We start from the raw sequence: 72,089 nt of genomic DNA, 5'->3' as shown, positions 1-72,089 counted from the left end.
AACTATAATCCAAGTACTTTTCATATGACTGCACAGTTAGATACATATTACTTCAGTGAGTACCATTAATAGAGATCCACACTATTTTCACACTTCGGTGGGCTATCTATGCCAGGGGCTATTCTAGATCCTGAGCTATGAGTATCCATTGACCTGGCCCATCATGGCTTTAAGTGACCAGTCTATCCTCAGGGGGATACTACTGACAACACACTGACAGCCAGGCTCTATTAAGATCTGTCAGCTGCTGTTTTTGCTGTCCCTGTCTTTACCCTGATGAACATGATGGATAGTGTGTGTGTGTCCATGTCTGCATTAATGTGTGTGTGCATGCGTTCCTATGCATGCACGCATGGTTGCAAATACATATCTGTGTGTGTGTGTGTGTGTGTGTGTGTGTGTGTGTGTGTGTGTGTGTGTGTGTGTGTGTGTGTGTGTGTGTGTGTGTGTGTGTGTGTGTGTGTGTGTGTGTGTGTGTGTGTGTGTGTGTGTGTGTGTGTGTGTGCGCGCGTGCGTGTGTGCATATGTGTGCGTTATGTAGTGTACAACTGAGGGTTGGAAACAGTCAACTGTTTCTCAGTTGCACCTAGATGCAGAGGGAGAGCAATAAGACACTGATGTTTGAATATCCTGTTAGCAGTCAGAGACAATATAAGCCATCATGGGAAGAAACAGGGGAGAATATATACAGCTTGGTACGAGACACCTAAACAAAAAATGGAAGTTATACTCCGATCCTCAAGCACCCCCAACCAGTGGAGTGGAGGACGTCTCATTTTTTATTATTTTTATTATTTAACCTTTATTTAACTAGGCAAGTCATTTAATTAAGAACAAATTAATATTGACACTGACGGCCTGCACCAGCCAAACCCAGACGATACTGGGCCAATTGTGCACCGCTCTATGAGACTCCCAATCACGACCAGTTGTGATACAGCCTGGATTTGAACCAAGGTGTCTGTAGTGACACCTCTAGCACTGAGATGCAGTGCATTAGATCGCTGCGCCAGTCGGGAGCATAATAATGGCCGGAATGGAATGGTATCAAATGCATCTTCATGTGTTTGATACCAATCCATTCACTCCATTCCAGCTATTCAGCTCCATTCCAGCCATTATTATGAGCCATCCTCCCATCAACAGCCTCCACTGCCCCCAACAATACACATTTTTGTTGTGGCGCCGGCAAGCACACCTGATTCTAGTTGTCAACTAATCATCAAGCCCTTGACAAATTGAATAAGGCATTTTTGTCCAGGGTTATAATACCAATGTGTACTGTTAGTGGTACTGGAGGACTGGAGTTGGGAACAACTGTTTTGCTACAAAACTATTGAACAAATAAGTGATTGTGAAGCTGACTTCTTGTGATACTATGATACTATTTGATACTGATACTCTTTCTCAGCTCTGTCTTTCTCCCTTCCTCTGAATCATAGAGTTGTATTGTTAATTACACAGACATTGCTCTGTCAGTGAGAGCGCATGGACCAGACATAGCATCTTTCCATCCCTACACTGGGGAGTAGGGAGCCCTGAGGACCTACTTTGAAGTTCTCCACAAACTAGTTTTTTGGTGGAGCACACTGATGGAAGGTAGAGGGAGAGGGGGAGGTATGGAAAGAGAGATAGGGAGAGAGCGAGAGCAGCCAGTGGAATGTCAGTTCATCGCTATGATAGGATTATTATAGGATGATGATAGAGATATTAAAGTAATCCATCGGTAGAGCTAGTGTTTTTCCACACCTTCCACTCCTATTACAGGAAGACACAGTGAGTGAGATTGAACAGGTTGGCAGTATTAACCCCCCATCTCTTTAAATCCTCCTCATCAACAGCAAACAGCCATTCTGAGACAGACTTAGATAATTCCTTTGATGATACAGCAGTAGCAATAGAAGGATATAACATCTATAGAAGAGACAGGCATGCTTATGGAGGAGGTGTTGCTATATATTTTCAGAGCCATTTCCCTGGTCGTTTGTAGGGCATTAGCATGATAAGAACTTACCAGTCCAAAACGATGTCCTCTCCCGTTCAAAAAAGATTCCTCCACAATCGCTAAATGAAGCGTCCTACAACAATCTCTGTCTCACCTTCCCAATCAATTGTTTCTAAAGTTGTGTGTACATCTCTATATCTAGACTTGACTTAGTTGCCAAGTTTTATTGAAATGTTATGGTTGCAGGATCACTTTGCAGATCTAAAGCGTTTCCTCTTGAGGTGCTGCTATAGGCCACCAAGTGCTAACAGTCAGTATCTAAATCATTTTTGTGAAATGCTTGATAGTGTATGTGATGTAAACAGAGAGGTCTACTTTCTTGTGGACCTGAATATTGACTGGTTTTCATCAAGTTGTCCACACAAAAGGAAGCTTCTCAATGCAACAAGTGCCAGCAATCTGGTTCAGGTTAATAATCAATCTACCAGGGTGTTTACAAACACCACAGGAACAAGATCATCCACATGTATTTATTATTACATTTTTACTAATACTGTAGAACTTTGTTCTAAAGCTGTATCCATACCATTTGGATACAGTGGCTATATCCAGGAAAGCAAAAGTTCAAAAAGCTGGTCCTAAAATAATGTATAAGTGATCATACAAAATATTTTGCGGTGACTATTACAGGTATGTAAATGATGTTAAAAATATCTGTTGGTCTGATGTGATTCATAAGGAGCATTCAGATGCTGCACTTGATGAATTTATGAAATTGCTTCTTCCAATGATTGATAAACATGCAACTGTTAAGAAACTGACTGTTAGAACTCTATGGATTGATGAAGAATTACAAAACTGTATGGTTGAAAGAGATGGGGAATAAGAAGTGGCTAATAAGTCGGGCCGCACATCTGATTGGCTGACTTAATGCAAATTGAGAAATTATGTGACACGTAACTTGTACTGCTATGACACAAATTATTGATGATTGGTTTAAAGAAATTGATAATAAGAAGATAATGGGAGCTGTACTGTTAGATTTCAGTGCAGCCTTTGATATTATTGACCATAACCTGTTGTTGAGAAAACACATGGCTTTTCATCCTCTGCCATATTGTGATTCAGAACTATCTATCTAATTGAACTCAGAGGGTTTCCTTTAACCTCTTGCAGCTCCCCCCCTACTTTGTGCAATTTCCCGCCTGAAGACATACCCAAATCTAACAGCCTGTAGCTCAGGCACAGAACCAAGGATATGCATATTCTTGGTACCATTTCAAAGAAAACACTCTGAAGTTTGTGTAAATGTGAATTGAATGTAGGAGAATAACACACAACAGATCTGGTTTAGATAAAACAATGAAAAAAACAAACGTTTTTCTTTTTCTTTTTGTATCATCATCTTTAAAATGAACAAGATAAAACAAACATTCAGATAGGTTTATGTGGATAATTTCAGTGAAAAATATAAGAGGGCAACAGTACGTGTGCAAAGTTTCAGAATGATAACTTCCAAAATGAGTGTGCTACATGACATTTATCATGAAGTCACCCAGGTGTCCCACACAAGTAGCCCAAATGTACCCGAGTGGCCAAATTGGTGAAGGTATACATTTTGAAACAAATAAATATATTCAAAATACCAAAATGGTATTCTAACACCCCCCCCCCCATTTTTTAAATTAAAAATAAATAAAAAATTTAAAAAAATGAAAAAATAATAATTATTGATTAAAAATATGAAAATATATATATATACATACATTTACAAAATAACATGGGTAACTATTTACACACTTTCAATATTTGGAAGACCCTCAGTCCTCTATCAAATCAAATCTATTTACAGAGCCCCAGCCTAAAACCCCAAACAGCAAGCAATGCAGGTGTAGAAGCACGGTGGCTAGGAAAAACTCCCTAGAGAGGCAAAAACCTAGGAAGAAACCTAGAGAGGAACCAGGCTATGAGGGGTGGCCAGTCCTCTTCTAGCTGTGCCGGGTGGAGATCACAGTGGTTGTAGAGGGTGCAACAGGACAGCACCTCAAGAGTAAAAATGAACCGTTTAGGGTTCCATAGCCGGAGGCAGAACAGTTGAAACTGGAACAGCGGCAAGGCCAGGTGGACTGGGGACAGCAAGGAGTCCTCATGCCAGGTAGTCCTGATGCATGGTCCTAGGGCCCAGGTCCTCCGAGAGAGAGAAAGAGAGAATTAGAGAGAGCATACTTAAATTCACACAGGACACCGGATAAGACTCCCATTCGGAGTCAGTGTCACTGTGAAAGAAAATGTTCAGTTAGAATAGTTTCACATATGAGCCCTGTATCAACAGGTATAATAAACAGATATATATAGAGAGTTGAAGGTTGAATATATTATTATATTATTATTATCTGCTAGATCTACTGTCTCTATTATATTATGACAGACCAGCTAGATCTACTGTCTTTATTATATTACAGCAGACCAGCTGTATCTACTGTCTCCATTTCACTTTGGCCATTGATGTGGTCTTGCCCTCTCCTCTACAGACTCAAATAGTCTATTTCATGTGGGTTGGGGTGGGGCGGCAGACACACGCATCTCACATTTCATGACATTAAATGTTTATATATTGCTTCTAAAATAAATAAAAAATCACAAATAATATTTTAGATTATTCATTTCAAACAAGGGCATTAGCATGATAAGAACTTACCAGTCCAAAACAATGTCCTCTCCCGTTCAAAAAAGATTCCTCCACAATCGCTAAATGAAGCGTCCTACAACAATCTCTGTCTCACCTTCCCAATCAATTTATTCTAAAGTTGTGTGTACATCTCTATATCTAGACTTGACTTAGTTGCCATAATGATTGATATATAAACAGCTGAATCTGCGCGTTCACCAAACAATGCATTGCGTAATATGTGTTTCTCCTTCCGGTATGAAAATTCAATAGCGCATGACTCTCTTTACGCTGGAGCTTACTACATGGGTTGGTCTTGCAACACATAAACATGGCGTATTGCCGTATAGCTCAGCTCATTGGCTATCTACCCAGCTAGATTTCAAGACGATCAGTGGTCATTGGGTTAAAAGACAGTCAATCAACAAAACAGCGGGCAAATCATTGGTGCACAATGATGTCATTACTTGTTGTCTTCAAATCGGTTTCTTTCAGTCCATACGTCCTGCGAAATGGCCCATCAATTTTGATTGTGTTACAAACAAACCAGTTGATTGCAGTGAAACCAAACATTACTGGAAAAGTCACGTTCTGTGTGGGTGATTTACCTGGAATGTGTCGTCGAAAATGGAATGAGACGGAATTCACTACACAAGCGGTTCACAAAATGTTTCGTGTTAGGCTATAAAAACGGATTTTATCAAACAAAAGATCATTCATTGTGTAACAATGAGCATTGGAATTGCAAACAGACGAAGATCGTCAAAGGTAAAGTTTTATTTTAATGCAGTTTGTGATTATGTTACCCCTGTGCTGGTTAATTTTTATATTTTTATGGGGCTCTATGCTCAGATAATCGCATTGTATTCTTTTGCAGTAAATCCTTTTTTGAATCTGACAACGCAGTTGGATTAGCAAGATTCTAGGCTTTCGATACATGTGAGACACTTGTATTTTCATGAATGTTTAATATGACTATTTATGTAGCGATCACCGTATGTTGTGAGATTTCAGCCCGCTACCGGGTTCCGTGCGCAGAGAGTTTAATGGATGCTTCTCTAATGTCAAACATGTCAATTGCAGTGTACCACAGGGCAGCTCTCTAGGCCCTCTCACCTTTTTCTATTCATACCAATGACTTGCCACTGGTGTTAAACAAAGCGGGTGTGTCCATGTATGCTGATGATTCAACAATATATGCATCAGCAACCACAGCTAATGAAGTCACTAAAACCCTTAGCAAAGAGTTGCAGTCAGTTTTGGAATGGGTGTTCAGTAATAAACTGGTCCTGGACATCTCTAAAACTAAGAGCATTGTATTTGGTACAAATCATTCCCTAAGTTCTAGACCTCAGCTGAATCTGGTAATGAATGATGTGGAGGTTGAACACGTTGAGGAGACTAAATTACTTGGTGTTTCCTTAGATTGTAAATTATCATGGTCAAAACTTATAGATTCAATGGTTGTAAAGAAATGTCTACTATTTTGACACCACACTCCACAAAGCAATTCCTGCAGGCTATAGTTTTATCTTATCTTTATTATTGTTCAGTCATATGGTCAAGTGCTGCAAAGAAAGGCCTAGTTAAGCTGCAGCTAGTCCAGAACAGAGCAGCACATCTAGCTCTTCATTGTAATTAGAGGGCTAATATTAATACTATGGATGCCAGTCTCTCTTGGTTGAGGAAATGCTGACTGCATCACTTCTTGTTTTTAAAAGAAACATTTGTGTGTTGGAAATTCCAAATTATTTGTATAGTCAAATTACATACAGCATTGACACACTTACCCTACCAGACATGCCAACAGCTTCTTTTTAATACATTTCCCGGGTCCAGACCTATTTCAAGAAAGTGTACAGTATCATACAGAGCCATGAGTGCATGGAACTCCCTTCCATCTCAGATAGCGCAGCTATAGTGAACAGCAAACCTGGTTTCAAAAAACAAGTAAAGCAAAACCACTTGGCAGAACGCCTCTCCCCCACGTGACCTACTTGTTGTGTATTTGTACTGACATGTGTAACTGATAGATGCACACACATACGACATGATCATATTTCTACATTTATTTTCTCTGTAATATCTTGTTCGTTATATGTCGGAACCCAGTAAGACTAGCTGTCGCCATTGGTGTCGGCTAATGGGGAACCTAACAAATCAAATCAAATCAAGAGGGGATACGCTGTGCTCAGTGCAGCAGTCAGTAAACTGACCATGGTGAACCAGTCCACCTCCTGTCCTGACTGAGCAATTGATTTCTCCACTCTCTGGGAACTGCATTAGACAGAACATATTGGTGGAGAGAAGGTCAGTGTCATCATGATGACGGAACGTCAAGTTCACTAAACCCAGCAGTCAATCACACAGGCGTACGCATGCACGTACACACAAGCACAAACCCAGGCTAATAGGCAGAAATGACTGCATGCACATACACATATATTTGTGCATTGATTCTGTTATTACAACACCTTGAAACATTCACTGAGATAACACTTCTAGACCAAAGTCCCAATGTACTGTATATGATTCCCCCCTAACTAGGTCTGCTTGGTTTCATGTTTGAAGTTAAAATGTTGATCCTGTGACCACAGTGGTGGAGGTCGTAACACAGTGACATGCCTTTATTTGTTTAGCTAATGGCCATCACTAAAAGGAATCCAATAAGCCATCAGGATACACCCTGTGGCCATACAAGTGTCTAGGGGTCTGAAAGGAAGACTGGGTAGAGTGCATGAACACACTGACAGACACACATAGAAGAAAACACACATCGTCCCTCTACAAAACACTTCCTACCAACACACCCACATGTACATAAACCCTATGACACACACACACACACACCCTGCATTTATCTGGCCGCTAATGGTCTTATAGCTGGAGGGTGAAGGCATATGTTATGGTATTCAGGAGAGGCCAAGGTTTGTACATCATCACTACCCAGGAGGCACCACTCTGATCTCTCCGCGCCAGTCTTTGTGTGCAGCTCTCTGAGGATTCACCCAGGCTCACTGCCCTGAGAAGTAATCTAATCTTCACTGGACTGTATGAGCCTTTCTGCCTTTACAGAGAGCTGCATGGCCAAACTGCAACCGAACACTGAACTGGCAGTTTTGATCATTTTCAAATTAATGGCAACATTAACTGTCATTGGATATAAAACATATTACACATGTAACAGTCTTGGGAGGATAAAAGACCCTGCAACCATTTAAAAGAGAGTGAGAGTGAGAGAGAGAGAGAGAGAGAGAGAGAGAGAGAGAGAGAGAGTGAGAGAGAGAGAGAGAGGGAGAGGGGGAACAGAGAGGAATCAATGGATAAATGGACTGACATTTTTAAGAGAATCAGAGAGAGAGAGAGAGAGAGAGAGAGAGAGAGAGTGAGAGAGAGAGAGATGTTATGATGTGTAACTATGAGGAATCAATGGATAAATGGACTGACATTTTTAAGCGAATCAATTTAGTTACCCCACTCCATCTTGCACTTGTGTGTAGTCTATGTTATGATGTGTATACTATGTGTGTAGACTATGTTATTATGTGTAGATTATGTTATGATATGTAGACTATGTTATGCTGTGCAGTCTATGTTATGATGCGCAGACTATGTTATGATGTGTAGCCTATGTTATGATGTGCAGTCTATTTTATGATGTGCAGTCTATTTTATGATGTGTAGACTATTTTATGATGTGTAGACTATTTTATGACGTGTAGACTATGTTATGATGTGTAGCCTATGTTTTGATGTGTAGACTATTTTATGATGTGTTTTTTGCTAAACAGTATATTAGACAGAACACCATTCATGATTGCCATGCGTACAACATTTGGTCATTGACATAGTGTATCTAGTCATTTGATGCTCTCTGGTGGCCTTGTAAGGCATGGCAGCACATCACTGCCTCCCCATGCTCTCCTATACAGATAGCAAAGATGGTGGATAATGAAGATGCTACATAAAGACTGTTTACCATAAAAACAAAAAGGTCAAGGTTCCTGTCTGTGTAAGTGGGCGTTCCCTTTCTTACGTGAGAATGCTTTCCGGCATTCATTCTCAAAGATGGTCATAAACGAGAGGCAGAGCCCACTTACACAGACAGGAACACAATTGTTTTCAACAGGAATCTGCCCGATAACAGCTGGCTCTGGTCTACCTATTCCCCCTTCACCCCCGCTCACCCCACCCTGCCCAATCAGGAAAAAAAATTGCCTGTGAGATGTTTCGCTTTCTCTACCGTCTCTGCTGATAGGACACGTACACTATCAAAAGAAAACACAGGTGAATGCAAATGGAACAGAGGGGCAACAGAGTAACATAAACACTCTATTACAATGAATCTGCAACACAATACCATTTCAAGTGGGTTATGTGAACACTTTACACTACAGAAGATAAACAGATCCACATACAGTATGTTGCGATAGTGTGTAATGTACCATTAATTGTAGCAGCCCGCTGGCTAAATGTACATTATAACACTGTTAATGAGCCATCCTGCCCCCAACAGATGCTACCCATGGGGCAATATCACGGCGAGTGAACATTCTCCCAACGGCATATGTCAATGTAGGTCAAATCAAATAGAAATGATGCATTTCAGTCAATACCGAAGACAGATTCATGGTTACAGTGTATGGAACGGGATTCAATTTAAAACCTGTACTTACTTGAAGGAAACTCAACTGGAGATGTAACAGCAGAAGGTATGTTTTGTCGAGCCTGCGGGGCCGGAGAGGGGAGAGGACAGGGAAGGGATAGAGCAGGTGGTAGGGGAGGGTGTGTCGATAATATCTCAAATTCTCCAACTGTAGAACAATGTTATGATGCCGTCTTCCCCACTTTAAAGGCTATCGGAGCTGTGCTTGTCAATGGACACACAGAAGGTTGTTTCTTTCCTCTTGGATTGTGTTGAGCGGTGCAGGGGTTTGTGGGAGCAAAAACAGTGTATGTACCATATAATTAAAGTGCTTTTGTAATTCCCTGGACAGAAATCAAAGCATTTATTTAGCCAACAACCGAATGGCTGTGACTAAAATAGGCCTATAAGTCAAAACGTTCAGAGTGGATGTCATTATAGACTATTAGAAAAAAAAGTTCAAAAAAGTGTTCTTCGGCTGTCCCCAGAGGAGAACCTTTTTTTGGTTCCAAGTAGAACCCTTTTGGATTATATGTAGAACCCTCTGTGGAAAGGGTTCTAATTGGAACATAAAGGGTTCTTCGAAGGGTTCTCCTATGGGGACAGCCAAACAACCCCTTTGGGTTCTAGATAGCACATTTTGTAATATACCAAAGACCTTTAATTAACTATAAAATAGGATGGTAGGATGATGCAGCACTCTGGTTCTGGTCAAGGACTTGATAAAATCTGACTAATCTGATAGATACATTTTGTTGTGGTGCAGTTCAGTTGGTAGGTTATCACTCCTCCAGTGATTGCATCTCTGCCACTATGGAGCGAGAGTGTTATGAAGTAACAACCTTATCTGTGATTCAGTAAGCAGTCTACGTATCGACCCTTGGATGTGTGTGATTACAACACATTGGCAAACAACAGTACCGGTCAAAAGTGTGGACACACCTACTCATTCAAGGGTTTTTCTTTATTTTATTATATTCTAAATTGTAGAATAATAGTGAAAACATCAAAACTATGAAATAACACATATGGAATCAAGTAGCAACCAAAAAGGTGTTAAATAAATCAAAATATATTTAATATTGAGATTCTTCAAAGTAGCCACCCTTTGCCTTTTCTTAACCAGCTTCACCTGGAATGCTTTTCCAACAGACTTGAAGGAGTTCCCACATATGCTGAGCACTTGTTGGCAACTTTTCCTTCAGTCTGCACAGGTGCATCTCAGCCACGCTCAAGGTACTAAACGATATCATAACCGCCATCGATAAAAGACAGTACTGTGCAGCCGTCTTCATCGACCTGGCCAAGGCTTTTGACTCTGTCAATCACCGTATTCTTATCAGCAGCCTCAATAGCCTTGGTTTCTCAAACTGCCTCGCCTACTTCGCAGATAGATTTCAGTGTGTAAAATCGGAGGGCCTGTTGTCCGGACCTCTGGCAGTCTCTATGGTGGTGCCACAGGGTTTAATTCTCAGGCAGACTCTTTTCTCTGTATATATATAATAATAATATAATAATATATGCCATTTAGCTGACGCTTTTATCCAAAGCGACTTACAGTCATGTGTGCATACATTCTACGTATGGGTGGTCCCGGGAATCGAACCCACTACCATGGCGTTACAAGCGCCATGCTCTACCAACTGAGCTACAGGAGGACCACGTATATCACATATCTATGATGTCGCTCTTGCTGTGGGTGATTTCCTATGCTGACGACAACATTCTTTATACATCTGGCCCTTCTTTGGACACTGTGTTAACTAACCTCCAAACGAGCTTCAATGTCATACAACACTCCTTCTGTGGCCTCAAAACTGCTCTAAAACGCAAGCAAAACCAAATGCATGCTTTTCAACCTTTTGCTGCCCACACCCGCCCGACTAGCATCACTACTCTGGACGGTTCTGACCTAGAATACGTGGACAACTACAAATACCTATGTGTCTGGTTAGACTGTAAACTCTCCTTCCAGAATCATATCAAACATCTCCAATCCAAAATCAAATCTAGAATCGGCTTTCTATTTTGCAACAAAGCCTCCTTCACTCACGCCGCCAAACTTACTCTAGTAAAACTGACTATCCTACAGATCCTCGACTTCGGCGATGTCATCTACAAAATAGCTTCCAATATTCTACTCAGCAAATTGGATGCAGTCTATCACAGTGCCATCCGTTTTGTTACCAAAGCACCTTATACCATCAACCACTGCGCCTTGTATGCTCTAGTCGGCTGGCCCTCACTACATATTTGTCTGCAGACCCACTGGCTCCAGGTCATCTATAAGTCTATGCTTGGTAAAGCTCTGCCTTATCTCAGCTCACTGGTCATGATAACAACACCCACTCTTAGCACGCGCTCCAGCAGGTATATCTCACTGGTCATGCCCAAAGCCAACACCTACTTTGGCTGCCTTTCCTTCCAGTTCTCTGCTGCCAGTGACTGTAACGAATTGCAAAAATCGCTGAAGGTGGAGACTTACATTTCCCTCACTAACATCAGCTATCTGAGCAGCTAACCGATCGCTGCAGCTGTACATAGTCCATCTGTAAATAGCCCACCCAATCGACCTACCTCATCCCCATGTTGTTTTTATTTACTTTGCGGCTCTTTTGCACACCAGTATCACTACTTACACACCATCACCTGCTCATCATCATCTGCTCATCTATTACTCCAGTGTTAATCTGCTAAATTTTTATTACTTTGCTACTATGTCCTATTTATTGCCTTACTTCCTCATGCCATTTGCACACACTGTATATAGACTTTCTTTTTTTATTTGTGTTATTGACTGTACGCTTGTTTATTCCATGTGTATCTCTGTGTTGTTGTTTGTGTCACACTGCTTTTTTTTTTACCTTTATTTTACTAGGCAAGTCAGTTAAGAACAAATTCTTATTTTCAATGACAGCCTAGGAACAGTGGGTTAACTGCCTGTTCAGGGGCAGAACGACAGATTTGTACCTTGTCAGCTCGGGGATTTGAACTTGCAACCTTCCGGTTACTAGTCCAACACTCTAACCACTAGGCTACCCTACCCTGCTTTATCTTAGCCAGGTCGCAGTTGTAAATGAGAACTTGTTCTCAACTAGCTTACCTGGTTAAATAAAGGTGAAATAATAAAAAATAAAAAAATAAGTCTGTTGTCCAACTCATCCCAAACCATCTCAATTGGGTTGAGGTCGGGTGATTTTGGAGACCAGGTCATCTGATGCAGCACTCCATTACTCACCTTCAAAAAGCCTTTACAAAGTCTGGAGGTGTGTTGGGTCATTGTCCTGTCTAAAAACTAATGTCCCACTAAGTGCAAACTAGATGGGATGGTGTATCGCTGCAGAATGCTGTGGTAGCCATGCTGGTTAAGTGTGCCTTGAATTCTAAATAAATCAAAGACAGTGTCACCAGCAAAGTACCACACCATCACACCTCCTCCTCCATGCTTCATGGTGGGAACCACACATGCAAAGATCATCCTTTCACCTACTCTGCGTCTCACAGGCGGTTGGAACCAAAAATCTCAAATTTGGACTCATTAGGTCAAAGGACAGATTTCTAACGTTCTAATGTCCATTGCTCGTGTTTCCTCTTCTTATTGGTGTCCTGTAGTAGTGCTTTCTTTGTAGAAATTCGACCATGAAGACCTAGTTCATGGAGTCTCCTTTGAACAGTTGATGTTGAGATGAGTCTGTTACTTGAACTCTGTAAAGCATTTATTTGGGCTGCAATTTCTGAGGCTGTTAACTCTAATGGACTTATCATCTGCAGAAAAGGTAACTCTTGGTCTTCCTTTCTTGTGTCGGTCCTCATGAGAGCCAGTTCCATCATAGCTCTTGATGGTTTTTTGCGACTGCACTTGAAGAAACTTTCAAAGTTCTTAAAATATTCCGTAATGACTGACCTTCATGTCTTAAAGTAATGATAGACTTTCATTTATCTTTGCTTATTTTTAGCTGTTAATATGGACTTTTAATAAATAGGGCTATCTTCTGTATATCACCCCTACCTTGTCACAACACAACTGATTGGCTCGTTAACCTGTTGCGACGAGCAATCCCGTATCCGGGAGCGTAATTATAGCCTCAAGCTCATTACCATAACGCAACGTTAACTATTCATGAAAATCGCAAAAGAAATTAAATAAATATATTGGCTCACAAGCTTAACCTTTTGTTAACCTCTTGCTCCTACCTGACATGCAGGCGTCCCATCTAGACATCTGGAAATGCAAATGCGCTACGCTAAATGCTAATAGTACTAGTTAAAACTCAAACGTTCATTAAAATACACATGCAGGGTATTGAATTAAAGCTACACTCGTTGTGAATCCAGGCAACAAGTCAGATTTTTAAAATGCTTTTCGGCGAAAGCATGAGAAGCTATTATCTGATAGCATGTAACACCCCAAAAGACCCGCAGGGGACGTAAACAAAATAATTAGCATAGTCGTCGCTACACAAACCGCACAAATAAAATATAAAACATTCATTACCTTTGACCATCTTCTTTGTTGGCACTCCTAGATGTCCCATAATCACTATTGGGTCTTTTTTTCCAATTAAATCGGTCCATATATAGCCTAGATATCGATCTATGAAGACTGCGTGATAAACAGAAAAAAATAGCGTCTTATAACGTAACGTAATTTTTTTAAATTAAAAAAGTCGACGATAAACTTTCACAAAACACTTCGAAATACTTTTGTAATGCAACTTTAGGTATTAGTACACGTTAATAAGCGATCAAATTGATCACGAGGCGAAGTATATTCTTTAGCTGTCCGTCTGGAAATAATGTCCGGGTAAATCTCAACCAAAATATCAGGTCGGAGACTTGAACAAATGGCTTGTCTCTTCTTTGTTTGACCAAGAAACAAAGCCTAGGCAAATGACAAGACTGTTGACATCGTGTGGAAGCTGTAGGTATTGCAACCTCAGCCCCATTTATTGTGGTTCGCCTTTATCAATGGGTTGAAGTGGCGGATGGGTATATATTTCCATTTTCAGTGATCAGATTTTCCTGTGCTTTTCGATGAAACGCACGTTCTGTTATAGTCACAGCCGTGATTTAACCAGTTTTATAAACGTCTGAGTGTTTTCTATCCACACATACTAATCATATGCATATACTATATTCCTGGCATGAGCAGCAGGGCGCTGAAATGTTGCGAGATTTTTAACAGAATGTTCGAAAAAGTAGGGGGTAGGAGTAACAACAAAAGGCTAAGCGATTTGTCCTAAACAAATAATATTTTTGGAAAAACTGAACATTTGCTATCTAACTGAGAGTCTCCTCATTGAAAACATCTGAAGTTCTTCAAAGGTAAATGATTTTATTTGAATGCTTTTCTTGTTTTTATGAAAATGTTGCATGCTGAATGCTATGCTAAATGCTACGCTAGCTATCAATAATCTTACACAAATGCTTGTTTTGCTATGGTTGAAAAGCATATTTAGAAAATCTGAGATGACAGTGTTGTTAACAAAAGGCTAAGCTTGAGAGCTAGCATATTTATTTCATTTCATTTGCGATTTTCATGAATAGTTAACGTTGCGTTATGGTAATGAGCTTGAGGCTGCATTCACGATCCCGGATCCAGGATGGCTAGAATCAAGAGGTTAAAACGCAAACTTTTTTCCAAATTAACTCCATAATATCGACAGAAACATGGCAAATGTTGTTTAGAATCAATCCTCAAGGTGTTTTGCAGATATTTATTCGATGATAAGTCACTCATGGCAGTTTGGTTTCTCCTCTGTTCAAAATGGAAAAATGCACGCACCTGGAGATTATGCAATAGTTTCGACGGAGGACACCGAGCGGACACCTGGTAAATGTAGTCTCTTATGGTCAATTTTCCAATGATATGCATACAATTACATCACAATACTGAAAACACCTTGGGAGAAACAACAGAAAGTGTAGGCTCATTCCTTGCGCATTCACAGCCATATAAGGAGACATTGGAACACAGCACCTCAAAAATCTGTCTCACTTCCTGTATGAAATTGCATCTTGGTTTCGCCTGTAGCATTAGTTCTGTGGCACTCACAGACAATATCTTTGCAGTTTTGGAAACGTCAGAGTGTTTTCTTTCCAAAGCTGTCAATTATATGCATAGTCGAACATCTTTTTGTGACACAATATCTTGTTTAAAACGGGAACGTTTTTCATCCAAAAATGAAATACTGCCCCCAGAGGTTCAAGAGGTTAAGAAGGAAAGAAAATTTACAATTGAACTTTTATCAAGGCACACCTGTTAATTGAAACCCATTGCAGGTGACAACCTTATGAATTTAGTTGAGAAAATGCCAAGAGTGTGCAAAGCTGTCATCACGGCAAAGGGTGGCTACTGTGAGAAATCTCAAATAGTACATATATTTAGATTTGTTCAACACTTTTTTGGTTACTACATGATTATATTTGTGTTATTTCATAATAAATGTATCATAATAAATGTATCCCTAAATGAGTGTGTGTGTGTGGCAGGCTTACAATGATGGCAAAAACAACATTTGAGAGTGCGCTGACCCTGGTGCTAGAGGGGGTACGCAGATGGAGGTTGAATGTTTGAAGGGGTACGGGACTATAAAAACTTTGGGAACCACTGGTGTAGAGGAAAACAGTTTCTTCCCCCAAGCCGTAAGACTGCTGAACAACAAAACAAATGGCCACCCAGTTATTTGCATTGACCCCCCCACTGCTGCTACTCTCTATTTAATATCTATGCATAGTCATGTTACCCTTACCTACATGCACAAATGACCTCGACCATCCTGTACCCCAGCACATTGACTCAGTATTGATACCCCCTGTATGCCTCATTATTGTTATTTTGTTGTGTTACGTTGTATTTAATTTTTTACTTTAGTCTTTAAGTCAGCATTCCACGGTAAGGGCTAAACCTGTTGTATTCGGAGCATGTGACACACAATTTGATTTGATTTGGAAATTACACGATTACATCTGTGAACAGAGGATGGAATACAATGTGGCAATGTGCATTAGGTTTAAAGATGTATATACATTTTCCTGTGAGTAGGTTTGTGTGTGTGCGCGTGTGCGTGTAATTATACAGCAAATAGTCCAAAACAGGTTGTAGTGACAGAGATGATGGCTCTCCATTCTGTCTACAGCATCCATATGGTTTTCACTTGGACTTTGTTACGACAGCCATTGGTCCATGTTTGCATTGGTTATCAGTATCCAACTGTCTGTCATCCTGTCCTCCTACAGTATGTCCGTCTGTCAGTACAAGGCTCTTATGTGTCCTCCAAATAATGCCTTGGTTGTGCTACTCTAGTGTAGCTTGACAGCTCTTTAAAATCATGGTATTCCGTTTTGTGTCTAACTGTCTGATTGACAGTGACATAAGGTAAACTGTGGATGCTATACAGAAATGATTATGACTGAGTCCTGCTGGTCAGTACCATCTTTATACTGATTCAACCTTGTTTCCAGTAAGGCAGTATTTTATAACTTCTGTATTCTCAGGCTGAGGGAAACATAAAAGCCATAAAAATCATACCAGCCATGAAAAAAATAAAGAAACACAAAACAATTAAGAAATATAGAAATATTAGAACGAGCAATGTCAGTCCAGAATATAAGTATCTAAGGTGTAGGCAAGAGTACTGGGTGGTAGCCGGCTAGTAACAGTGACTAAGGTTCAGGGCAGGGTACTGGGCAGATGCCGGCTAGTGGTGACGATTCAACAGTCTGATGGCCTGGAAATAGAAGCTGTTTTTCAGTCCGTTGGTTTCAGCTTTGATTTACCTGTCTTCACCTTCGAGATGGTAGCAGGGTGAACAGGCTGTGGCTCGGGTGGCTGAGGTCCTTGATGATCTTCTAGGCCTTTCTGTGACACTGGCTGCTGTAGATGTCCTGAAGAGCAGGCATTGTACCTCCAGGGATGCGTTGGGCTGACCGCACCATCCTCTTGAGAGCCCTGCAGTTGTGGACGGTGCAGTTGCTATACCAGGCAGTGATAGGACAGCATGCAGTGTGAATGTGCACCCGGCCCGCCACAGGAGTCGCTAGTGCGCAATGGGACAAGGACATCCCTGCCAGCCAAACCCTCCCCTAGCCTGGACGATGCTGGGCCAATTGTGTGCCGCCCCATGGGTCTCCCGGTCGCGGCCGGCTGCGGCAGAGCCTGGACTCGAACCCAGAATCTCTAGTGGCACAGCTAGCACTGCAATGCAGTTTTTCGGGAGGCCCACAAAAACACAAACAATGCAAAGGTTGGTATTCCATCCCAAGTGGATAGGACTGCTGACAATGGTAAGAACTCCGCCCGCAAAATGAGAGGAACATTTAAAGCCAAAAGCCACATCCATGGAGGATATTTACATGGGAAAAAGGGCTGGGGCAGCTGTTGTTGTTTTGCTCTAATTTTGATCTAAGAGGTAAAGAGTACTCCCTAAAGCTCCAGTCATCAGAGTGCTGATTAGAATCTCTTTGACTGATTTTACATTTTAGTTCATGATTGAAAACTGTCCCATCTCTTACTCGCCTCCATTCCGCTCCTTCTGCCCCTCTCTGTCTCTCTCAAACCCTCCTCTCACCGGCTCTACTCTCACTTGCCGCATCCCCCTCCTCCTCTCTCTATTTCAATTTCTACTAGGCAAGGTGATCCAGTGAGTAACAGTGTATGAAGTAGCCCGTTGCCATGCCGTCAGATGCCAGCCACATGCTGGAGGCAGCCTTGGAGCAAATGGATGACATTATCGCTGGTAAGTTTCCATTTTATTAAGACCTCCTCAAAGACAACCCGGCTTGCAATTACTGCTCTCTCAAGACTGGTATTTGACAATGTCTTGAAGGTTTCATTGAGATTTAAATAGATTAACTTAGGAATGTTACATTGTGTTCAGTTCTTTCTAAGCATAATCTAAAAAATGGCTTACTTTAGATTTGACATGAAATGAGGAAAGGAAAGTTCCTCTTGTGATCTTGAAGTTTGAGATCCTGGGATTGAGTTTGTTTCCATCTAGAGCAGATTTTACCAGGGGAAACTCGCAGGTTTTGATTAGGTGGTCCTTGTCAGTAGGCTACTGTATATCAACCTTTCTGCTAGTTTTTTAAGCTGCCTCTCTTCTTCCCCTACTTGATCTATTCCATTCATACTCTATCATTTTTATTAGGTTTACATTTTGATCATTTAGCAGACACTTATCCAGAGCAACTTACAGTCAGTGCATTCAACTAAGGTCCATAAATCCACATGTCACAGTCATAGAATGTAAAAACCTCCTCAGTAAAGCAGCTGTCAGCCAGATCGGTGCTAGAAAGACAAATACAACAGTAAGGTTTGATTTATTGTCTCTTCATCCTTGTATGTAGTTGTCCACCTTGCTCTATAACTAGCTCTCTCTCCATGTTGTTCAGCTCTCCCTGTTTTCTTACAGGGTTGATACATTTCAATCAACACTGTTTGTCACAACCACAGCAGTATACAGTATCTGATGACTCTGTTGGGGTTCCTAATAATAGAGATAGCATAGTGCTAATGACCCACAGCACACTGCTCTAAGACTGAGAAGATAATGACCTCACCTATAGAGATAGTCATACAGGCTAGCATAATGCTAATAATGAACATTCTAGCAATTCCCATAATTGGCATGCATCTAAGGTGACATGAGATCATGAATATCTATATATGTGCAGACTAGTGCAATATTTAAAAGACCATCAGAGCACAGCACTTTGACCCACTGCCTTTACTCATAGAGGCGGTCAATACAACATACAATGTCTTTACAATATCCCTATAGAGAACACTTTCAAAGCTGACAGCATTCAGGCACCGTAGAAGATAGCATTGTAGTGGGAGTGTGCCCTCCAGTGGTCTGGCTAGGTAGCAGTTGGGTGTTTTCAATTATCTCACACAGTATGTTGATGTATTCAGTGACTCGCTTTGGAAATTCAAACTGACATGAGACATTCATCAGCACATAGTACTTTCACTCAGCAATCCTGACAGCCTGTTTGTGGAGTGGTCATATACAATATATTCAACTCCGAACAGTTTATAGTAATCCGACGGCTCTGATGGCTGTATCTCCACTATGATCTTTGCCCTAACCCTAACCCTAACCATAACCCTAACCCTAACCATAACACTAACCCTAACTCTAACCCTAACCCTAACCATAACTCTAACCATAACTCTAACTTCAATTATTTCATTTTATTGGCAGGAGGGTTCTGCGAGGCCTTCTTGAAGTTTGGGGCCCAGGGTTACCCCTCCCAGGTTTCGGACTCTGCCCTCATTCCTGCCCTGACCTCAGCCATTACCCCCGACATCAGGGTGCTACAGCTGGTAGAGGATCTCAGGGTAGCCCTGGAGGGCCAGGTGGACCAGGAGTCCATGAGGAGACAGGTCCCCATAGACACAGCACACACCCTGTTAGAGTGGCTGGAGAAGGGAGGGGTGAGTACCTTCAACACAGCCTAAACTCACTTCGCACACTAAACTGGCTAGTGTGGTGTATGTTTTTCAGGAAACCTTGTTTCTGGGTTCCATTGTACAATACATGGCTACAATGATCAAATCTGTTTTGCAGTAACGGCAGCTATTGAATCAAGCTCACTTCCAACAGCCAGAAGGGCAGCAGGTAGCCTAGCATTTAAGAGCGTTGGGCCAGTAACTGAAAGGAAGCTTGAGCAAGGTAGAATACCCCCAGCAACTGTTCCCGGGCGCTGGTGTCATGGATGCCGATTAAGGCAGCCCCCCGCACCTCTCTGATTCAGAGGGTTGGTGTTGGGGTAAATGCGGAAGACACATTTCAGTTAAATGCATTCAGTTGTACAACTGACTAGGTATCCCCCTTTCCCACATGGAGAGCCTATGATTTCTGAGAACTCTACCTGCAAATAATGTAATGCACTGTAGAAGGCCAGGCAGAATTGCTGGGTGAAAAACTATAGGTAATGTACAGTATTTATAGGGTACATGAAGGCACAAGGTCTGTTTTGTGGTGGTCTTTATTCAGGGGTGGATGCCCCCTCTCATCCCCTCTTCACCCAGGAGTAAGAGCCAGAGCAGGGGTCTCTCATCTGCCACTGGTAATGAGATCCAGAGGTAGCTGCTGCTCAGACTGGGAGCAGTTAGTTCCCCTCCTCCATCCTTTCCTCCTCTTTCTTCTCCTTATCCACTCCTTCCTGCTTGCATTTTGATGTTGGTTTTATTTGCACATAAACTTTATCACATACTTACTATGCACATTCAGGGTAAGGAAAGGAACATCTGATACTCTCCCCACCTAACTCCACTTCAACTACTCTATCCCCCTCCCTCCCCTTCCTATTCTCCCTTTCATCCTCCTCACCTACCCTCCATCCCTTCCCTCCCGCCTATTTAATCTCCTCTTTCCCTTCCTCCTCCCCCTCCTCTGTCTACCTACCTTTCTTGGTTCGTACCACATCTGTGGCAAGCATGTATAGCAGAATGCTCCCTCTCTACGGTGCCCCTTTAGAGAGATCACAAAAGTAGCTACATCGAGGGGTACTTCAGAGAGAGAGAGAAAGGGGGGGATACAGACAAAAATAACCAAGTGATAATGTTTGTGTATGAGACGGAGAGGGAGAGCGATAAAAAGAGAGAGACGGACAGCAAGAGAGAGAGAGAGGGAGTGTGTGTGTGCGTGTGCGTGTGTGTGTGTGTGTGTGAGTGTGTGTGTGAGAGAGAGAGAGAGAGAGAGAGAGAGAGAGAGAGAGAGAGAGAGAGAGAGAGAGAGAGAGAGAGAGAGAGAGAGAGAGAGAGAGAGAGAGAGAGAGAGAGAGAGAGAGAGAGAGAGAGAGAGAGAGAGAGAGAGAGAGGAGGAGAAGAAGACTAGTCACTTCTCAGCCTGCCTCTGTCTGGGCTCCAAACCGCACAGCCAGGGTTCGAACCAGACACAGCACACCACAGGGTCCCCACTACAGTCTCTCTGCAGCAAGAGAGAGGGAAGGAGGGGAAGAGGAAGAAGATAGAAGGAATCAGGGAGATCAACAGAGATAAAGTATCTTTCTTTCTGAGCTCTACTCTATTAATCAATCTCTTGTCTATCGTGCTCTTGCTTCCTTTCTCTCTCTCTCTCTCTCTCTCTCTCTCTCTCTCTCTCTCTCTCTCTCTCTCTCTCTCTCTCTCTGGATAAGTTACAGTGTAGAGTTTGAGGGAGGATATAGTCAAAGCCACAATGGGCCAACAGAATGGAGTATAACATAGATTTTTATAAGCATTTTGCCTGGCTGAAAAAGGTAAGACACTTTGAGGTTTCACTTTCATGCATTTTCCCTGCTAATACATCTGTACTGCATCTGTATAGAGGAATCTGGTTATTGTTATTACAGTGAAATTCCTTGCATACTGGAGATGCACATGGAGAAAGAAGTGTATTGTGGAGTTGCTCATTGTAACACAGTTAGAAACATTGATAGTATAGACTCACCTGTTTTGACCGTAAGCTGGAAAGTTGTGCGTCGTACTGTCCTTCAAAGCAAAAAGGCAGTAACTGCTCGTAGCGTGAAACTGAGAAAATGGCTTTAATTTACCTTGGTTTCACAGTAACCTTATGCAGTTGCTGCTAGCATGACTGCGTGTCCTCCAAAACACAATACAACATAGCATGACTGGCCTTTAGCCATGTCTTGGCTTTTTGTGAAGGTCGGATAGGTGGCGCAGTTGTGTGTCTGATGGCAGTGTGTTCCAGACATGGGAAGCTCTCACGGAGAAAGCCGATGAACTGATTGAAATGCTGTTCCTTAATGGAGCTATACCCAAAACTCTGCAGGTGATTAGGATTGGATGAGATTCTACATAGCCTTCATACATGGTACGATAACAGGAAAACTTTATTTCAGTATAGTTCAATTAGCTATATGGCTAACCTGTCAATCCATCTGTTGAGGAACTTTTACTGAATTTCAATGAAGATTGTGTAGGCTAATCTGAGTCTGTGGCTAAATGGATGTTATCTAGGATAGGAGGAAAACATTTAAACGTGTCACTGAATGGGAACCAGATCTGGTATGGTGAGCTTGTGCACCAGGCTTAACCTGTTTCACGGTCCCTGCGGCCAATCAGCAATCAAGGTCCCAGTGACCAATCACTAAGTAGGGGCAGGAAACATGTGTCAGGAGATACTGGGATGCGTGAAAGGTAAACACCAGACAGGTCAAGAGGTCATAGTACCTGAGGAGAATAAATGAATGGATGAATGGATGGGCAACATGTGTTTTCACTTCAGACTTTGTCCTTCCTCTGAGGGCACAGTACAGGAAGCACCTGAAATAGACCTGATAGGACTAGACTGGATGTAGTTATGATCAGTCCATTCCTGAATTCTCCTTCACCATCTTGTTGTCATTAGGGAGACGTTTTTAGCTCTTTCTGGCTGATCCCATCTGGACCTCGTTGTCATGGATTAACTTGGACACAAAATGGCCTGATAGATGATAATATACAAAGGCTTTTTCTCTCTCTTTTACCAAACTGACTTGCTTATTTGGACTTGTTTACAGGATGTTTATGTTGCGCAAATATTTGTTATTTGCAGCCCTTGAAATAACTGAAGAGAATGCATTTGCATATTCTATTGTTCAAAAGATATATGGCTAAATGCATCATTTGTCTTCTTTTTCCTATGACCCGTGAAGGAAGTTAAACTCCAGCCACATGCTGTGGATTCTGAATCTTCAACAGTTAGATCTGCAGAGTGTTCTTACATTGTCTATTAAAGGTTTAATGGTATTTCACAATTACTGTAAACTACTTGAGCTGATTGGCTCAGCCTCAAAGTTGCTGTGCCACAAACTTTCCATGGTTGTGGTTTAAAAAAGTCTGGATTTCTCAGCAATTTCTTCTAATTTGGTTTCATACATGAACGGCTAAGCCATTATTTAGGAAGGCCTGAGGTCTTGCAACATTGGTTCGAGAAGCAAATATCAAATTCTTAGAATACTAAAATATTCATCATCATTTAATGAAAGCTTAAGAAGCATAAACCTCTTACAGAATTCCACACTCACGACCTTCTCACCCCACAGTCACAATAGGTTATATGAAATGTGATACCAATGCTGTGTGTGTGTGTGTGTGTGTGTTCTTGTTGTTCTCTCCAGAGTCTGAGCTTTCATTTCAGGGAGCCCTGGTTCAAGGTAGAGCTGACACTGTGGGTAACTCCTCTCACTTCACAGTTGTACTTGTACTGACCACAAATTGACCAGTAACTGACCGCTCCTCTGTAGGTAAACCAGCAGTCCCCTGTGAACGGCGAGACTAACCAAGAACGATTGACACGCTTAGAGGGAGACAAAGAGTCCCTTGTCCTCCAGGTAAGATTACCTTATGTCATAATCAGTGTATGCATGTGTATGTTTTGTATTTGCCATAATGCATTTGTGTATTTTTAGCTATCTGTGTCTGTAGGCATGTGTGTTTTGCGGCACATTGGCATATAAAGGAGTTGTTGTAATGTTTATATACCCCTCTCCCACAGCAATTATTATTTCAATTCAGCTGAAGTTGATCCCCCGAGTTGAATATGAGCCTACTGATATACAAGAGGATACATTACACTGCATTGGCCCCCTGGTGCCCTCAATAAAATATAAACAGTAGTAGCTCTATCATGTATCAGTCATTACAGAGGGAGGGATAGAGAGAGGGAAAGCAGGAGAGGAAGAGAGACAAATAGAGAGAGAGAGAGAGAGAGAGAGAGAGAGAGAGAGAGAGAGAGAGAGAGAGAGAGAGAGACATACAGAGAGAGAGAGAGAGAGAGAGAGAGAGAGAGAGAGAGAGAGAGAGAGAGAGAGAGAGAGAGAGATGAGAAAATAAGAGTCTCCTCATCCAGCTGGTCCTGTTGCTGAATTCACAAAACTGTTCTACTAACACACTGAAGCCTCAGGGCCAGAACATCCAATCATCAGAATAAACCACATTACAACACAGTCAAATCAAAACTACATTGCTTATTGGGAAACACAAGCCCAACGCAAAATGCAGTGCTATCCGGCCCTAAATCAACAGTACACTGTGGCTAACTATTTGACCATGGTTACTGATCAAAACCTTGACAAAGTACAGGCTCAGTGAGCACAGACCAATCTGCACATGTCCTCTATAGTGTTATTGTTCAATGGTTGACAATATTGATTATTATTATCTTAATATTGTAAATATCCAAAGTAAGCTTTGGCAATATGTACATTGTTACGTCATGCCAATAAAGCAAATTGATTTGAATTAAGAGAGATGTAGAGAGAGACGTAGAGAGAGACGGAGAGAGAGATGTAGAGAGAGAGAGATAGAGATATACAGTGGAGCAAAAAAGTATTTAGTCAGTACCAATTGTGCAAGTTCTCTCACTTAAAAAGACGAGAGAGGCCTGTAATTTTCATCATAGGTACACTTCAACTATGACAGACAAAATGAGGGAAACAAAATCCAGAAAATCACATTGTAGGATTTTTTATGAATTTATTTGCAAATTATGGTGTAAAATAAGTATTTGGTCACCTACAAACAAGCAAGATATCTGGCGGGAGAGAGAGATGTAAAGAGAGATATGTAGAGAGAGAGATGTAGAGAGAGAGATGTAGAGAGAGATGTGTAGAGAGAGATATGTAGAGAGAGAGATGTAGAGAGAGAGATGAGAGAGAGAGATGTAGAGATGTAGAGAGAGATGTAGAGAGAGACAGAGATAGAGATGTAGAGAGAGAGAGAGAGATGTAGAGAGAGAGAGATGTAGAGAGAGAGAGAGAGATAGATGTAGCGAGAGAGAGATTGAGACAGAGATATGTATATGTATATATATAGATGTAGAGAGAGAGATGTAGAGAGAGAGATGGAGAGAGAGAGAGTGATGTAGAGATATAGAGAGATATGTAGAGAGAGGTAGAGAGAGAGAGAGAGAGAGAGAGAGAGATACTTCACCCGCTTTGACAATGTTAACATATACTTCCCCTGCCAATAAAGCTCCTTGAATTGAATTGAGAGGGGGGGTGATTAATCCAGTGTTGTTTTGTTGAACAGGTGTCAACAAGGGTTAGGAACAAGGGCATTACTTCTTACGTTTATGTTAGTGTGTGTGTGTGTGTGTGTGTGTGTGTGTGTGTGTGTGTGTGTGTGTGTGTGTGTGTGTGTGTGTGTGTGTGTGTGTGTGTGTGTGTACACTAGTCCGCTGTTGAGTAAGGGTTTTTCTGCAGTCAGGTCCAGATTTGTAGGCTACAACACACCTCTGTTCATTGACAGATGTGATGTCTTGTTGTTGTGTATAGGTCTCATGTACACACTAACATGTTCCTCCTCAAAACTCCATCTGATTGGCTAGTTGAGCCCCGCCTTTGTAACCGATTGGCTCTTTCCCTAGTTTGTTTTCTCAACAGCTGTATCTATATCATGAGTAGTGCAGAGCCGGCCTGATGAGTTGAACTGAGAAAACTCATGAAGGACAAAGAGTCCTTCATTCAGCTTTGTAAATATTTGTTATCTGGCAGTGTGAAGGGTATATCAATTAAGGAGCTGATATGTTGTGAAATGGATGGCAGGCAGAGAGGTGATTTTAATGACTGAGAAAGTGCATGTGGATGTTGGGGTTAGATAACTTCCCAGGTGGAGGGTGGAGCCAGGAAAGGGGGAAGACGGGAGGGAGGGAAGGAAGGAGCAACGGCAGGGAGGGAGAAAGAGAGTGTGGGAATGAAGCATGAACAGAGGTCAAGGGGGTTGACAACATTGAAAGGAGGGTGTCAGAAATGTTGAAGCATTGCTGCCTGCTAGTGTGACTGAGTTTCTCCTCCATTCCACACACACACACAGGTGAGCGTTCTGACGGACCAGGTGGAAGCTCAGGGAGTAAAGATCAGTGATCTGGAAAGTTCTCTGGAGGAACATCAACACAAGCTCAACTCTACAGAAGAGATGCTGCAGCAGGTAAGGACCTCACACTCTGCTCCTCTTCCATTCATACAAACCTTTGAACTGCAACCGTGTCTCAGTTTAGACTGGCTTCAGTATGATATCAACTTCCTCGTTTTGTATGGTTATCAGGTTCACTTCCATACAGTTCCTGTTCACTTCCAAACAGTTCCTGTTCACTTCCAAACAGTTCCTGTTTCTATTCAAACAGGGTTCTGAAAGTCTGCATCACAGCAGCACAAATATCATGCTTTCTTCCTTAGACTGACATCATGACATTTGCGTTATGTATGACTAGAAAACATTCAAATAATGCATGTGTGAGTATAGGACATTTAGATTTAGACACACTGTCTCCTAGCAGACTGTCTAGACATGCTGAGTCTCATGGTACACTACCTCCTAGAGAGTCCAGTATCCCAGGAGGAAATTCCTCACCAGGATTCCAGTGAGCCAGACTCTAGATCTCTGTGACAACCCAAATATTTAGTGTGGTCTGTTCCCATCCAGGACTGATTCTTGCAGTGGAGCATCCGTCTGCTCTGGAAGGTTTGGTCATGGTGCTCTGCTCTAGGGCTGGTCTGTCTGGGTAGGTGTGCACAGGACAGAGAGCATAGTCGGTCACACCCCTAACCACCCAGATGAGGTTGGACACATGGCCTCAGGCTGGGAGGGGGGGTTGGAAAGAGGGAGTGAAGGGACAGAGAATGAGAGAGAAATGGAAGAGAAGGTGTAAAGGGACAACGAGAGAGTAAATGGACTGAGAGATTAAGAAGCAGTGAGAGAGAGAGAGCAGGGATGAACGTAGTGCTCTGTCATCAGTAGAGGTGGTGTCCATGTCTTCGACTCCTGTGAGGTGCAGTGGAGTTCAAACTCAGAGCAGACATGGAAGCTCAGTCAGAATCAAGGATCCTCTTTACAACTGAGCTAAGATAACTTCATGACAGCAACATCTTTAGCCTTCATGCATGAAAAGGACTATTGTCAGTCCATACAAACCGGAAACTGAGGTAGGACAAACTTAGCATACTCGTAATTTTTTTTTTGCTACAGTATATCATCCTTCCAAGGAGAGGCTTTCAACTGCTCCAAAGTTCTCCCAAATAAATTCTGTATACTATGCAGACTTTGTTAGACTCTTCAAATGCCTTCAATGCATTTCATTTGGTAGCCATTGCAAACTTCAATTCTGTTGCAAAAAGTGTATTAAACAGAAACGGGAGGGAACTACCTGAATTTGTCCAATTGAAATGTTGTTTTGCTCTGTTTGTTTCCATTTGGTTCTTTAACTGTAAACAGTTTTCGTATTGAATACACCCCTGGTTAACTCTGTACAGCAGGGTTGTTTTGAAGGGCCGGGTTTGTTTCCATGAGATTTGGTCATTATGAGGCTTTGGACCTGAGCCGCAAATCTCTTACTAGTGACACAGCTCTAATATTTTCCATGTGCACTCTCCCAGAAACCTCTCAGAAACCCAACCCTTTTTGCTTCAAAATAGCTAGATTTTTAAATGCCCATGGTCGGCCTACCTCAGTGCTTCGGATATTTTCTTTGGACCTTTCTAAGGCTGTGTTTACGTAGGCAGCCCAATTCAGATATGGTTTCACTAATTAGTCTTTTGACCAATCACATCAGATCTTTTCACATCTGTGCTTTTTCAGAGTTGCACTGGTCAAAATACAAAAGAGTGAAAAAAAATATCAGATTTGGGCAGCCTCTGAGAATTTGCACCTGCCTGAAATCAACATAATTAGCTGTTGAGAGAAATGGGGACTTTCAAAGGGGACAGTTTTTCTGATAAAGAGGGATAATTAGTGTATCAAGCAAGGTCCTAATCAGCATGTTTGATTGATAGCAATCCACATTCAAATAGGAAGGCATGTGCTGAGCCTCTACAGTACTTCTATTTGTTGTTGTATGGGAACTGTGGGCTCTTTTACGTTCTCCTCTGCATGCTTTGTGCTTGCCTTTGAGAGGGGCAGTAAAAATAGTGCCCAGAAGCTGTGTATATTTAGCTTTGTGGACTGTGTCTGACAGCAGAGGGTTTGTCTGACTTTGAGAGGACTGAGCAGAGCTAGACGATAGCTTATTTAGTGTCCAGAGTAGAAGTTCTGTTTGGGATTGGTGTCTTTGTACTACTGTCTCTAACGGTCAGTGTGTGTGTGTGTGGTCTTTAACCATTTTCATGATTGGTGTATTAACACGTGGGTCTCCCCTGGTGGTAGGAGCTCCTTAGCAGGACGTCACTGGAGAGTCAGAAGTTGAATCTGATGGGAGAGGTGTCCTACCTGAAACTGAAGCTGGTGGACATGGAGGAGAAACAGTTTCATGGAGTAGAGAGGCAGCACAAAGCAGAGGTAAGGACACACACAATGAGGGATGATGAGTAATACTAAGCTTACGTATGACTGAGGAGGTCAGAGTTGAGTCCCTGAGACAGACTAGCATGTCTGTGATTACAACAACCGGCAGGTTTTTATTTGTTTTTAGACTAATGTTGCGCTTGAACAAGTATAGGGAAGTTGAATTCTGTCAGGACTCTAAGGGGGTTTGTTTCATATCCCTTGTGACATCTGTTTTAGTGAAGTGAGCTTCACGAGGAAATGACAGGAGTGTATGTAGAAGTCCTGTTAATATTTTAGGTAACCCAACCATGTATTCAGCAGCTGACTTTATGACAAACATACTTTTAAAGACAGAGTAAAATATACTCTACCCTCTTCCTGGACTACATGGAGAGCAGTTTCATTCCTAGGGAGTCCTAGCTCTGTTTTTAGTTCAACCTGAAATGTATGTTTGCTTAAGCCCATATGGTATGTTGGGTTACCTACACCCATCACCACATGAAGGTCCAACATCTTCCTCCGAACTATTGCAAAACATGGCTTTTCAATGAGCCTTTGTGCCCCAGAGCACATCCATACTATGTGAAGCCGTGCTGGCATGATGGATGACTGGGTAAACCTGAGGGTGAGTAGACTTTAACTCGGCGACAGGTTTTACGTTTCAGTCTACAGTCCTGATGTTGTTGAAATCATGACTGGCCTATTGTGTGAGATGCAGAGGAAGGTGTTAAATGAGGTAACCCCACTCCTTTCAAGACTGAGTAGCATAACACTTTGGACAGGAAATGATCCATACCTGTGGTTTGTAATGTAGAGGATATTCAGTAGGTTTAGTAATTTAAGGACATGTGGTGCAATAGTCTTTCTGCTCTGGTCATGTACACACACTGCCTTCCCTATGACTGCTTTCTGGAGAGAATGAAACCTCTGCTTTGAACATTCCACTGATGTGCCATGTGTGACCATTCAAGCATACAGTATGCATGTGAATACGCACACACATTGACACACTCATTTTGGAGGCCTCCCTGCTCTGGAGCAGTCACTAAGCTCATGGTTATATATAGCTGCGGACAGCTCTCCATATATCTGTCGTATCCTCTATACTGGACACCATGTGATACTTCCACAGTCCAGGCATAGCTCTATGGTTGTTTACGCTCTAAGTATGAGAACTTGCCTTGCTCTAATGGACTAGACGGTTTATTTCATGTGGCAGTAGCGTGTGTGTGTGTGTGTGTGAGAGAGATTAGGTACCTTCTGTTCTCACTCCAGTAGGTCATAAGCATATTTACCCTGACAAAACTATTTCACAGGCCCAGAGTGTGTTTAGACCTCGCAGAGCTGTTTCTCATTGTGGTTCACACAGACATTTAAACCCAAAACAGTGCATGGCTTTAAACATTCCATTTATTATGTAAAAAATGTGTTAGTATATCGTTGAGGAACACCACACACAGTCCTTTTTTCATTCTTCCTCTCATTCTGTGTTTATTTTAATTTTCCTTATTTCTCTCTTCCCTTTGTGTCAGAGTGTCGTAAACTTGATTAGTGAGCTGCAGGAGCAGATGTGTAGGTTTCAGCAGGAGATCAATTGCAGGATCCGGGAGAAAACAGGGCAGGCTGACAGCAGCCTACAGAAGGCCTGCAACACTTGGTTCACGGATGCCCAAAACCCAGACCAGGGGCTCGCCTGTGATGGTAGCCCAGAGGAGGTACACGACAGTGGGCTGGAGGAGCCTCCTGACGTGATCCCATTCTCAGGTGTGGAGAATAGCTCCAGTACTTCTGAGGAGCAGTGCTGCTGTGGAAGCGAGAGTGTAGGCAGAGAATGTCTGCATGACTTTTGATCCTAAGCATGTAGTCGTCCATCACTGTGTATGGCATGATCCCAAGGCTCTGACACTTAGATCTGTGCTTGCACTAAGGAACCCCTCACCACCAAACTTGCACATGCATAGTTCATGAGACCCAATGCAATCCCATTTAGTGTGTGGATAAGAGGGTTGTACTGCATCATTTTTAAGAGGCATTTCATTGTGGTGGTGTGAGAATAGTTAGCAGATAGAACTCATGGACTAATTGACACTCTCCAGACTATTAAAACAAGCCATTATCTGTTGATGTACATTTGTGACAACGACATTTACAAGTTGTATATCCTCTTATCAATGTCCCCAGGTCAAACTTCAAGAGCTCAGACTTCTCAAGGAGAAAGTAGACTATCTTGAAGACCAGAAGTCCCAGTATGAGAGGAGACTCAAAGCAACAAAGGTATAACAGACATACGTTAGCCTACCTCCTCTCCTGTTTATGTCTAGACTGTACTAGTAGTGCCCAGATTCCTCTGCTAACTGCACTTTTCCTAAACTCTGTCCAATCTGCTTTTCTGCCCAGTTAGATGAGTCATACAGACACTAAAGTCATTCACAAAAGCTTATTTTCTTTACAAATCTGCTGACCATTTTCTTTGTAGAAATGGATTTAAATGGTGGCACATTCCCTTGGTGGTTTCTCTTGGCAGTTAAACAATGCCTTGGTTAACACACCCCATTGCCATACCTCACTGGCTCTCTACCTGGCTCACTCTTTCGCTCCCTTGCACTCTCCAACTCTCAATTTCACCTTTTCCTGAACTGCTTCGTTGAGCCATTTAAAAAAAAAAAAAAAATTCACTCGGGACAGACATGAATCTCTTTTTTGTTCATATGTATTTTAACTTTAATCACTGCTAGTCTAACACATTTTTGACGACATTATCAGGCTATATATGGTCATGTGGGTTGTGGATGCGTTACTCTGAACTTCAGTCTGCCCTATATAAACATATAGCCTGCTATGGAAAGATGAACCAGCCAAATCATGTAAATATCAGCTTTAGATTTCAAGCTTGAGTGTTTACTGACAAGCATTTTGCTGTACCTACTACATCTGCTAAACAGTTTACGCCACCAATAAACATTGATTTGACTTAGTCTCCAACAGTTGTATGAGGATTATGTTATGAATGTGTTGTCTTTCTGAGAGCATAAGAGTGTTCGCTTATGCATGCTCCTGATTCCCCCCCAATCACACAGGCAGAGCTATCAGACCTCCAGCAGCTCCTGCTCAGTAAGAATGCTGAGATAGACAGCCTGCACACACAGCTCCTGGCCAGACCACTGTCCACTGAGACCTCGGAGAGAGGTAAGCACCCAAACAAATGCTTCTTCCAAACTGAGTAACTTTAATACAGGGTTTGTTCTGTAATGAAGGAGCAATGTGTCCTTTCTTGTTGACTTGTCAACAGGTTTTTGTCAGTCATGGATCAATAACATGCTGCAACAGTGGCAGCAAAAGGTGTGCCTGCATGCGAGTGGTGTCTAACAATGGTTCTCTCTCTCCACATTGCATAATTTCCACTGTTAGAGGATATGTACAGGAGAAGGCTCAACAACAAGCGTAAGCCTTAACACTATTTAACAACTTTAACACATTGCTTTCAACCTCACCATCTTATCCCTTCCCTAAATGCACTCCATTCACACTGTCTTGCATACCCTGTTGTGGGGCTCCAAGAAAATCAAACTCAGGAATGTACCTTGGCTTCCTCTGTCTGGCAACATTTTAATGAGCTCACATTTCTTCAACTGAGTATATGGAATCACTGATCAGAATACAGAATTTCCACTGGGAAGGGACTCTTGATCTGTTAATGTCAGCCAACTGGTGTCCAGTACCATAACCTTGATATGGCATTGTGCTCTTGCTACTAGTGGTATACTGTAGTTGAGTGATTAAGTTTCATTTTCAGAAGATGTCTTTTCCATTGCACATGGCTGCCTGTCAACTTTCTCTACTTCATTTCTGCTTTATTGTATGGACCTCTAGCTCATACTGTTGACTCCCTGGCTAGATGAGACATTTTCCATCTGAAGTTCTGCGCCATCTATTTTACATATGCCTAAATGGGGTAGAAAATGAAAGATTGCAAACATATTGTCATATTATGGTACTGCATACATAGTGTAGTTGCCATCATGTACCTATGACTCCTTTCTACAGACCAGGAGCTCCAAAGGTTAAAGACTGGGATGGAGATTCTGCTGGTTGCCAATGATGAAAAGGTAAGTAGGGGGCTGTCATAGGTTACTTTAAATCTATGTTTTTCTCTCTCGGTCCAGTAGTGAGATGTAATTTGGCATACATCACAAAATTGAACAGTGTGATCCCATTGCTTTGTATATAGTTGAGTACCATTGTATACATTAAAAGCAGTGTTGGCATACACAGCACAACCATCATTACTGTTTGGATGGCAGGGGCTGCTGGAAAGCCGATGGTGTATGTATCCGCACATCAGTAGCACCACCCACAGGCATTAATAGCACAGTAGGGCTTTTGTACTCTTACAGTTGCACGCACGGGTGGAATCTTGGGTCTTTGAACAAATGTGCCTCATGCTCGCTCGCTCTCTCAGCAGCCATCCATTTTAGGCAAAGCCACAATTAATGAGTCCTGAATATGCCAGACCTAATTTTGGAGTTTGGTCCATGAAGAGAAACTAGACCAGGCCAAGGGCACTGGCACCACTTCAAATCACACACTCTGTTACCACTACTCTGATTTCCAGCTGTGCCCATGTCACACTCCATACATCTCAACTCTTTATGTTAAAAGCATATGGAGAAAGCCATTTATAGTGCCTTGCTAAAGTATTCAGACTACTTGAATTATTTCATATTTTGTGTTGGTGGGATTAAAATCTGGCAAATAAAGTTTGATTTGATCCATGCGCCGAAAACAAGTGAGAACTTTACCGTGGAATACTTACTTACAAGCCGTTAACCAACAGTGCAGTTCAAGCAGAAGAAAATATTTACCAAGTAGGCTAAAATATAACAGAATAAGAATAACAGTAATGAGGCTATATAGCAGGGGTAACGATTCAGTGTACAGGTTAGTTGAGGTAATCTGTACATGTAGGTTTGGGCGAAGTGACTATGCATAGGTAACAAACAAACAGCGAGTAGCATCAGTGTACAAGGGGGAGGGGATTTCAAAGTAAATTGTCCTGTGGCGATTTGTATGAATTGTAAAGTGGTCTAATGGCTTGGTGGTAGAAGCTGTTCAGGTGCCTTTTGGTCCTAGACTTGGCGCTCCGGTACCGCTTGTCGTACGGTAGCAGAGAAAACAGTCTTAAACTTGTGTGACTGGAATCTCTGACAATTTTATGGGCTTTCCTCGGAGATCGCCTATTTATATGGGTCTTGGATGGCAGGAAGCTTGGCCCCAGTGATGTACTGGGCCGTTCGCATTACCCTCTCTAGCGCCTTACCGAGCATTTGCTATACCAGGCGGTGATGCAACCATGCTCTCACCAACCGTTTGATGATCTGGGGACCCATGCCAAATCTTTTCAGTCTCCTGAGGGGGAATAGGTTTGAGGTGCCCTCTTCACGACTGTCTTGGTATGTTTGGACCATGCCAGTTTGTTGGTAATGTGGACACCAAGGAACTTAACTCTCGACCCGCTCCACTACAGCCCCGTTGCCCCGATGTTAATGGGGGCCTGTTCAGCCTGCCCTTTCCTGTAGCAAACTTAATGATGGTGTTGGTGTTGTGTTTGGCCACGCTGTCATGGGTGAACAGGGAATACAGGAGGGGTCTAAGTACACACCCCTGTGGGGCCCCAGTGTTAAGGATCAGTGTGGTAGACGTGTTGTTGCCTACTCTTACCACCTGGGGCGACCTGTCAGGAAGTCTAGGATCCAGTTTCAGAGGGAGGTGTTCAGTCCCAGTGTCCTTAGTTTAGTGATGAGCTTCGTGGACACTGGTGTTGAACACTGAGTGGCAGTCAATGAACAGCATTCTCACATAGGTGTTCCTTTTGTCCAAGGGAGAAAGGGCAGTGTGCAGTGCGATTGAGATCACATACCGCCCCAAGAGATTATCCAAATTGGCGTGGGTCTAGGGTGTCCGGGAGGATGCTGTTGATGTGAGCCATGACCAGCCTGTCAAAGCACTTCATGGCTACCGATGTAAGTGCCACGGGGTGGTAATCATTTCGGCAGGTTAACTTTGCTTCCTTGGGCACAGGGACTATGGTGTTCTGCTTGAAACATATTACAGACTCGGTCAGGGAGAGGTTGAAAACGTCAGTGATGACACTTGACAGTTGGTGCACGCATGCTTTGAGTACACTTCCTGGCAATCCGTCTGGCCCAGCTGCTTTGTGAATGTTGACCTGTTTTTTTTTTAAAAGGTTTTGTTCCCATAGGCTACCGAGAGCATTATCACATGGCCATCCAAAACAGCCGGTGCTATTGTGCAGGCTTCAGTGTTGCTTGCCTCGACGCGAGCATAAAAATCATGTAGCTTGTCTGGTAGGCTCGTGTCACTGGGCAGCTTGTGTTGGGATTTCCTTGTTATAGTCCGTAAAAATCCAGAAAACGCATGTCAAAAATGTTATACATTGATTTGCATTTTAATGAGGGAAATAAGACTACATGCTCAATGGGATTGAGATCCAGAACATTGCAGAACACTGACATTCCTGTCTTGCAGAAAATCACGCACAGAACAAGCAGTATAGCTGGTGGCATTGCCATGCTGGAGGGTCATGTCAGGATGAGCCTGCAGGAAGGGTACCACATGAGGGAGGAGGATGTCTACCCTGTAACGCACAGCATTGAGATTGCCTGCAATGACAACAAGCTCAGTCCGATGATGCTGTGATGCCCCAGACCATGACAGACCCTCCACCTCCAAATCGATGCCGCTCCAGAATACAGGCCTCTGTGTAATGCTCATTCCTTCGATGATAAACGCAAATCCGACCATCACACCTTGAGACAAAACTGCGACTCATCAGTGGGACAAAACCGAGACTCATCACTTTTTGCCAGTCCTGTCTGGTCCAGCGACAGTGGATTTGTGCCCATAGGCAACGTTGTTGCGGGTGATGTCTAGCGAGGACCTGCCTTACGACAGGCCTACAAGCCCTCAGTCCAGCCTCACTCAGCCTAATGTGGACAGTCTGAGCACTGCTGGAGGGATTGTGTGTTCCTGATGTACCTCGGGCAGTTGTTGTTGCCATAATGTACCTGTCCCACAGGTGTGATATTCAGATGTATCGATCCTTTGCAGGCGCTACACCTGGGCTGCTACTGCGAGGATGATCAGCTGTCCATCCTGTGTCCCTGTAGCGCTGTCTTAGGCGTCTCACAGTACGGACATTGACATTTATTTCCCTTGCCTCCCTGTTTCCTTGCAGCATGCCTGAGGCACGTTCGCGCAGATGAGCAGGGACCCTGGGAATCTTTAATTTGGTGTTTTTCAGAGTCAGTAGAAAGGCCTATTTAGGGTCCTAAAACTGTGACCTTAATTGCTGTTAGTGTCTTAACGACCGCTCCACAGGTGCATGTTCCTTTAACTTCTTGCGTCGAGCAATCCCGTATCCGGGAGCGTAATCATAGCCTCAAGCTCATTACCATAACGCAATGTTATTAACTATTCATGAAAATCGCAAATGAAATTAAATAAATATTGGCTCACAAGCTTAGCCTTTTGTTAACAACACTGTAATCTCAGATTTTCAAAATATGCTTTCCAACCATAGCTACACAAGCATTTGTGGAAGAGTATTGATAGCTAGCATAGCATTAAGCCTAGCATTCAGCAGGCAACATTTTCACAAAAACAAGGAAAGCATTCAAATAAAATAATTTACCTTTGAAGAACTTCGGATGTTTTCAATGAGGAGACTCTCGGTTAGATAGCAAATGTTCAGTTTTTCCAAAAATATTATTTGTGTAGGAGAAATCGCTCCGTTTTGTTCATCACGTTTGGCTAAGGAAAAAAAATGTTTTCACATATCTATTCGATGATAAGTCATTCGTGGCAGTTGGGTTTCTCGTCTGAAGCAAATGGAAAAATACACACAGCTGGAGATTACACAATAATTGCAACGGAGGACACCAAGCGAGCACCTGGTAAATGTAGTCTCTTATGGTCAATCTTCCAATGGTATGCCTACAAATACGTCACAATGCTGCAGACACCTTGGGGAAACGACAGAAAGTGTAGGCTCATTCCTTGCACATTCACAGCCATATAAGGAGACATTGGAACACAGCGGCTTCAAAATCTGGGGCATTTCCTGATTGAAATTTCATCTTGGTTTCGCCTGTAGCATCAGTTCTGTGGCACTCACAGATAATATATTTGCGGTTTTGGAAACGTCAGTGTTTTCTTTCCAAAGCTGTCAATTATATGCATAGTCGAGCATCTTTTCGTGTCAAAATATCTTGTTTAAAACGGGAACGGTTTTTTTATCCAAAAATTAAGAGCGCCCCCTATATCGAAGAAGTTAATTAGGCTTTGTCGTGCCGCCTTCACGACTGTCTTGGTGTGTTTGGACCATTCTACTTCGTTGGCGATGTGGACCACAGAACTTGAAGCTCTCAACCTGCTCCTCTACAGCCTTGTTGATGAGAATTGGTGTGCTCGGTCCACCTTTTGCTGTAGTCCACAATCATCTCCTTAGTCTTGGTTACGTTGAGGGATAGGTTGTTATTCTGGCACCGCCAGGTCTCTGACTTCCTCCCTCCCTATAGTCTGTCTCGTCGTTGTCGGTAATCAGGCCTATCACTGTTGTGTCGTCTGCAAACTTAATGATGGTGTTGGCGTCGTGACTGGCCACACGTCGTGGGTGAACAGGAAGTACAGGAGGGGACTTAGCACGCACCCCTGATGGGCTCCAGTGTTGAAGATCAGAGTGGCAGATGTGTTGCTACCTACCCTCACCACCTGGGGGTGGCCCGTCGAAGTCCAGGACCCAGTTGCAGATGGCCGTGTTTTAATTTCCAGGATCCTTAGCTTAGTGATGAGATTTGAGGGTACTATGGTGTTGAACACTGTGCTGTAGTCAATGAATAGCATTCTCACGTAGGTGTTCCTTTTGTCCAAGTGGGAAAGGGCAGTGTGGATTGCAATAGAGTGCATCATCTGTGGATCTGTTTGGGTGGTATGCAAATGAATGTGACCCATTACCAGCCTTTCAAAGCACTTCATGGCTACGGAAGTGAGTGCTATGGGTCTGTAGTCATTTAGGCAAATTGCCTTAGTGTTCTTGGGCACAGGGACTATGGTGGTCTGCTTGAAACGTTGGTATTACAGACTCAATCAGGGACATGTTGAAAATGTCAGTGACGACGCCTGCCAGTTGGTCAGCACATGCCTGGAGCACACGTCCTGGTAATCCATCTGGCCGTGTGAATGTTGACCTGTTTTTAAAGGTCTTACACACGTCAGCTATAGAAAGTGTTCACACAGTCGTCCATAACAGCTGATTGTCTCATGCATGCCTCAGTGTTGCTTGCATAGAAGTGATTTAGCTGGTAGGCTTGTGTCACTGGGCAGCTCATGGCCGTGCTTCCCTTTGTAGTCTGTAATAGTTTGCAAGCCCTGCCAGATAAGACGAGCGTCTGAGCCGGTGTAGTACGACTCAATCTTAGCCCTGTATTGGTGCTTTGCCCTTTTGATGGTGCGTCAGAGGGCATAGCAGGATTTCTTGTAAGCTTCCGGGTTAGAGTCCCGCACCTTGACCACACAGACGCCTCACAAGCCCTCAACTGGCAACTTCATTAATTAAATAGTACCTGCAAAACACCAGTCTCCACGGTTGACGTTAAGAGGCGACTCTGGGATGCTGGCCTTCTAGGCAGAGTTTCAAAGAAAAAACCATATCTCAGACTGGCCAATAAAAATAGAAGATTAAGATGGGCAGAAGAACACACTGGATAGAGGAAGATTGGAAAAAAAGTTATGGACAGACAAATCTTAGTTTGAGGTGTTCAGATAATAAAAAAAGAACATGAGATGCAGAAAAAATGAAGAGATGCTGGAGGAGTGCATGACGCCATCTGTCAAGCATGGTGGAGGCAATGTGATGGTCTGGGCGTGCTTTGGTGGCGGTAAAGGTCTGCAAGGCTGTAATTGCTGCAAATGGAGGATTCTATGACAAAAGCAAAGTTTGAAGGACACAATTATTTCAATTAAAAATAATTATTTATAACCTTGTCAACATCTTGACTATTTCCTATTCCTTTTGCAACTTATTTCATGCATGTTTTCATGGAAAACGACAACATTTCTGAGTGACCCCAAATTTTTCAACGGTAGTGTGATTTTTAAATGTATTTCCCAACAGGTTATGGTCAATAATATCAAAGGCTCCACTGAAATTTAACAATACAGCTGACACTATTCTTATCAATTTCTTTCAACCAACCATCGGTATTTTGTCAGGGCACTCAACATGTACTTCACTTCTCTTTAAGCATGCTGAAAGTCTGTTAATTTGTTAACAGAGAAATAGCGTTTTATTTGGTCAAACACAATTTCTTTCCAACAGTTTGCTAAGAGCTGGCGACAAGCTTCTAGGTCTGCTGTTAGATCCAGTAAAGGCCACTTTACCACTTGGGTAGAGGAATTACTTTGGCTTCTCTCTAGGCCTGAGGACAGACTTTCCTCTAGGCTCAGATTAAAGATATAACGGATTTGGCTATGGGAGTCAGCTACCATCCTCAGTAGTTTCTAAGTTGTCAATGCCAAGAAGCTTGTCACTATTGATCGATAACAATGTTTGCACTACTCCTACACTAAATGTAAAAAAAAAAAAATGTTTTAATGCATGAACACCATGGCTCATTTTTAGTTGATTGACATTTCCTGCCTAAGTTTGCCCACTTTGCCAATAAAGTCATTCAAATGATTATGCCATCTGAGTTCCTTTCCATTTTATATCATTGATCTTGGCTTCATAATGCAGTTTCTTGTTCTTTTTGAGTTTAGTCACAATTTCTCAATTTGCAGACAAACTTCTTGGCCACTTGTTTCACCCCATCTCTTTCAACCATACCATTTAATTAGAAAATAATCCTTATCAATCCATGCAACCTTAATAGTTCTAACAGTCAGTTTCTTAATTAACAGGTGCATGTTTATTAATAATTGGAAGAAGCATTTTCATAAATTCATCAAGTGCATCATCTGGATGCTCCTTATTAATCACATCAATCAATCCCATTTATTTAGAAAGTCCTTCATACATCAGTTGTCACAAAGTGCTGTACAGAAACCCAGCCTAAAACTCCAAACAGCAAGCAATGCAGGTGTAGAAGCATGGTATCTAGGAAAAACTCCCTAGAAAGGCCAGAACCTAGAGAGGAACCAGGCTATCAGGGGTGGCCAGTACTCTTCTGGCTGTGCCGGGTGGCGATCACATCAGACCAACAAATGTATCTAACATCCACATAAGAGTCAGAGCAAAATATTTTGTATGATCTCTTATACACTATTTTAGGACCAACCTTTGGAACTTTGGCTTTCCTGAATATAGCCACTAAATTGTGATCACTGCAACCAATGGGTATGGACACAGCTTAACGTGTATGTCAGCCTTATTCTAAAATTGACTCTATTTTTTTTCCCCCCTCAAATGACAAAGCAAAAACCTTTTAAAGGCCCTTTACTCAGTACTTTGTTGAAGCACATTTGACAGCAATTATAGCATTGAGTCGTCTTGGGTATGACGCTACAAGCTTGGCATATCTGTATTTGGGGACCTTCTGCCGATCCTCTGAAGCTCTGTCCGGTTGGATGGGGAGTGTCGCTGCACAGCTATTTTCAGGTCTCTCCAGAGATGTTAGATCGGGCTCTGGCTGGGCCACTCAAGGATATTGAGACTTGTTCTGAAGCCAATCCTGTGTTGTCTTAACTGTGCTTAGGTCGTTGTCCTGTTGGAAGGTGAACCTTCGCCCCAATCTGACGTCCTGAGTTCTCTGGAGCAGGTTTTCATCAAGGATCTCTCTCTGTACTTGGCTCCAGTCAGATTTCCCTCAATGTTTTTTCTCAAATCTAAAAACAAACAATTTAATCCGTTTAAGAATAAGGAAGTAACGTCACAAAATGTGAAAGTCAAGGGGTCTGAATACTTTTTGAAGGAACTGACCATACAGCAACATATCCCCTAGCATTTGTCTCCTCTATATGTTTTTCCCTTGTATTGCTAGTGCTGTGTCATCAAAAATTATCTAAGTGAGTCTCAGAAATGGCTAATATATGAATTATCTGATATTGATTTCATTAACCTTATTTCTAAGGCTACATATATTAATATGGGCTAATTTATGCCCTTCCCTGGGTAGATTATCAGAGAGACATAATACTGAAAAGAGCAAACTAAGCAATTGAAAAAATATACATTCAGCAGTCCATTAATAAATGAAGGTGTAAGGTGTGTGTGCTGCAGAGTTGAAGCTACAAACCCATAGGCTTGGGTCTCTCACACAGCTTCAGGATAGTCCCCCTGGAGGAAGATCTACAGTTGAAGTCAGAAGTTTACATGCACCTTAGCCAAATACATTTAAACTCCAGTTTTTCACAGTTCCTGACATTTATTCAGACATTTAAAGTATAAATTCCCTGTTTTAGGTCAGTTAGGTTCACCACTTTATTTTAAGACTGTGAAATGTCAGAATAATAGTGATTTATTTCAGCTTCTATTTCTTTCATCACATTCCCAGTGGGTCAGACGTTTACATACACTCAATTAGGATTTAGTAGCATTGCCTTTAACATTGTTTAACTTGAGTCAAACGTCTCAGGTAGCCTTCCACAAACTGAATTTTGGTCCATTCCTCCTGACAGAGCTGGTGTAACTGAGTCAGGTTTGTAGACCTTGCTCGCACATGCTTTGTCAGTTCTGCCCACAAATCTTCTATAGGATTGAGGTCAGGGCTTTGTGATGGTCACTCCAATACCTTGACTTTGTTGTCAGTAAGCCATTTTGCCACAACTTTGGTAATATGCTTGGAGTCCTTGTCCATTTGGAAGACCCATTTGCAATGTTGCTTCAATATATCCACATACATTTCCGTCCTCATGATGCCATCGATTTTGTGAAGTGCACCAGTCCCTCCTGCAGCAAAGCACCCCCACAACATGATGCTGCCACCCCCACAACATGATGCTGCCACCCCCACAACATGATGCTGCCACCCCAGTGATTCACGGTTGGGATGGTGTTCTACGCTTGCAAGCCTCCCCCTTTTTCCTCCAAAGTAACTATGGTCATTATGGCCAAACGGTTCTATTTTTGTTTTATCAGACCAGAGGACATTTCTCCAAAAAGTATGATCTTTGTCCCCATCTGCAGTTGCAAACTGTAGTCTGGCTTTTTTATGCCGGTTTGGAGCAGTGGATTCTTCCTTGCTGAGTGGCCTTTCAGGTTATGTCTATGGGACTCGTTTTACTGTGGATATAGATACTTTGTTCCTGTTTCCTTCAGCATCTTCACAAGGTCCTTTTGTTGTTCTGGGATAGATTTTCACTTTTCACACACACATTCATTGCTAGGAGACAGAATGCATCTCATTCCTGAGCAGTATGATGGCTATGTGGTCTCATGGTGTTTATACTTGTGTACTATTGTTTGTACAGATGAAAGAGGTACCTTCAGGCGTTTGGAAATTGCTCCCAAGGATGATCCAGACTTGTTGAGGTCTACATTTTTTTTTCTGAGGTCTTGGTTGATGTTCTTTTGATTTTTCCATGATGTCAAGCAAAGAGGCACTGAGTTTGAAGGTAGGCCTTGAAATACAACACCTCCAATTGACTCAAATTATGTCAATTAGCCTATCAGAAGCTTCAAAAGCCATGATATAATTTTCTGGAATTTTCCAAGCTGTTTAAAAACACAGTCAACTTAGTGTATGTAAACTTCTGACTCACTGGAATTGTCATACAGTGAAATAATCTGCCTGTAAACAATTGTTGGAAAATACTAGTTTAACAAGAAATTTGTGGAGTGGTTGAAAGGCAAGTTTTAATGACTCCAACCTAAGTGTATGTAAACTTCTGACTTCAACTGAATGTTCCTCTCAAGTTCTTGGCTCTTTAGAGAACAGCTACCTTGTTCTTGAACCTTAGGAACTTGACCACTATCGACCTCGGCCGGTAGTGGGTTTTCCAGTCTGGTGGGCCTCAATGTGGTCCATCTTCAATTTCTCAGATCATTTCCCTCACTTTGTCCCCAGGCTCCGCCCAGGTCGCGTGGAGATTCTGCCCACAACCATGTAGTTCCTCCTTGATATATTGATTTATCCATCATTGTTATCATGGATTCACACACACAACTGTCCTCTCTCAAGGACTTACAGACTGCATTCATCTTGCCGTTCTCCTGTTTCAACTCATCGAGCTGAACCTGGGAGAACTGCAACATGTTCTTCAGGTCCTGGACCGGTTGACCATTATTTTATTAGTTGAATCCACCAGTATTTTGACAAAACACAACTCTATTTTCTTGCTGTAAAAACTGCTTTTAGAACTATGTTTGTTTGTTTTAAAAGATAATTCACGTGTGATAAGACACCACTGTCCTCAACAGTACTCCCACCGGCATTGGTTTTTGTCATGGTAGCTAGCAACGTAGGCTATGCCGTTACTCCTCACAGTTCCAGACAAGGCAGGTCACAGGGAAGAGTCAACATAACAAACAGCAGGGATCTAGACAGCCACAAACCCGGGACAATCCTCGGTCCCAACCGCAATGGCTAACCGCATCGCGGACTGCATTCAAGCCCTCAAGGAATACACAGCTGGCTTGATAGGCAGCTAGGTAAATAGAACTTCAGACCCGGCCTTAGTTTGCAGGATCACTGGACAGAGACTAGCAGTCCCAGCAACTGATGCCAACAGCGTTGTGAGATCCAAACTAAAATGTTAGCTAGCTACTAGAACTTTCCAATACACTTTCAAAACAACAAATCGAATCAAATTTTATTTGTCACATACACATGGTAAGCAGATGTTAATGTGAGTGTAGCAAAATGCTTGTGCTTCTAGTTCTGACAATGCAGTAATAACCAACAAGTAATCTAACATAACAATTTCACAACAACTACCTTATACACACAAGTGTAAAGGGATGAAGAATATGTACGTAAAAATATATGAATGAGTGATGGTAGAGAACGGCATAGGCAAGATGCAGTAGATGGTATCGAGTACAATATATATATATTAGATGAGTAATGTAGGGTATGTAAAAATATATTAAGTGGCATTGTTTAAAGTGGCTAGTGATAAAAACAATCACATAATTTTTTCCATTATTAAAGTGGCTGGAGTGGAGTCAGTATGTTGGCAGCAACCACTCAATGTTAGTGGAGGCTGTTTAACAGTTTGGCCTTGAGAGAGAGAAGCTGTTTTTAGTCTCTCGGCCCCTGCTTTGATGCACCTGTACTGACCTCGCCTTCTGGATGATAGCGGGGTGAACGGGCAGTGGCTTGGGTGGTTGTTGTCCTTGATGAACTTTATGGCCTTCCTGTGACATTGGGTGGTGTAGGTGTCCTGGAGGGCAGGTAGTTTGCACTGCTGCGCCGTCTTCACCACACTGTCTGTGTGGGTGGACAAATTCAGTTTGTCCGTGATGTGTACGCCGAGGATCTTAACTTACTACCTTCTCCACTACTGTCCCGTGGATGGGGGTGCTCCCTCTGCTGTTTCCTGAACTCCTCTCCTTTGTTTTGTTGACATTGAGTGTGAGGTTATTTTCCTGACACCACACTCCGAGGGCCCTCAACTCCTCCTTGTATGCCATCTCGTCGTTGTTGGTAATCAAGCCTACCACTGTAGTGTCACCTGCAAACTTGATGATTGAGTTGGAGGCGTGCATGGCCACGCAGTCGTGGGTGAACAGGGAGTACAGGAGAGGGCTCAGAACGCACCCTTGTAGGCCCCCAGTGTTGAGGATCAGCGGGGTGGAGATATTGTTACCTACCATCACCACCTGGGGGGCGGCCCGTCAGGAAGTCCAGTACCCAGTTGCACAGGGCGGGGTCGAGATCCAGGGTCTCGAGCTTGATGACGAGTTTGGAGGGTACTATGGTGTTAAATGCTGAGCTGTAGTCGATGAACAGCCTTCTCACATAGGTATTCCTCTTGTCCAGATGGGTTAGGGCAGTGGGCAGTGTGGTTGCGATTGCGTTGTCTGTGGGCCTATTGGGGCGGTAAACAAATTGGAGTGGGTCTAGGGTGTCAGGTAGGGTGGAGGTGATATGGTCCTTGACTTGTCTCTCAGAGCACTTCATGATGATGGAAGTGAGAGCTACGGGGGGGGGGGGGGTAGTTGTTTAGCTCAGTTACCTTAGCTTTCTTGGGAACACAACTCAGCTCTCCCTCGTCTTCCTCATCAACAGGAAGTGCCAAATTAATTGACAAACATGTCCTAATCCAGCTTTGCAAAGCTCTTAGATTTACCCTAAACTCACAGCTGTAATCGAAGCCAAAGGTTTTTCTAACATGGTTCGACTCGGGGAGCTGAACACTTACACAACAATGTTTACTTATTACATTTTTTTCCACTTTGGCATTTAGTGTTCTGTGTAGATTGATCATTTAAATTCATTTTAATCCCACGTTGTATCACAAAATGTGAAGAACTACTTTGCAAGGTACTGTATGGATTCATCTCCCTGTTACAGGACCGGCGTATTGAGGAGCTCACACTGCTCTTAGTCCAGTGCAGACAGTTCAGAGATGTTGCGACTCCAAGACAAGGTACCAACCTCCCCTAACATACATTGTACTACTCTAGTTATTGATTGATTGTTTTAATGAAAAGCCACCAAAGGGTTAAACATTCCTTACATTCAAATGTACAGTGGGGCAAAACAAGTCTTTAGTCAGCCACCAATTGTGCAAGTTCTCCCACTTAAAAAGATGAGAGGCCTGTAATTTTCATCATAGGTACACTTCAACTATGACAGACAAAATGAGAGATTTTTAATGAATATATTTGCAAATTATGGTGGAAAATAACTATTTGGTCAATAACAAAAGTTTCTCAATATTTTGTTATATACCCTTTATTGGCAATGAAAGAGGTCAAACGTTTTCTGTAAGTCTTGTCAAGGTTTTCACACACTATTGCTGGTATTTTGTCCCATTCCTCCATGCAGATCTCCTCTAGAGCAGTGATGTTTTGGGGCTGTTGCTGGGCAACACAGACTTTCAACTCCCTCCAAAGATTTTCTATGGGGTTGAGATCTGGAGACTGGCTAGGCCACTCCAGGACCTTGAAATGCTTCTTACGAACCCACTCCTTCATTGCCCGTCATGCTGAAAGACCCAGCCACGTTTTATCTTCAATGCCCTTGCTGATGGAAGGAGGTTTTCACTCAAAATCTCACGATACATGGCCCCATTCATTCTTGCCTTTACACGGATCAGTCATCCTGGTCCCTTTGCAGAAAAACAGCCCCAAAGCATGCTGTTTCCACCCCCATGCTTCACAGTAGGTATGGTGTTCTTTGGATGCAACTCAGCATTCTTTGTCCTCCAAACACGACGGGTTGAGTTTTTACCAAAAAGTTATATTTTGGATTCATCTGACCATATGACATTCTTCAAATCTTCTTCTGGATCATGCAAATGCTCTCTAGCAAACTTCAGACGGGCCTGGACATGTACTGGCTTAAGCAGGGGATCACGTCTGGCAACGTAGGATTTGAGTCCCTTGCGGCGTAGTGTGTTACTGATGGTAGGCTTTGTTACTTTGGTCCCAGCTCTCTGCAGGTCATTCACTAGGTCCCCCCCGTGTGGTTCTGGGATTTTTGCTCACCGTTCTTGTGATCATTTTGACCTCACGGGTGAGATCTTGCGTGGAGCTCCAGATCGAGGGAGATATTCAGTGGCCTTGTATGTCTTCCATTTCCTAATAATAATTGCTGCTTACCTATTGCAGATTCAGTCTTCCCAGCCTGGTGCAGGTCTACAATTTTGTTTCTGGTGTTCTTTGACAGCTCTTTGGTCTTGGACATAGTGGAGTTTGGAGTGTGACTGTTTGAGGTTGTGGACAGGTGTTTTTTATACTGATAACAAGTTCAAACAGGTGCCATTAATACAGGTAACGAGTGGAGGACAGAGGAGCCTCTTAACTTCTTGCGTCGAGCCATCCCGGATCCGGGATCGTGACGACAGCCTCAAGCACATTACCATAACGCACCGTTAACTATTCATGAAAATCGCAAATTAAATTAAATCAATATGCTAGGTCTCAAGCTTAGCCTTTTGTTAACAACACTGTCATCTCAGATTTTCAAAATATGCTTCTCAACCATAGCAAAACAAGCATTTGTGTAACAGTATTGATAGCTAGCATAGCATTTAGTGTAGCATTTAGCGTTAGCATTCAGCAGGCAACATTTTCACAAAAACCAGAAAAGCATTCAAATAAAATCATTTACCTTTGAAAACATCTGAAGTTCTTCAATGAGGAGACTCTGTTAGATAGCAAATGTTCAGTTTTTCCTGAAAGATTATTTGTTTAGGACAAATCGCTCTGTTTTCTGAGTCACGTTTAGCGACGAAAAAAACCTGTATCCAGGATTGTGTAAATCTATCCGCAAGCTCATTAGCATAACGCAACGTTAACTATTCATGAAAATCGCAAATGAAATGAAATAAATCTATTTGCTCTCAAGCTTAGCCTTTTGTTAACAACACTGTCATCACAGATTTTCAAAATATGCTTTTGAACCATAGCTAAACAAGCATTTGTGTAACAGTATTGATAGCCTAGCTTTAGGATTATGCCTGGCATTCAGCATGCAACATTTTCACAAAAACCAGAAAAGCATTCAAATAAAATCATTTACCTTTGAAAACATCTGAAGTTCTTCAATGAGGAGACTCTGTTAGATAGCAAATGTTCAGTTTTTACAAAAATATTATTTGTGTTGACAAATCGCTCTGTTTTCTTCATCACGTTTGGGTAAGAAAAAATAAATAAATAAATAAATAAATAGTCATTAAAACGTGAACTTTTTTCCAAATTAACTCCATAATATCGACAAACATGGCAAACGATGTTTAGAATCAATCCTCAAAGTGTTTTTCACATCTATCAATGATAAATGCTTCGTGGCAGTTGACTTTCTCTTCTGAAGAAATGGAACGCGCATGGACCTAGAGATTACGCAATAATTTCGACACAGGACACCGGGCGGACACCTGGTAAATGTAGTCTCTTATGGTCAATCTTCCAATGATATGCCTACAAATACGTCACAATGCTGCAGACACCTTGGAGAAACGACAAAGGGCAGGCTCATTCCTGGCGCATTCACAGCCATATAAGGAGACATTGGAACACAGCGCCTTCAGATTCTGGGGCATTTCCTGTATGAAACTTCATCATGTTTTCGCCTGTAGCATTAGTTCTGGGGCACTCACAGATAATATCTTTGCAGTTTTGGAAACGTCAGTTTTTTCTTTCCAAAGCTCTCAATTACATGCATAGTCGAGCATCTTTTCATGACAAAATATCTTGTTTAAAACGGGAACGTTTTTTATCCAAAAATTAAAAGAGCGCCCCCTATCTCGAAGAAGTTATAGAAGTTACAGGTCTGTGAGAGCCAGAAATCTTGCTTGTTTGTAGGTGACCAAATACTTATTTTCCACCATCATTTGCAAATTAATTCATTAAATCCTACAATGTGATTTTCTGGATTTTTTTTTTCTTCTCATTTTGTCTGTCATAGTTGAAGTGTACCTATGATGAAAATTACAGGCCTCTCATCTTTAAGTTTGCGAACTTGCACAATTCATGGCTGACTAAATACTTTTTGCCCCACTGCATAATGAACTGGAGAGAGCAGAACATTGGTATGATGGTATGAAACAATGACACTCTTTCTTTGATAGCTCCACCCACTATCCTCTCAATATCCAATGAGAGTCCTCCATCGAGCAGCAGTGAGGAACGGGAGCATGGAGTGGTGATGAGGACAGTTCCTCCCAGTGTACTCCCAGAGAACAAAAAGACTGAGGTGGGTCAGAGGAAGGGGAATGTTCAGATGGGGGGAAAAGGGTTTTCTCAGCCCCAAGCATACACTGACAATTACTCCAGTTTTCAGTGTCGGCACAATATGACGGTAGAAAGTGCCTTTTGGATTAAAACATGTTTGATCCTGCCCAATATGGTTCAGAAGCCTCATTGCCACAATGCACTACCGTCATATTCCTCGCTCCCTGTCCTCATCTCCCTCTCTCCTCTGATCCAGATGTCCTTCAGCAGTTCATCCCCACAGCTTGTGTCCCACCTGCCAGCCCAGAAGGAAAGAGAACTCTGGTGAGACTCTGGGAATAGAATGCCTTTTCTGGGACTTCTTTAAGAGCTCTATGGGGCTGCACTAACCAATATCATAAGTCGCTCTGGATAAGAGCGTCTGCTAAATGACTTAAATGTAAATGTAATTGTAAATTGAATAAACAGATGATAATATATTTTTATCAGGACACATCCCCGACTTTTATCAAGCAGTATGGACAACCTACAGAATGGATCTGCATCGAAGGTAGTGGGGACATTTTCACTTGACACCATTTACTGCCCAGAATGAGAATATCTGTCTAGAAAGGCCATTACACTTTTCTCCCCAATCTGTATCACAGCACTGACTCCTTGTCATCTAATGACTGTTCTTCACCTTTCCTACCTCTAGCATGTAGTGGTGATTCCTGTAGAGGCTGAAGTGTCTACTGAGGTATTATAACTGTGAACAAAACTCTTCACTTTCATATCTAACCATTACTGTTCTTTATTGTGTTTGGGTCACACTTCTGACCACATTATTGTTTTGTCAATTAGAATTTGATAGAAAATAAATCAATTAATCAAAAGTAACAAAACATTTTCTATTGGTCTAATTGTTTCATTAGTCTGTGTTTGTTCTCCAGAATAGGTCTGTAGATAACCGATGCCAGACCCTGCCGGTGAAGGCCTCCTTCCCAGAGCATAATGGAGAGGGAGAGTGCAGTGAGACACAGAGCCAGAGGTCTCCAGAGGGGAGTGAAGACGGAGACTCAAGTAAGCCTAAAGAAGCATTAACCCCCACCACCACACACACACTGTCTATTAGTGCTTCAGACACCTTCACCTCAAGATATACTTAGGTTTCACTGTATCTTATGTTGCATGGTGGACAGACCTGCTCTGAGAAACCATATCTGCTTAGTTCTGGCCCCTTCTACAACACAGAGCACAAAGCCTCAGATAGCTGATCAGACCAAGACCTGGTCCTCCATTTTGAGACCGGGAAAATACACAGGTCTCTGATCAGTGGCGAGTGGCACTTTGATCAAAGCCAATAGAGGCAAGGCCCAAGCCGGAGCAAATGTTTTCAGGGATATTCCTGATTGCCTGACATATACCATGTTCACAACCCCACCCTCTTTCTGGTCGACCACACTGAACCCAACCCCATCCTCTCTCTCACAGACCACACTTACCCCAATTCCACCTTCTCTTTCTAAATGACCACGGTCCACACAACCCCACCCTCTCTCATGGACCACACTCACCTCAACTCCACCCTGGACTTTGGAGTGGCAGGAATCAAGTCCATGAGTATATGATCCTCCCACAGAATGAATCTATATTGGCCTCCCAGCTGTAACTGGTGCCATATTATGGATGCAGTGGTGGGTTTTGTGCTGTGCACATAAACAGGCACAGGCCCAGCAGCTGGAACCCCTTTCTATGTGCTCTCACTCCTTTTGGGTGGTCGGTTAGAGCCAAAGGCCTCCAATACAAACATGAGAAAGCAAAGCTCTACCAATCCCCCAGTGGGCCTATCAGTGAGTCTTACTGGGGTTCGACACATATCGAAAAATACATTACAGACAAAATAGTTTACAATTGACATACACATCATGTTTATGCTTTTTCAATGCGTGCGTGTGCATCTATCAGTTACATACATGTCTGTACATGCACAAGTAGGTCACATGGCGGAGAGAAGTTGTGCTGTGAGATGTTGCTTAATACATTTTTTTTTAATGCTCATACGATGGGAGTCCTGCATTCATGGCTCATGGTATAATGCTGTACATTTCATTTAATTTGTTCTGGACCTGGGGACTAGGAAAATGTCTGTCGGGGTAAATGTGTGTGTCAGTGCTCTGTGTAAGATGACAGCATACAATTTGGAATTTCCAATACATTCATGTTCCTTATATTTCAGGGATATGTTCACGTAGGGTGTCCATGGCACTAGTCTGAGTTAATTAACATGTTTGTGCTATTTCTCTTCACAGGCTATTGGCAATAAACATAATTCAGTCATTAAGATTCAAGTCTTTTTGAAGGTTCACCGCCTGTATGAAGCTTTTTTTCACCAAGATAACATCAGCTATTTGTTTTGCAGTCCCGGAAAGAAATACATTTTTTTAAACGAGTTGATTGTTTTTATTCTTTCATTGCACATTTTCAAAAGAAACTCAAATTAAAGCTTAACCAGAACCTTTTCCCAGATGTAAACTTCCGATTTTAAATGTTTCAATGATAGATACACAACTAGAAAAGAAAGATAATTTTTGGTGATCTTTCCCCCCCCTTCTTACAGGAAAGACAGAGAAAATGGACGACACCTCATCCTCTGATCTTTCACCCCAGTCTTCAGGGGCGGAGTCAGGTCAACGGACTATTGGCTCACCAGAACACTTGAAGAACAATAACAGTATCAGAAAGCTCTGGGGAAAGTGAGTGGTATATATTCTTTAAATATATTTTTAAAATAAAATATATACAGTAGATTGAGCATATACCTCAAATGGCAAGCTAAGGAATGTGAATGACGCCCAAGTCTTGAATATTATGTACAGTATGTCTATGAAATCAAATACGGTCCTCTCCTCCAGGATCAGGCGGACCCAGTCAGGGGGTCTGCAGGGGGAGGACCTGGAATCAAACCAGTTTAGGAGAGGGGGGCTGCGTGCCACAGCGGGGCCAAGACTGACCCGGACCCCTGAGTCTGGCAGCACTGTTCGGTAAGACTGGATTTGGGGATAAGTCCTTGACACCACCTAATTCCCCAATAGATTATTGGCATGAATTAACAATGTTGTAACGTTTCTACTAACCTTAACCCCTACTCTAACACTTATTCTAAACCTAACCGTAACCTTAGCAAACAGTTGCTTATCAACAGATGACTTGTTGATAGTATGACCATCTATTCAAATAAAGTGTGACCAACCGCCTTGATTTGGTCTTATGTATAACATTACATAAAAATAGCATAACTGGTTCATTCTAACACCAATTCACCCATGCATTTAATATATATATAAATATAGAATACCATGGAATTAAAAGCAGCTTTCTAAACAATGATTTTGCTTAGTTTCTGGCTTGTTAGGTGTAAATGCTACCGTGAAATGGTTACTTGCATAGTGGAGTCTTTTGTTGAGACATGTAGCTGTCTAGCTAGGATCTAGGATCAATGTTAGCTAGCTAACATTAGGCTATAACTAGCAATGCAAATAGCTCTGAAATATGAAAACATTACTACACAGATCATACACACCATGTTAGCTAGCTAGCTAACACTACCCTTTAACGGGCAATGAAAACGACATTCTAACAAAATTAGAAATGTAGAATATCTGAAAATGTAGCTTGCTAGTCTCCCTTACCTGTATACATGGATGAATGCTTCTCCCTCTTTGTCACAAATGCCATGGTTGCCCTTAGTTTGAAAATGTAATCCAGACAGGTGTTTCATTCAACAGCCTTCCTTAATTCTCTTTGGCTCACTCTGCATTTGCAATCAAACGCCATCTCCTTAGCTATCATACTCTGCTTCCACCAGGCATTCCACTGATTTAAAAACTCGGTCCTCCAGAAAGTGGAGAGCCTTAGCAACACTTGTGCAGATTTTTGTGATATCTTTCAAAAAAGCCACTTTAGAAAGGATTACCTAGACATATTTAGCAGCTTATGTTATAGACGGAAGAGTGCTACATGACACACAATCTGAAATCATCTCTCAGCATGTCCAGCCCAACCATTCTCTCAGCCAATCATGGCTAGCGGCAGGTAGCCTCGCGGGTAGGAGCGTTAGGCCAGTAACCAAAAGGTTGCTGTATTGAATCCCGAGCTTACAAGGTAAAAATTCCAAAGCGCCAAAGACGTGGCTGTCGATTTAAGGCAGCCCTCTGCACCTCTCTGATTCAAAGAGTTGGTTATATGTGGAAGACACATTTCAGTTGAGTGCATTCAATTGTACACCTGACTAGTTATCCCCTTTACTGTCTTTTCCATGGTTAAACCAACTTGACTCGTAATTGAACAAAAACCCCTTTTTTTTTTACAGACGGCATTCAAGTTTGTTTTTAAGGCACATGAAAGTTCACATGTTCCAGAAGGCATTTCTGCCAAAAAATGCTTTTGAGAAGAAAATCTATAAATTCCATTCAAATACCTCTCCTGTGAAGTAGTGACGTTACGAGATACGCCTAGTTTCCTGAAATGAGTCACATGTTTGCTACTGCACCTGTTTCAATATAGGGCATACTGTTCACATCGTATAGATGTTGAATAGGCCATATACAATATATGTAGACAGAACCTTGTTTTGCTTCTGTGTTCTCTCTCTCAAGCGTTCTTAATCTAACTTCTCTCATTCTATTTATCAGGGATATGAACACACCATTCAGCCAGTGGACCAGAGAGCAGGTGTGTGGTTGGCTGGAGGATTATGGTCTAGGCCAGTACGTCAACCTGACCCGGCAGTGGGTCGACAACGGACAGACGCTCCTGTCCGCAAGGCCACAGGACTTTGAGAAGGTTAGCTGTACATAGTCCATCTGTAAATAGCCCACCCAATCTTACATAACTCATCCCATACTGTTTTTATTTTGTTTACTTTTCTGCTCTTTTGCACACCAGTATCTCTACTTGCACATCATCATCTGCTCATTTATCACTCCAGTGTTAATCTGTTAAATTGTAATCATTTGCTCCTATGGCCTATTTATTGCCTACCTCCTCATGCCTTTTGCACACAATGTATATAGACTTTCTTTTTAATACTGCGTCATTGACTTGTTTATTGTGTTATTGGCTTGTTTATTGTTTACTCCATGTGTATCTCTGTGTTGTTGTCTGTCACACTGCTTTGCTTTATCTTGACCAGGTCGCAGTTGCAAATGAGAACTTGTTCTCAACTAGCCTACCTGGTGAAATAAATTAAGTAAAAATGGTAAAAGAATTGAGGGAGAGTTGCTACTCTGAACTTAAAAACATACAGAATGGTTGCTTGTATGGTGTCTATATTAGGACAGTCTCAGGGTCACAAGTAGGTTGTCAGTCACTCAGAACTTCTCAGTCTCCGCAGGATTCTATATGGACACTGTTGTCATAATACTCGCTGGAGAACATGTAGCACTGCAGGAATCAGGATCATGTTCTGAACATATAAACATTGATTGGTAAAACCTTGCATGTGTTTGAGAACTTTATTTGAATGTACATTTTTCTGTGTCCACAGGAAATGGGTATCAATCACCCGCTACACAGGAAGAAACTACAGCTGGCTCTAAGGGGGTTCAGTACTAAAGCCCTGGAGAAGTCCTCTGAGCTGGACCACATCTGGGTTACACGTACGTATACAACTTAAACTGTACTACTAAAATCTACTATATTCAGACATGACCAGAAATGTCATATTTGAGATGCACTATGAGTCAACTGCATTGTCTGTAGGACATTTTGCTGGAAAATGGTCCTTGTTTAAAAGGAAGTTAAAATGGTTAACTCTGATTGGTGACATGCAGGATGGTTGGATGACATAGGACTTCCTCAGTACAAGGACCAGTTCCACGAGGGGCGAGTGGATGGCAGGATGCTCCAGTATCTCACCGTGGTAAGGCTAAACAATGATGTCTTTTTAAGTGAATTGTACAAGAAATGTTGAGTGGAAATGCTCTCATTTGATATCACCATTTAATATAAAAGGGTTCCCATGCAGTGAATATGCCCTAGCTTTCCTACTGAACTACAGGGAATACGCCCTAGCTTTCCTACTGAACTACAGGGAATACGCCCTAGCTTTCCTACTGAACTACAGGGAATACGCCCTAGCTTTCCTACTGAACTACAAGGAATACACCCTAGCTTTCCTACTGAACTACAGGGAATACGCCCTAGCTTTCCTACTGAACTACAGGGAATACGCCCTAGCTTTCCTACTGAACTACAGGGAATACGCCCTAGCGTTCCTACTGAACTACAGGGAATACGCCCTAGCGTTCCTACTGAACTACAGGGAATACGCCCTAGCGTTCCTACTGAACTACAGGGAATACGCCCTAGCGTTCCTACTGAACTACAGGGAATACGCCCTAGCGTTCCTACTGAACTACAGGGAATACGCCCTAGCGTTCCTACTGAACTACAGGGAATACGCCCTAGCTTTCCTACTGAGCTACAGGGAATACGCCCTAGCTTTCCTACTGAGCTACAGGGAATACGCCCTAGCTTTCCTACTGAGCTACAGGGAATACGCCCTAGCTTTCCTACTGAGCTACAGGGAATACGCCCTAGCTTTCCTACTGAGCTACAGGGAATACGCCCTAGCTTTCCTACTGAGCTACAGGGAATACGCCCTAGCTTTCCTACTGAATTACAGTGAATACGCCCTAGCTCTCCTACTGAATTAGTGAATACTCCCTAGCTTTCCTACTGAACTACAGTGAATACGCCCTAGCTTTCCTACTGAATTAGTGAATACTCCCTAGCTTTCCTACAGAATTAGTGAATACTCCCTAGCTTTCCTACAGAATTACAGTGAATACACCCTAGCTTTCCTACTGAATTAGTGAATACTCCCTAGCTTTCCTACTGAATTACAGTGAATATGCCCTAGCTTTCCTACTGAACTACAGTGAATACTCCCTAGCTTTCCTACTGAATTACAGTGAATATGCCCTAGCTTTCCTACTGAACTACAGTGAATACTCCCTAGCTTTCCTACTGAACTACAGTATCTAAACTGTTTCCCAGAATGACCTGCTTTTCCTGAAGGTGACCAGTCAGCTTCATCACCTCAGTATAAAGTGTGCGATCCACGTCCTCCACGTCAACAAGTTCAACCCCCACTGCCTCCGACGCAGGCCTGGAGAGGAGGTGAGAGGGTGGGAACCCTGAGGTGGGGGGAGGAGGTGAGAGGGTGGGAACCCTGAGGTGGGTGGGGGGGGAATGAGTGACTGAGGGGAAAAGTTGGAATGATGGATGAGAAATTAAGATTTGTTTAACGATAATATTTTACTGCTCAGTGGAGGAACTGTCTCATTTCGCTCTCTCTCCCTGGTCAGAGGAACCCCTCTCCCTCAGAGGTGATCCAATGGTCCAACCATCGTGTGATGGAGTGGCTTCGGGCGGTGGACCTGGCTGAGTATGCACCCAACCTACGGGGCAGTGGGGTCCATGGAGGTCTCATTGTGAGTGGACTGCACCTCAGAACCATGCATGCGTCCCAATTCCCCAAACTTTTCTGAAGTGTGCAGCTGCACACCCCCCGTCATCTGCAGGAACACACTTTGGAAGAAGACCGGAGAATGGGGATGCAGCACTTATAAATGGTTGTGTTCCTACCTGAGTGAGCTCCAGCCCTGTCCTCTACCCCTGTACTTTAGATTCTGGAGCTGCGGTTCAGCTCTGAGACCCTGGCCATGCTGCTGAACATCCCCCCTCAGAAGACCCTGCTCCGCCGCCACCTGGCCACCGCCTTCACCGCCCTGGTGGGGACGCAGGCCTCTCTGGAGAAACGGGAGTATGCCAACGCCACCGGCCATGCACCCCTCACTACCGCCGCCAAAGTCCGGGTACGACTGCTGTGTGTCCATGGAAGAGGGCCTGTGATTACCCTATAATGTGCTGTGAATACTCTGTACATGTAATGACATCTGACTCATTTTCTTGTATTCCGTTTTAGAAATAATACACAGTAGTTATTGTTCAACGTACATACTGTGTACAAAGGACCCAAGCTTAAGCTCTTGCCTTCCTGTATTATTTCAGCCCAAGAAGCTTGGTTTCACCCACTTCAGTCACCTGAGGAAGAGGAGGCCGGATGACTTGGCGGACTACATCTGCCCGATAGACAGTGGGGTCCTTTCAGCCATGAATGGGGTTTCCCACCGGCCGTACGCAGGGGTCCGAGGTCTTAGCCCCATCCTGGACAGAGAGCCAGAGAGGCGGGAGCAGGTGGGGCCCAAAAGCTGACACTGACACTCCCCTCAGCCAATGACTGCAAATCTTATGGCTTTTAACCCTGCCCCACATGTCTATGTAAACACGCCCCCGTTCTCCCTGAATCAAGGTGCTGATTTTGTGATTCGGGGGAAATTCTAACGCATTGATTTTATCACCAAATGGTTATTTGCTGGACAAGCTACAGTGTGTGTGCATATAATGATGTGGATGTACTCATTGGTTATTATCTGGACATTCTGTATGATAATTAGCTGGATTTACTTACTTATTTACTGGATATGCTTATCAAGTAATTGACCTGGATATGTTGAAACCATGACTGACCTGACCGGCTAAATGAGGATTCATAATGTTACGGTTGTATAATGGTTTCCTTTGAAAACCGCTCTCTGCATTCCTGGATAAATTAGATGGATTCAACTTTCCTATCTTCTGCCATTGCTTCAGAACATGACCCCTATGTGTCACTGACCATTGTAGCCTTCCTCCTTACCTTGCTGGATTTAGGGTAGCTTAGCTATCAACGGCCTTTCTTGAGTTATGGTACAATGTACAAAAATTAATACCAATTATATAAGCTTGTTTGATTTATTTTGTGTTATATTTAATAACTGTACAAATTCACAAAATACAAGGTGCTGTCATGATAATTCAGGTTTGCACACAATACCCAACTCGGTTATCCTATAATTATATATTGAAAATAAAAATAATTTGCAGGTGCTTGCTTTTTGTATGCTGCATGTTTGATAGTGTAGTTAATTGTCCTAAATGCATTATTTATAGTGGTGAAAGATGATAGGGGTACTGGTCAAACTGAACAATGTTGACTCTTTGAAGCAAAGTGCTCTTGCTGACTCCACTATAACACCCATCATGGATTATAGACAATCATAATGCTACAGTGGCTTCAAACAATTATTCCATCAATGCACACCTGAATTTACATCTATACTATCATGTGACTGGTAAGCCATGAATGCTGAAGTTTTCAGATTGCTGATTCATGTTCCATCAGGCATCCGCTGAGGACAGTTCTGTCTCCAGCTCAGACTCTGAGGACAGTTCTGTCTCCAGCTCAGACTCTGAGGACAGTTCTGTCTCCAGCTCAGACTCTGAGGACAGTTCTGTCTCCAGCTCAGACTCTGAGGACAGTTCTGTCTCCAGCTCAGACTCTGAGGACAGTTCTGTCTCCAGCTCAGACTCTGAGGACAGTTCTGTCTCCAGCTCAGACTCTGAGGACAGTTCTGTCTCCAGCTCAGACTCTGAGGACAGTTCTGTCTCCAGCTCAGACTCTGAGGACAGTTCTGTCTCCAGCTCAGACTCTGAGGACAGTTCTGTCTCCAGCTCAGACTCTGAGGACAGTTCTGTCTCCAGCTCAGACTCTGAGGACAGTTCTGTCTCCAGCTCAGACTCTGAGGACAGTTCTGTCTCCAGCTCAGACTCAGAGAACTGAAGATATGTCATTTATCATACAGTATGTCATTTTCCCTCATGGTGTGTGTGATGCAATGGCTCAAGTTACAATGCTACAGTAGGTGGAGTATAATTCCGTATGTTAGACTACTGTTGCATACCGTGCTCCTCTCCATATTGTTGCAACATTATGGTCTTCATTGTATCCTCAGGTCCATCATTAAAGTCATGCGTTGACGTCTGTATAGTCTCCATATGTGTTACTTCAGTGTAAAGAAAAAAAGCTGTGACCAGATTCTGCTTTGGAACTTGTGAGAAGCAAAACTCAAACCAGCAGAAAGCCCTCTGTGTGCTCACCCTCGTGAAGATCACAAGTGGAGGATGGCTCTGAACCCTATTTTTAGGTCAAAACCCCACACCATTTATTCAGCTATGATAGAGGCAAATCGGTGGCTGTAAAAACATATATACAGTGTATCAACGCAACTTCTTGGATCAAAAATGTTATTCCGTTACGGAAGTCACTCAATTTCATCCTTATGTCAAAAATAAATAAATCCAAAAAGGCAGATGTATCCAACAGTCAGATTGGAAGAACAACACATCAATGACCAGTTCAGACACTATTAGAGTGCCAACATCTTAAAGTACAAACAGGATGACCGTATGTTATCTTTATTGGGAAAGAAGTGCATAAAAGAAATAGGAGAACATTCATCAGCGCAATCTACATTAGGACTTCTCTTGCATTTCATAATTAGTAGTTGGAGGAATGTCACGTGATTTACCGAAATTCAGACCATCTCACTCCTCTACTTGTCCACGACTGATTTTGTAGACATGGCAGCAAAAGTTATTCTTAGTCTGTTCAACGTGAACAATTATATCCCTGTCAAAGAATAGTTCATTACTGTCTGAAACAAGAAGAGGACAAAAAAAGTAAGTGCTGTGATCTGTATGATTGGTCTAGCACTGCCCTCTACTGGTTTAAAAAGGCAAGGACATGTCTCAGGATTGGAATCCCTTTTTATTTGAGTTTTATAGAATTTAATAAGGAAGGAGGGATAACCCTGTTAAACAAGTATTTTACATGAAAGGCTCAGTGTAAAGGTAAATGTTTCCACCTTTTTTAATTCTCATTACAATCCATATAATATACATTGTCTATATCAAGTGTTTGACCTCGTTTCCTGGTTAGTATCTACATAACTCATAACTGTGTAGATGCATAGTGCAATGCGTTCTATTTGCTGTCTAGTTTACTAGTGCAGCACCAATCGTCAACCTAATTCATTACCACTTCTGTGTAAGTGGATATGGAGAGAAAGACCTAGAATGCATGTTGTGGATGAATTACTGTCTATGGTACATTTTCTTTCTTGCATCAGTTTACATCAGTTTACATCAGTTTCATTGACCATCAAGGATGTATTAAAGCATCTCAAAATAAAATGCCTCACATTTCCAGTATACATGAACCAGAATATTGTTGAAGGTACAGAACCAGACTAGGGTTATATGACAATGCATGTGAGTAGCCTGTATCCTGGCTACATTACCAACCTAGCTGATCATAATACCATGGTCAGCTAATTATCCCCATCTTCCTATGGGTTCATTCAACCCCCACCTCTTCCCTCAACCTCTTACCCAGGTTATCTGGTGAAATAACGGTTAATAATGAATAGCATATCAACCAAAGAGATGGCTAGAGGACTCATCTTTGTATCTGTGCCATAATAGCATCTGTGACAGCATAGACAGTGACATTTAGGCAATCTCCATTTTGAAGTAGTCAATTCTCTTCTTTATGATTGGCTGATCCCTCCTCATGACCCGGTTGGGCTTGACTCCAACAGGGTTACAAGGAAGGATCAGCCAATGAAGTTGGAAGTCCCACCCAGTTGACTATGTCAGGGAGCAAGAGGCGAAACAACAGGGATAACTGGGCCTAAAATCTGTGTTCTCCAGCAGGTGCAGGTTTTTTAATTTTTTCCGCTCTCATTTAGCAGACGCTCTTATCCAGAGCGACTTACAAATTGGGTCACCATTTACATTTAAGTCATTTAGCAGACGCTCTTATCCAGAGCGACTTACAAATTGGTGCATTCACCTTATGACATCCAGTGGAACAGTCACTTTACAATAGTGCATCTAAATCTTAAAAGGGGAGGGGGGTGAGAAGGATTACTTATCCTATCCTAGGTATTCCTTAAAGAGGTGGGGTTTCAGGTGTCTCCGGAAGGTGGTGATTGACTCCGCTGTCCTGGCGTCGTGAGGGAGTTTGTTCCACCATTGGGGGGCCAGAGCAGCGAACAGTTTGACTGGGCTGAGCGGGAACTGTACTTCCTCAGTGGTAGGGAGGCGAGCAGGCCAGAGGTGGATGAAAGCAGGGCCCTTGTTTGGGTGTAGGGCCTGATCAGAGCCTGGAGGTACTGAGGTGCCGTTCCCCTCACAGCGAGGAGTTTTTGTTTGTAGGTCTATGACAGGCTTATTTGCTATGTGTTGCTTACCTGATTGAATAGAAGCTTCATAATGCTTAGGTTGTACGGGTGTATGGATATAAGTAGGACATGTGACATCCTGGCAACTTTAAGAAAAAACATTTTGGCCTAGATTCAAGTCAGTATTGACAGATGGCATGAACCGGCCACTAGGGGCAACAGTGAGCGCTGTTACCTTCAAGTAAGTTTCAGTTTTGCTGAGTGTTGTGGATGGTGATGGTGGATGGGTGTTATTTCAAAAGATGCATGTTCAAATCCAGCTATAGAAAGTTGTTTTTAAATTTTTGTTTTAAGCCTATCCCAAACATTAACCCTTACCTTAACCATTCGGCGTTAATGCCTAGACTTAAAAATCTATAACTAAATAATGATTTCTATCATCCTAACTGAGGTGTAGGTTACATCTCACTTTCCAGAGTTCAAACTTGTGAACAAAGGGTTTCTGTGAATCCGTGCAGCCAATGACATTGTCTGCCTTGGTATAATGCTGGGACTTCTGGATTTTATAGCTCTAATGCAGTTCCACCTCTGACACATCAAAACAACCCCTATGCGCAGGGGTGCAACTTTGGTTTTAAAATCAAGGGGGACGTTCATCTTAATTTATTGTCCAGTCGGATAAACACTCCAAAAAGCCGACGCTCGGAGGCGTCCGCGTAGTCCTGAAGCACACCGTTGCCTCATTTTGTATCACATTCCAATGATAAAACTAGGTTGGGGCAAAAATGCAATTTCAGGATGTGTGTGGGGGGGGGGAATCTGGTCAATATAATGGATAATCTGTGACTACATTAAAATGGTGGAAGGCTTCAATGGCGCTATGCATGCATTTGAACCACTAGAGGCATCTATCATTCTCTATGGCTGCAACCTTTTGGCAACGTCTCTAGCCCCATTCATACCTGGTGCTCACATCCATTATTTGTCCTGATTTTGTTTCCTCATCCTGATTGTGCCCACATATGTAGACCGGTGTAGACCACATGGAGGTTGTCAGGCATGCATTGTGTCTGCATATCTCACAAGTGTAGATGCAACTGGACAGTCAAACCATTAAAATAATCATTAGCCCGCCCTCTAAAAATCTGTTCACAATGTGGACACAGTGGACGAATAAGAGACACACATTTTAATGCCAAGTGAAGAAGTGACATCTTGATCCGATAGTGATTGGTTCATCTTGATCGGATGACCATAACCACATGTTGGTGCAAAGGATTCTTTTTCAGTGGTTGTCCTAATGTCTTGCAGTTTGTCAGTCGAGGACAGTGGTCATGTCCCCTCTGGAGCCATCTCCTCCTAAAGTAACCTCCCATCTAGAGCCCTCTGCTTCTGCAGTCTACAGCCACCTCCCCTCTGGAGCCATCTCCTCCTAAAGCCACCTCCCATCTAGAGCCCTCTGCTTCTGCAGTCTACAGCCACCTCCCCTCTGGAGCCATCTCCTCCTAAAGCCACCTCCCATCTAGAGCCCTCTGCTTCTGCAGTCTACAGCCACCTCCCATCTAGAGCCCTCTGCTTCTGCAGTCTACAGCCACCTCCCCTCTGGAGCCATCTCCTCCTAAAGCCACCTCCCATCTAGAGCCCTCTGCTTCTGCAGTCTACAGCCACCTCCCCTCTGGAGCCATCTCCTCCTAAAGCCACCTCCCATCTAGAGCCCTCTGCTTCTGCAGTCTACAGCCACCTCCCATCTAAAGCCCTCTGCTTCTGCAGTCTACAGCCACCTCCCCTCTGGAGAACTCTCCTCCTGCAGTCTTTAGAAACCTCCCCTTTGGAGCCGCTCTTCCTGTAGTCACTACCCCTCTGGAGCCCTCTCCTCCTGTAGTCACCACCCCTCTTTAGCCTTCTCCTCCTGTAGTCACTACCCCTCTGGAGCCCTCTCCTCCTGTAGTCACCACCCCTCTTTAGCCTTCTCCTCCTGTAGTCACCACCCCTCTTTAGCCTTCTCCTTCTGTAGTCACCACCCCTCTTTAGCCTTCTCCTCCTGTAGTCACCACCCCTCTTTAGCCTTCTCCTCCTGTAGTCACCACCCCTCTGAAGCCCTCTCCTCCTGTAGTCACCACCCCTCTGGAGCCTTCTCCTCCTGTAGTCACCTCTCCTCCTGTAGTCACCACCCCTCTGGAGCCTTCTCCTCCTGTAGTCACCACCCCTCTGGAGCCTTCTCCTCCTGTAGTCACCACCCCTCTGGAGCCTTCTCCTCCTGTAGTCACCACCCCTCTGGAGCCCTCTCTTCCTGTAGTCACCACCCCTCTGGAGCCCTCTCTTCCTGCAGCCACCTCCCCTCTGGAGCTCATCCCTCCAACAGTCACCACCTCTCTGGAGCCCTCTCCTCCTGCAGCCACCTCCCCTCTGGTTCCCTCTCTGTTAGCAGTCACCTCTTGAGCCCTGTCCTTCTGCAATCACCAACCCTCTTGAGCCCTGTCCTTCTGCAATCACCAACCCTCTTGAGCCCTCTACTGCAGAACAGCCTCCAACTAGACCAAACAATAATTAGTGAATCTTTTACCTCTGCATATCATTAGTTCTCTAACGAAGGACATCCAGATCAATGATTGGAAATGACAAGATCATAAATAAATTAGTCCCACCGATAGTGTGGCACACCAATCAATGGCCCATGTTAAATGCTTATTAGAGGAAGCGGCAGGGGGGAGTGGGCGTGGAGGATGGGATGGGTTGGAGGGGGGGGGGTGAGGCCAAGGATGGAGGGGAGATTGTTCTGCTGGTTAAACTGTGGGAGGTTGTCTGTATGTGATTGGCCTTATACATGTGGTAGTTTCAGAAAACTTTGGCAACGGCGGTAAACATGTTGGACTGTGAAGATTGGACTGATATTCCACACCAGCAGGTGTCAGTGTTGTCTGTAGAATACAGTATGTTGCCATGACAAAGTCTACTTACACCACTTATAACACTGAGTTATGTCGTTGATTGCTCTTTTTCTACAATTATGGAATGTGCTGTCAGCCCATTATAATCTCTCAAATGCCATTCACAACTAAGAGAAATGAGTGTCATCAAATAACCTTGACTGAAAGTGCCCATTGTCATTTAACAAAGGTTGGACCTTTCTGGAAGTAAACACTTTATAGTCGATTAACAGAGTGATAATGAGAATTCTTGTCTTTCAATGTTCCTTTCCCCACATACTTTATAATGTTAGTTCCCAGTCCTGCTGATGTTAGTCAAGGCATCAGCGTGGTCATGCTAATACTACCTCTGTTATAACCCCTCATCTCAATGTACAGTGCCTTGCGAAAGTATTCGGCCCCCTTGAACTTTGCAACCTTTTGCCACATTTCAGGCTTCAAACATAATGATATAAAACTGTATTTTTTTTGTGAAGAATCAACAACAAGTGGGACACAATCATGAAGTGGAACGACATTTATTGGATATTTCAAACTTTTTTACATTACATTACATTTAAGTCATTTAGCAGACGCTCTTATCCAGAGCGACTTACAAATTGGTGCATACACCTTATGACAACCAGTGGAACAGCCACTTGCATCTAAATCTTGTTGAGAAGGATTACTTACCCTTACTTACCCTATCCTAGGTATTCCTTGAAGAGGTGGGGTTTCAGGTGTCTCCGGAATTGACTCCGCTGTCCTGGCGTCGTGAGGGAGTTTGTTCCACCATTGGGGGCCAGAGCAGCGAACAGTTTTGACTGGGCTGAGCGGGAACTGTACTTCCTCAGTGGTAGGGAGGCGAGCAGGCAAGGTGGATGAACGCAGTGTCCTTGTTTGGGTGTAGGGCCTGATCAGAGCCTGGAGGTACTGAGGTGCCGTTCCCTCACAGCTCCGTAGGCGAGCACCATGGTCTTGTACGGATGCTGAAACTGGAAGCCAGTGGAGAGAGCGGAGGAGCGGGGTGACGTGAGAGAACTTGGGAAGGTTGAACACCAGACGGGCTGCGGCGTTCTGGATGAGTTGTAGGGGTTTAATGGCACAGGCAGGGAGCCCAGCCAACAGCGAGTTGCAGTAATCAAGACGGGAGATGACAAGTGCCTGGATTAGGACCTGCGCCGCTTCCTGTGTGAGGCAGGGTCGACTCTGCGGATGTTGTAGAGCATGAACCTACAGGAACGGGACACCGCCTTGATGTTAGTTGAGAACGTCAGGGTGTTGTCCAGGATCACGCCAAGGTTCTTAGCGCTCTGGGAGGAGGACACAATGGAGTTGTCAACCGTGATGGCGAGATCATGGAACGGGCAGTCCTTCCCGGGAGGAAGAGGAGCTCCGTCTTGCTGAGGTTCAGCTTGAGGTGGTGATCCGTCATCCACACTGATATGTCTGCCAGACATGCAGAGATGCGATGCCACCTGGTCATCAGAAGGGGAAAGGAGAAGATTAATTGTGTGTCGTCTGCATAGCAATGATAGAGAGACCATGTGAGGTTATGACAGAGCCAAGTGACTTGGTGTATAGCGAGAATAAGAGAGGGCCTAGAACAGAGCCCTGGGGGACACCAGTGGTGAGAGCGCGTGGTGAGGAGACAGATTCTCGCCACGCCACCTGGTCGACCTGTCAGGTAGGACACAATCAGCGTGGGCCGCCGGGAGATGCCCAACTCGGAGAGGGTGGAGAGGAGGATCTGATGGTTCACAGTATCGAAGGCAGCCGATTCTAGAAGGATGAGAGCAGAGGAGAGAGAGTTAGCTTTAGCAGTGCGGAGCGCTCCGTGATACAGAGAAGAGCAGTCTCAGTTGAATGACTAGTCTTGAAACCTGACTGATTTGGATCAAGAAGGTCATTCTGAGAGAGATAGCGGTAGAGCTGGCCAAGGACGGCACGCTCAAGAGTTTTGGAGAGAAAAGAGAGAAGGGATACTGGTCTGTAGTTGTTGACATCGGAGGGATCGAGTGTAGGTTTTTCAGAAGGTGCAACTCTCGCTCTCTTGAAGACGGGAGGGACGTAGCCAGCGGTCAGGGATGAGTTGATGAGCGAGGTGAGGTAAGGGAGAAGGTCTCCGGAAATGGTCTGGAGAAGAGAGGAGGGGATTCAAGCGGGCAGGTTGTTGGGCGGCCGGCCGTCACAAGACGCGAGATTTCATCTGGAGAGAGAGGGGAGAAAGAGGTCAGAGCATAGGGTAGGGCAGTTTGTCGGTTGACTTAGCAAACGAGGATCGGATGTCATTTCTTCTTTTCAAAATGGTTGACGAAGTCATCTGCAGAGAGGGAGGAGGGAGGGGGGGAGGATTCAGGAGGGAGGAGAAGGTGGCAAAGAGCTTCCTAGGGTTAGAGGCAGATGCTTGGAATTTAGAGTGGTAGAAAGTGGCTTTAGCAGCAGAGACAGAGGAGGAAAATGTAGAGAGGAGGGAGTGAAAGGATGCCAGGTCCGCAGGGAGGGGAGTTTTCCTCCATTTCCGCTCGGCTGCCCGGAGCCCTGTTCTGTGAGCTTGAGTCGTCGAGCCACGGAGGCGGGAGGGGAGGACCGAGCCGGCCTGGAGGATAGGGGACATAGGGAGTCAAAGGATGCAGTAAGGGAGGAGAGGAGGGTTGAGGAGGCAGAATCAGGAGATAGGTTGGAGAAAGTTTGAGCAGAGGGAAGAGAAGATAGGATGGAAGAGGAGAGAGTAGCGGGGAGACATTGGGACGGCGCCTACCATCCGAGTAGGGGCAGTGTGGGAAGTGTTGGATGAGAGCGAGAGGGAAAAGGATACAAGGTAGTGGTCAGACTTGGAGGGGAGTTGCAATGAGGTTAGTGGAAGAACAGCATCTAGTAAAGATGAGGTCAAGCGTATTGCCTGCCTTGTGAGTAGGGGGAAGGTGAGAGGGTGAGGTCAAAAGAGGAGAGGAGTGGAAAGAAGGAGGCAGAGAGGAATGAGTCAAAGGTAGACGTGGGGAGGTTAAAGTCGCCCAGAACTGTGAGAGGTGAGCCGTCCTCAGGAAAGGAGCTTATCAAGGCATCAAGCTTAACAAATCAAAACTGAAAAATTGGGCGTGCAAAATTATTCAGCCCCTTAAGTTAATACTTTGTAGCGCCACCTTTGCTGCGATTACAGCTGTAAGTCGCTTGAGGTATGTCTCTATCAGTTTTGCACATCGAGAGACTGACATTTTTTCCCATTCCTCCTTGCAAAACAGCTCGAGCTCAGTGAGGTTGGATGGAGAGCATTTGTGAACAGCAGTTTTCAGTTCTTTCCACAGATTCTCGATTGGATTCAGGTCTGGACTTTGACTTGGCCATTCTAACACCTGGATATGTTTTTTTTTTTTAACCATTCCATTGTAGATTTTGCTTTATGTTTTGGATCATTGTGTTGTTGGAAGACAAATCTCTGTCCCAGTCTCAGGTCTTTTGCAGACTCCATCAGGTTTTCTTCCAGAATGGTCCTGTATTTGGCTCCATCCATCTTCCCCATCAATTTGAACCATCTTACCTGTCCCTGCTGAAGAAAAGCAGGCCCAAACCATGATGCTGCCACCACCATGTTTGACAGTGGGGATGGTGTGTTCAGGGTGATGAGCTGTGTTGCTTTTACGCCAAACATAACGTTTTGCATTGTTGCCAAAATGTTCAATTTTGGTTTCATCTGACCAGAGCACCTTCTTCCACATGTTTGGTGTGTCTCCCAGGTGGCTAGTGGCAAACTTTAAAATGACACTTTTTATGGATATCTTTAAGAAATGGCTTTCTTCTTGCCACTCTTCCATAAAGGCCAGATTTGTGCAATATACGACTGATTGTTGTCCTATGGACAGAGTCTCCCACCTCAGCTGTAGATCTCTGCAGTTCATCCAGAGTGATCATGGGCCTCTTGGCTGCATCTCTGATCAGTCTTCTCCTTGTATGAGCTGAAAGTTTAGAGGGACGGCCAGGTCTTGGTAGATTTGCAGTGGTCTGATACTCCTTCCATTTCAATATTATCGCTTGCACAGTGCTCCTTGGGATGTTTAAAGCTTGGGAAATATTTTTGTATCCAAATCCGGCTTTAAACTTCTTCACAACAGTATCTCGGACCTGCCTGGTGTGTTCCTTGTTCTTCATGATGCTCTCTGCGCTTTTAACGGACCTCTGAGACTATCACAGTGCAGGTGCATTTATACGGAGACTTGATTACACACAGGTTGATTGTAATTTATCATCATTAGTCATTTAGGTCAACATTGGATCATTCAGAGATCCTCACTGAACTTCTGGAGAGAGTTTGCTGCACTGAAAGTAAAGGGGCTGAATAATTTTGCACGCCCAATTTTTCAGTTTTTGATTTGTTAAAAAAGTTTGAAATATCCAATAAATGTCGATCCACTTCATGATTGTGTCCCACAAATGTGGCAAAAGGTCGCAGAGTTCAAGGGGGTGGAATACTTTCGCAAGGCACTGTAACACATTTGTCAGGACATACGTGATGACAACACCCCCCAAATGTCTCTCTGACGGGCAGGAGGTGAATGGGGGTGTGACTCCAACGCAGAGGACACGTTTGGATGTCACGGCACTGGTCAAGCACGAAGGCTCATCTTGCGTGGTCCGATGGACACTTATTTAACGGGATGTCACAGTCAGGATGGTCATTGGCCAGAAGATAGATGCCCTAATGGGATCAGACACAGTGTTTCAACTCACCCGCCCAAATATGGTGGGGACAAAAGAGCCTTCCGTGTGGAAACAACCTTAAAGCTGGGGGCTATGCCTTTGAACTGCTCTGTAAGTGTTAGCAGGAAGTAGAAAGACCTTTCCTCTCCTCCTTTTTGGCCTGTTTCCCTCCTGGTGTGTGTGTGTGTGTGTGTGTGTGTGTGTGTGTGTGTGTGTGTGTGTGTGTGTGTGTGTGTGTGTGTGTGTGTGTGTGTGTGTGTGTGTGTGTGTGTGTGCGTGTGTAGAGCGAAGGCCTTGTTTATAATGGTGCGTCTTAGCTAATTTCGGTAATGTGATCCAGCTCCCATTGGCTGACAGTTTAATGACTATTATTTGTGTCACCCTCTCTCATAAAGCATTGGCTGTAAATGGCAGTGTGCAGGAAACTAGGGTATGAATGACAGCACGCCTTGCTATATGATATCTATTGTTTTAATTAAGTGAAAGTGATTGTGACATTTATTGGATTCCATGTTACTTGTTAATGGCAGTTGGGAAAAAAGTCTGAGTAAATTATCATTGCTTATATTACATAAATAATTTGTAAACCCTTTGCTAATGATTAGACATTATTCTCCCACTGTGCTTGTCCATTCACTTGAAATATATCACATATAAAAACATTGGATCGGTAATGCATTGAAGAAATTACCGTCTTGACATAGTCCTACTGCGCTTGTAAGTGTGCCTGCTTGCTTGCTTTTGTGTGTGTTGTTGGTGTTTTACAATTGTTTAGACTTTTTTTGATCAAACCTGTGTTCTTTCTGTAAAGAGCAAACTTGCATTCTCTATCAAGAGTTAGTGTTAGAAGTCCCAGTAACAACCAAATTCCGAAACACCTCCCTTCATCACCCTGTCGGTGTGTCTGTCCTTTTGATCCTTGAGCTCCCTCAGATGTCTGGAGCGGAGCGTGATCATGTTGTTGTATGATGTCACTGGTCGTTCTCGTCAACAGGCTTGCCACCAGCTTGCCAGTTTGGGGAACATATTCCTTGGCAGGGTGGCACGTTCGTCACACACTGGTCGCTGGGTAAGCCAAGGTCGGATCTGTCTCCCGCACACTAGTGTTTTCTGACAGGCCTGCCACAACGATGAGTGCGTAATGCGGATGGGGCCAAGCGGCCTGCAAGCCAAGCCTGACATGCCATCAAAAGGAGCAGCCAGACGTCCGCGTAAGCCCCCTTTTGCCTTGTCAAACCTCACAGCCTATCTTGTCCTATACGGCTTTGCTGTGTCAAGACCTCTTGTGTTTCCGTCCAACCTGCCTGTCTGTCTGTCACAACCTTCACTGTATCAAATGGAGCAGCCCTATCTGTGTGTCTCTCGGCTTATATTTTGTGTTTCTCTAGCATTAAAGCTGCAATATGTAACTTTTTGGGCGACCTGACCAAATGCACATAGAAATGTGTGTTATAGATCTGTCATCACTGAAAGTAAGTCTAAGAAGTGATAGAACATATCTATGTCACTCTTTCTATGCGTCTTGTGCTTAAGTTTCATTTTTGCATCTTTTACTTTCAGTGTTGTTCAACAACTTCAAACAGCTGAAAATGCATTATTATTGGTTATGGGAAAGATACTTCACAGTGATTTAGATGGTACAATGATTCTCTACACTATACATACTTATTTTGTCACTTCAACTGAAATTAGGCAAACTATTTTTTTTATTTTTTTTATTTCACCTTTATTTAACCAGGTAGGCCAGTTGAGAACAAGTTCTCATTTACAACTGTGACCTGGCCAAGATGAAGCAAAGCAGTGCGACACAAATAACAACACAGAGTTACACATGGAGTAAACAAACATATAGTCAATAACACAATAGAAAAAGTCTATATACAGTGTGTGCAAATGACATGAGGAGGTAAGGCAATACATAGGTCATAGTAGTGAAGTAATTACAATTTAGTAAATTAACACTGGAGTTATAGATGTGCAGATGATGATATGCAAGTAGAAATACTGGTGTGCAAGAAAAGTAAATAATAACAATATGGGGATGAGGTAGGTAGATTGGGTGGGCTATTTACAGATGGGCTGTGTACAGCTGCAGCGATCAGTAAGCTGCTCAGATTTTTGATGCTAAAAGTTAGTGAGGGAGATATGTCTCCAACTTCAGCGATTTTTGCAATTTGTTCCAGTCATTGGCAGCAGAGAACTGGAAGGAAAGGTGGCCAAAGGTGTTGGCTGTGGGGATGACCAGTGAGATACACCTGCTGGAGCGTGTGCTATGGGTGGGTGTTGTTATGGTGACCAGTGAGCTGAGATGATGAATTCTTATTTTAGAAACCAGGAAATGGCTGAGCGATTTCTGCATAGGGCATCTTTTATGTTTAATATCAATTCCCAGTTAAAATATACCAAGTTAATTCCTTTATGTTGTCTTATTCTTTCAAATGTAGTTATATTTCAGGATGTTTAGAATTAGCAATTGGAATGTGCCTTTTCAGTGATTCTCCAACCTCTGCTTGTCCATATGTCCTTCCCTCTACCAGTGGTCTGAATTGGCCTGTCTGTTGTTCTGTCCAACTAACGGCTCCAAACAAGCTTGATGGGGTATGATTCAGAGGACTAGCTGAGATCTGTTATGATCGGTCGCCCGAGGCACCCGAGGGCCTTTTTTTTTTACAGGCGCCCGAGACAAATCCCTGTCATGTGTGCTTAAGAGCTGAAAAAGGACTGGCCTTTTCGCTGCCTGAAAAATGCGGCAGGAACATGTTGAGACAGGAGAGAGATCAGTCACGGAGAGATGAGAGAATTATAGAGACATTTAAGGAGTCCTTCAACACACAAGAGATCGAGCATCATGTCATTGCTCTCCGAGGACATTTAGCAAATGCTGCACACAGGCCTTTAGGAATAGGATATATGTATTGTATCTCTCCCACTCGTGGAATCTAATGGAACAACATAACCACAGCCTACTGTACAGACAACATCATTGAGATTTGATTGATCCACTCAGATGAAGGAGTTGAATGCAGAAATGGTATACTTCCTCTACTGTTGCTTTCATTTCTTCAAACAGGAGGTTATTTCAGAGGACTTTTTCTTCATGCAACAATGGGAGATTACAGCCAATATTGGTGTAAATGAAAAAGTATGATATAAAATGTTCTCTGTGATCATCTATGATAAATGTACTAAATTACTATCCATCCATGTGGCTTTTGAGTCCAGTATGTATTACATGAAGCAACATGACTTGATTTTGCATTACATTCCCCATCCCGGGAGCATGCAGCCGTGCCTTTCAGCGCCTTGGCCTTGCCTTTCAGCGCCTCTCTTCTCTCTCCTCCACATCATAAACATGACACCCTGGGAGCACCAGCTGCAGGTCCACCACCATAAAGAGTCTTTATGTGTCCGGCCATGCAGTCATCATTCATTCATAGGCTGGGGTCAGTGGAGACCATGGGGAGTCTGAGGAACCTGGGGCCCTCTGTGTCTTCAAACTGGGCAGGAATGGAGAGGAGGAGAGGAGGAGAGCGGTGTTAGAGAGACATAGAAGAAGAAGAGAGTTTGTATACAGGATAGCGAGACAGACGTGTGTAGAAAGAGGATCACACACGAGGTGGAGTTTAGAAGGAGAGAGCAGGAGAAGAAAAATAGACATGAAAACGTTGAGTAATAGAGAGCGGGAGAGCTGGAGGAGAGATTTAGAGGTCAAACGTTTGCACAGTGTGTTATGGTGACCTCTCGCTTGGCTGTTTTGTCAGTCTTGCTCCTGTGAACCGGGCCAGAGTGCTGTGTAGAGAAGGGCACAGCCTGGGTTAAATAGATCTGTCAATGCCTGCTAACTGTTAGAGGGGAGCACAGACAACAACAACATGTGCCACAACAAAAGAGCTGGCCAGATTTCACGCATGTATAGTATTTAAGGATGCAGAATTAAATCAATGTCCATGAATTTTGGAAACAAAGACTGAGGGCTACATTTTCGTAATGCAAAAACATTATAGAAA

The 72,089-nt window shown here is 43.2% G+C and overlaps 1 protein-coding gene across 11 annotated transcripts; it reads left to right on the top strand.

Moving 5' to 3' along the window:
- Positions 1-21,391: 21,391 nt before the first annotated feature.
- Positions 21,392-58,280, top strand: ppfibp2a (PPFIA binding protein 2a). Of its 11 annotated transcripts, XM_052462451.1 has the most exons (24): positions 21,393-21,507; positions 23,497-23,583; positions 26,066-26,179; positions 28,391-28,522; positions 30,043-30,330; positions 30,692-30,784; positions 31,588-31,696; positions 31,919-31,951; positions 32,555-32,616; positions 45,043-45,118; positions 48,266-48,390; positions 48,625-48,692; positions 48,858-48,918; positions 49,066-49,107; positions 49,301-49,430; positions 50,968-51,103; positions 51,263-51,391; positions 53,042-53,192; positions 53,896-54,007; positions 54,182-54,270; positions 55,410-55,532; positions 55,721-55,846; positions 56,042-56,230; positions 56,427-58,280. In XM_052462451.1, the coding sequence occupies exons 1-24, from the start codon at positions 21,460-21,462 to the stop codon at positions 56,628-56,630; spliced, it is 2,727 nt and encodes a 908-aa protein (XP_052318411.1). In that variant the 5' UTR covers positions 21,393-21,459; the 3' UTR covers positions 56,631-58,280. The 11 variants fall into 11 exon arrangements, with proteins under 11 accessions (XP_052318412.1, XP_052318411.1, XP_035643076.1 ...); XM_052462452.1 differs by lacking the exon at positions 31,919-31,951 and having other exon boundaries at positions 21,392-21,507; XM_035787181.2 differs by lacking the exon at positions 30,043-30,330 and having other exon boundaries at positions 21,397-21,507.
- Positions 58,281-72,089: the final 13,809 nt, after the last annotated feature.

This window comes from Oncorhynchus keta, chromosome 14 (genome assembly GCF_023373465.1).
Source record: "Oncorhynchus keta strain PuntledgeMale-10-30-2019 chromosome 14, Oket_V2, whole genome shotgun sequence".
Classification (NCBI taxonomy): domain Eukaryota; kingdom Metazoa; phylum Chordata; class Actinopteri; order Salmoniformes; family Salmonidae; genus Oncorhynchus; species Oncorhynchus keta.
This window is presented reverse-complemented; position numbering and strand designations above follow the sequence as displayed.

Coding starts and splice junctions, on each gene's coding strand:
- ppfibp2a (XM_052462451.1), top strand. CDS start 21,460: ATGGAGTATAACATAGATTTTTATAAGCATTTTGCCTGGCTGAAAAAG. Junction 21,508..23,496: donor ATTTTGCCTGGCTGAAAAAG/GTAAGACACTTT, acceptor GCTCCTCTGTAG/GTAAACCAGCAGTCCCCTGT. Junction 31,697..31,918: donor CACTGAGACCTCGGAGAGAG/GTAAGCACCCAA, acceptor TTCCACTGTTAG/AGGATATGTACAGGAGAAGG.